The 72,089-nt window shown below is 35.7% G+C and overlaps 1 long non-coding RNA gene across 2 annotated transcripts; it reads right to left on the minus strand.

Annotated features, from left to right (window-relative positions):
• Positions 1-17,592: 17,592 nt before the first annotated feature.
• LOC146590573 (uncharacterized) lies at positions 17,593-49,021 on the minus strand. 2 transcript variants are annotated; one of them, XR_014896983.1, is made up of 4 exons: positions 48,937-49,021; positions 21,987-22,087; positions 20,965-21,027; positions 17,593-19,058 (listed from the first exon to the last, which is right to left on the minus strand). It is a non-coding gene; the product is annotated as an uncharacterized LOC146590573 (long non-coding RNA). The 2 variants fall into 2 exon arrangements; XR_014896982.1 differs by lacking the exon at positions 20,965-21,027.
• Between the last annotated feature and the right edge of the window lie 23,068 nt (positions 49,022-72,089).

The raw sequence follows: 72,089 nt of genomic DNA on the forward strand, positions 1-72,089 counted from the left end.
GATTTCATGCTGAAGAGGCTTAAATCGCCATACCACCTGTGGGGACAAAAAATCACTAATTAAAATATTAAATACTATCAGACAGAGATAAAATTCTAAACAGGTTAACATTATGACAGGTAAAATACAAAAAAACCCTCTACTCTTCCACTTTCCCCACAGTAACAAAATGACTGAATCAATAAGATTGAGAACTAACACACATTCATCTGTATTGAGAGAGTTATGAGTATTTACTTCCTAATCTCCTAATGCCCAAAATTGTCGCACAGTAGATTTATAGTGTTGTAACTAAAATTAAAGGCTTTAATAGATGTCATTTCACATATAGGTCTGATAAGTACTGCTTCTGTCACAAGCATATTCCTGCCTGTATAGCTATCTCATACTTTATAAAAAATAATGATTGTAAACATTATAATTTATTTATAGAATATATTCAAAAGTATTCTACTTACTTGGTGTTGAGTAAACATAGTTGGACATTTGAAAGTGGCTATAAAAATATATCTGACATAAAGAGACCAAGTTATATATTTCTTGTTTTGGAGGATACTTGACTTAGTACTATTTAAATATATGCAGCGTACACAACCAACAGAATGCATGTTGCCTGAATTGAAAACTGACCATTTGGCAGATCTCATAACCAAGCATACCGAGAAAGAAATTATTGAAACTATTACTAATGAATTATATTGCTCAGTGTATTCAGTAATTCTATCATTCACAGGAAAACACAACTGATGAAGTCTGTAGAGAACATAGAGACTGGTGAACTGAAAAATAATGGCAAAAAGAGGTCATTTACTCACAGAAATTTCCACTATTAATTATCAACAATTAATAAATATTAAATGTTTCCTCCAAAAGGAAAACTAGTAGAGTACCATGATAGAAAGCTTCCTGTTCCTACAGAAAGCCATAACTGTGGGTTAACAGTCAAGGAAGGATGACAATACTATCCTTTTTTGTCAGTGATATTTTATTGTGAAAACATAGAATATTAAACCAGGTTACTATTGGTTATTCTTCCTCACTTAAATGCAAGCTATAAAAGATAGTGAAAATTGAGTAAAATTGACAATTTTTAACTTTTCAAATCTCTTTCACAATAAAAATTAAGGGATATTATTAAGCATACTTTCTTTTCTACCTTTACTGGGTCATAGACTTGCCATATGACTTTACACCGTATCATCTTAAGTATGCATTATTACCTAACATGTCAACTTCCAGAGATATAATTCTAAAAATGTGTTCAGGTTGTTTAAGATCCATGCATACAATTCTGATAGAGAAACATTGTAAAACACTGTAAAAATGTAAACACTGTAAAAAAAAAAATCCATTCAACCACAATGTATTTATAACTTGTCACAGACTATTAATATGCATCATCCCAACAAAGACCTCATTGTTCCAAACTGAAAGTAGAAGAACTGAGTGAAGCCGAGAGTCTTGATCCGCAGGCTTCTGTTATTCATTCTTAAGCCAGCACAGCTTCTTTTTTCATGGATATACTTATTTACTTTGTCTTCTTTTGGGAATGTAAAAGGAGTTTAAAGTAGCTTTAGCTGGGCTGCAAGATTGAGTTAATAAGATTATAACAAATCTTTTCAATTCTTCAGTCATCTTGCTGTAGGTTTGACTGTGGTCTGAGGAAGCCTTTGAGCCTTGACTGGAATGACTTTCACATTTCCCAAGAAACAAACTTCTTTTTTAACTCCAAGTATCATTAAGAGAAGCCAACATTTAGAGAAACATTATATATTCACCATAAAGTTATTATAGATACTTTGTAATTCTGTTCTATCAGTATGATTCATACTGACCGACCCCATTATTTCTAACTGGGTCAAGAAAAAGGCTAGATAGGAAGCATCAGCACAATATATGCTCATATACCTAAAAGTTCCCTAAGCTGAACTGGTGCTGGATTTATGAGAACCTTGGGAAAAGGTTAAGCTATCCATTTCTTCATCCTTACATCCACACAGTGGCTGGCTTACTATCTAATTTTACCTAGTACCAAGCATGTCCCTATTCTTTTCCCACTCACAGCAAAAGAAAACTCTATAATTTTTAACAAAATACCCCTTTTAAAATCTAAACAGACCTTTTTAATGAAATATCAATTATTTCAGGAAAATTAGGTACCTTTATACCATGATCACCCAATACTGCTCAAGAGACAACCTACCAAATAATATGAAAGAAAAAAGAATATTATAAAAAAGTTCTCGTCAGCTTTCTAAAAGTGGTCTATAATTATAATGCACATAATATATATAATACAACACACATGTTCTGTAAATTGCATATTAAAATTGTATTTCCTTTATTCTCTCTACCCTTTCAGGAACTAGACTTTCCACAAATTGAGTTGATTGAATGCATGATTTTTTGTAATTAAAATGCTATATTTCAGGAAAAAATGAAGGATTTTCCATGAATAAATGAGATTCAATGCACTTAATGGCAAAGGGAAGAAATCAATTTGCCAGGAAGTCAGTACTAGTCATTTCAAACTTAGATTGTCTTAGTTTTGTCGATAGTTGTGATCCATAATACCAATTTCTAAGCAGTGTAACAGTTTGTAAACACTATACTATAGATGTTTTTATGAAAAGTTATCTTTCATAATAGGCTCCTAAGGAAATTATACTTCCAGGGAATGAGACAAATATGTAACTATAATAGGAAGTAAAAAACGGAGTAAATGATCAGTCTGTAAAGGTCATCACTGGTGTGCCATAGCATCTGCACTAGCATCTACAGTGTTCAAAATATGCTGGTGCTACTAAGTTATTCAAGATTCTGAAACTGTAATAAACAATTAATGGGAAATATACACTACATATGTTAACTGTTAATAAGAGGAAGATAGAGAACCAAATAAAACGCATAAAAATATCATTATGTCTCTAAATACAGATGCATTTCTAGTCCCATATGGGATAAAAAAAAAAAAAAAGAAAAGGTACAGAGAAGGATGTGTGGCAAAGTTTCCCTACAAATACCAGTCCAAAGGAAAGATAACCAAGTTCTATAAAAAGATTTATGAGAGTGATATAAAAACAAGAATGATCTGGGAAAACTGAAATTATGAACTAGCAGATTTAAAAGAGGCAGTACTTTTCACAGAATGAACAGAAAAAGCAAAAGCAAAAAATCACATATTTGTTCAAGGAAGAAAGATCAGAAAGACACCACCTCCAACTCGTGAAGTCCATCCATTGCTGACAGCTAGGAGAGTACACAGAGGGAATTATCTCTGTATGCTTTCCCAGGCACCTACTACTAGTCACCAATGAAGAAAGGAAACTGGGATAAGGTAGACCCTTTCATCTGATGCAGCATRGCAACCCTCGTGTTTTTATTCAGGAGCCCCTGGTATTACAGAGGCAAAACAATGTCAATTGGCTGATTAGCAGTATTTTGCAAGAGGGAAAAGCAGATGCTCTTATACTCGGTTGCTTTATTTGTCATGCGTAGAGGACTACAGCAGAAATCCCACAGAGATCCAGCTGGCTGTCTGAATGCAACCTTCCTACCACAGCTGYATGTTCATCTTAGGGAGGAAAAAGTTCAAGGAGAGTAGAAGATATCTTTTTGGTAATCTCATCCATACTCACTGTAGGAGCATTTACTTTAAAAGAAAAAAAGCCAAACAGTCCTGTTATTACTTATTTGTTGTGCTAAATTACTGACGCCAAAACTATCAGCTTTTTGAGGCCAAGGCTGTCTTAAAACTTGAATCAGGTGAAACAGGTTAATACCAGTGTCCACCTCCACTACTTTACTGCTTTTGGCTATGTTCTTCATTTATGGTCTTTCTAACTGTAAAAGCACTTTAACCTACAAAAAGAAGCTCTAGTCAGGCTGGAGTCTGTACAGATGTCCCAGTAATTATGAAGAAGATATTATCAGTTAGAAGGAAGTAAAAGTGCTAAAAGATATCTAAAAACTTTTTAAAACTTTAAAATCTAATTTGGATCTCCAGAGCATGTATGCTAGAATCATAAGGGTTTTGTCACTGCAAGGCATCATCAGAGAGTAGAAATGAAGTATTTGTACTCTAATACTTTTAGATTTCTCTTAAGTCTGAATTTCTTTGATTTAAGGATAGCTACATTATCACTATAATGTTTATTACCATTAAATGACCCACTTTCAACTATAGTTGAAGTTTTTCTTGTGTGGTAATATAGGGTCAGCTTATAGAACTTCAGCTAAGAGCCACAATTTGTAATTCATGGAGTGCTTTGAGATTTTAAAAGTCTCATAAATCAATTTTCAGAATAATAATGAAAGCCAATGGAATTACATTATTAACATTTTATATACACTCCCTTTCATTTCAACTGACTTTTCATCATGAGGACTTTTTCTTGGCATACAAATATGAAGCACTGCAGAAGAGGGAGCTTTTCTTTCACCATGACAGAATGAAGGTGTAAAATGAGTAAAATATGCAGTTTGCACATGTCTGTATGACCACTAGCTATGAATTTTGGACATTTGGTATTTCTATAAGCTTTAGTACAAATGGCTATTCATCAACACCTTGTTTACCTGAATGGCATTGTTTATTAGTTTTGTTCTTCTGCATAAATAAAAACAAAACTATGCTTAGGTATTCAAAACAACATAGGAAGATGTTGAAGATATGTAAAGTTCAGAATGTTTTGTTCCAAAATAACCTTGAAATATGCTAAGGTAAAAAATTTCTGAATAATTATTATATTTTAGACACCAGATAAATTTCATGAATTGTTCGCAAACCAAAATGAGTAAAATTTGACTATAGCTATTATTTGCAATGAATAATATAACTCTTCAAACAACTATCCTTCCATTATAATAGTTTAGGATAAAATGTTACCATCTCTTATTAATAAGTTTTTTACTAATTACATACCTCTATTTTATCAATTATTAAACTTGACATTCAATCCATTGAGACTGACTTCCTCAAAATTTATAAAAATACAGGCTACCTGATTGCTGAACAACATATAGCTTATACATCAGCCTTTTTTATACTTCATTCATAAACTTAGCATYTATTTTCACTTATATACACTACAAAATAAATACATTTTCTCTATATTCAATTCAAAGCATTGACTTTATTATAGTTTCCTGTATTTCATCTTATTTTCATTACACGGCAGGCATTTGAGTAAGTGATGAAAAAACACTGTTTGTTTTATTCTTTGTGCAAAGTGGATTCAGAGAAATGGCAGATTGGCTGACATTACTTCTTCTTTACCTTTAGGAATATGGGTTGCAGAGCACGCCTATTAATCCGCACTGTGTATTGCTGCAAATGCAGAAAGCAGGTGAAATGACTGGCTTCTGACGGAGAGCAAAGCAGCCCTTCCAGAAGTGACAACTCATGTAGTCTGTGTGTGCATTCAATTCAGTTTTGGTTTACTTCTGACCATATTTTAAATATAGAAAGAAAGTCATCATCTCTTTGAAACAGACCCTGTATTTGGAGTGCTGTCATATATCAAAAATACCACAGGGAGATTCTTATCTCCCTACGAGATAACATTGTTTCAACAATATGTCTTCAGCTGTTAGTAAAAGACAAGGCTAGTTTTTGTTGGGGGGGGGCAGGAAAGGAGGGATGTTCATATTAGACAGTATCATTTCAGTAACACATGAGGTATTCTAGAAATTATGTTATTACAGCTGTGACCACCTCAGGTGAGCATTACTAATTACCATTCTTTGATCGTAATCACTGACCTTACTGTACAGCTTTCTGCTCTCCTGTTTTCAGGTTGCATTTAACTCATCTAGAAGTCCTTCTCATTTCCTAACAAAACTTGTCTACCAAGGCAATCTGGACACTAGGAATATAGTTACATTTATGCAAACGTACTTAGTATAAATATCAGCTAACTCAGCAAAATGTTCTGGGAACATACTGTTTGATTTGTAGAGGAGTATCATAGACATAAACCTAATAGTAAGAGGAAAGCAAGCAGGGTGTTAATGACCAAATGACTCTGCCCTACAGAAATTCAATTTTAGAACTGTTCAGAATATGTTCATCAGAATTTCATTTCAGTGTCACAGGAAAAGACAGAGGAAAAGGCARAGACTGTAATTTAATGTTAGGAAAACTCAAATAGTATGTTCTGCTGACTTATTCTTGTGAAGTTCACCTGCAGGAAAGTGATACGTCGATAAGATTAAATTTCTAGTCTCTACTCTGAGTTGTTGTGGTTTATGGTGAAAACTACCCTGAAAAAGGCAGAGTGAAAAGCTGAATCTAGGACTCGCACATAACAGGACAGGATGTTAAGACTTGTCAAAATGACTGGAAAGTTTTGTTTTTGCCTCATGACTGTGTTACTTCTGCAGCAATAGCTCCAGGGTAATAGTTTTGAAACATCAAATTTGCTGCAAACAGAATTGTTGGGTCAGCTCAATGTAGACTTTGTGCATGGAAGATATACGCACCACATCTGTGTTGAACCTGAAACATTACAGATCAGAGCTGTCTCTTGAAGATTTTCATCTCTTTCCTCTTTAATCCTGATACCTTATCACCATTTTCTGATCATCTTATTCTGTAATTTTTCAGCTATTTTTTTCATTTTCCCTTCTGTAGCAGTCTTCTTGCATATTATTCTCTATCCTCTTTCCCAGTCATTTCAAGAAAAATCCCTGAGGGGCCTTCCAAAGCATTTGTTTCACTTTAGCTTTAACTGAGAAGAAAAAACAAAAGAATTACTTTCATAATCTGCCTTAAAATGCTAAAACTTACTAATATATTGTATCACTACATTTTCCAGTACTAGACCTCCATACTTGAGGGGCAAGGCTATATTTACAAATGAAATTTTGAACAGAAAGTACTTTTCTTATTTTTTTTTCGTAATAATGAAGCACTCCTGAACAGTGCTCTGAATCACAAACTCCATCCCTTAGAAATATATAGAAAAGCTTCTGAAGCATTATTTATAAATGGCGGCAACACAATAGGTTTCTCAAACTTACTTTTTCTAGGAATGCTAAAAAACTTGTTGTCAAACTCCATTTTATTCCATCTATGATGACAGTTCCAAGAAATACTAATTTTTCAAAATAAATTAATTATAAGCATTTTTATTGAAAAACAAATCTCCACTGAAGCCCTAAATAAGACTTATTGAATAAAGAATCAGAAAAGGCTCACACTATTATGAACAGTGCAATTTATTAACTGTAAGATAAGAATAAGTTAACAATTTCTCTGTAGACTGAATTAATCAGATGTTGAATGGATTGTGAAAGTGAATTTATTCTGATGAAATCACACTGTGTGATAGCATAGGAAAGACTGAGAGTGTAATTTTGAAGTCAAAAAGGGATTAAACTTTCAGTAATGAAATGCACTGTGGTCTCAATCCAATTTAGGATATAAAATAAAAAATCACAACATACTTTTAAATATGATGCTATCAGCATTAGGAACAATTTACTTCTGGACTAGCTGCTGATACTCTGCTACTTGCATTCTACCACCTCAATGTACACAATTTTTCTTACATACACACACACACACACATTCAATATATTTGAACTACTTTCACATGGGATAGACTGAACTGATTTTAAAACTGCACAGCAAAAAGAAGCAATTTAAAACAGTCTTTTCAAGTGGATGAAGAATATTTTGGAAGCAGAACAGGTAAAATGGCAATAACAAATAGGAAAGTATAATGAGCAAGTAGATACACAATGAAAAAGATTTGCAGATTACAGAGTTAAAGGTARGAAGAATTCAGTAAATTATCTAGTGGCCCAGCTTCCTAAGCAACAGTAAGTTACTTCTGTTACGAGCTCCATAATTTGGGGGTTTTGCTTGCACTCATGCATTTACATAAATTTACATAAATAGCCACTTTTCAAAACCTACATACTTGCTTCATATTACAGCAATGGCTTTACATACTTCCTCAGCAGTTTTAAACTAATCATTATTAATTTAACCATAACATCTTGTGTCCACTTTTAAGCACTGTTATTCACCTCCAATACTACCTTCAGTATTTCCCTAGTGATATTGCATCATTTACATTTACAGTGCATTTGATTTCATTTTGTAAAAAGAAATTGGACTCTAATATATATTTTTTACAAACACAGAAATGCACTGTTTTCATTTTGTATTGTTTACTTTTTCAAAGAACAAACAATAAAATAAACTTTAAATTACATAAAATCTTAGTATAAAATTAATGTATAATATATTGGGCTGTGATTTAAAATTTATCTCATTTTTTCTACAACATTGTCTTTCAGCTGAGTCTCACTAGAGTAGCATAAACAAAAGCTGGTTCTTACAGAGAATAATCCATCATAACACTATCAATTTGACATAAGATATAAATACCTTTAGAAGCTAAAGACCTAGAAAATAWTTGTTTGTGGCTGATTGTTTTTAACAGAAGGCAAATGATTCCTACGTTAATCTCAATGAATAGTGAATTCCTGTATCCTATTCATCATTACATAATATAGGCATCAGTATTCATTAACAGTTGTTGATAAACAGGGCTGAGCAAATGTTCAAACAAAAAATACTAGAGTATATACCCAAAGTATACACAAAATAAAATCCTTATGATCTATAATATAGTGCTAATACTCTAGTGCTAAGGTCTTAACACCAAAGCAGTTAAATGTAATTACATACAATATACATTTTATATAATTTAATATAATATAGACATAACAACAGGAAAAGATATTGAGGGAAAGTCTCCATCAGCATATAATGCAAAAAGAAAGAAGCTAGAGAATGGGAAGAATTTCCTTTGTGAGTAGCATATATTTTTATTCTAATTCAGAATAAAACCTCAGATTTTCAACATTCCTGGAGAAATAAAATTCTTATTTTCTTCTGGATTTCTAAATGCATTTCTAAAGAATATTAAAATAAATGTTTTAATACTCCTATGGGTTTTTTTCCTTTTTTCTCTGAGATGAAGTTTCAAGATAACATATTATTTTGGAAGCATATTCACTTTCACAGGAATATTTCTCAAGTCCATTGAGGTTCTTCTAGACAGYTCAAATTCAACAATCATGGATTTTTTTCTGTGTTTGCAAGCTCAGTGATGCACACATAGACATACAGCAAATAGTGGGTCTGTAACTCCTATGAATTTGATATCATCATCTCTGCTCCATGAATTGTATTTTCATCAATTCATAGCAAGTGGCTCATGAAGAAAAGAGATCCTATGACTATTTAGGCTGACCTCCTCTGTTAAAGCAGAAACACAGAGCATAGAACTTCACTGGATCAATGCACTTTAGAAAAAGCATTGAAGTAGGAATTCTAGCCCTTCAGAAATTAGTTATTTCCTTTACTGCTAAAATAGCTACACAACCTCTAAATTGGAATTTATCTGATTGCAACTACCAGAACTTTTTCTGCTTTTGACTTCTGGTCTGGAGAGTGATTATACTCCAATTTGTAGTTCTTACAAAGGGATTTACCTATCATGATCATATCATCTGTTAAATTAACCAGCTTCAGGTTTCCTAGATTTAGGCTGCCAGGTATGTTTTCCATTGCTTCAATTATTCTTGGGCTCTTTGCTTTCACTTTATTAGCTGATTGCTGTAACTACATTTCATGGACAGCTATGAACATGTATACTCCATTACACGGAGCAGTTCAAAGGGAGTTGTCACATGCTGACCTAACATGAGACTCATATGAATGGCTTCTTTCCCTTACCCATATTCCTTTGCCAAGAGACAGCTATCCTGAGGCATTTGCAATATAGTGCCATTTTTCTCTTTCACTCACTTCAGAATCCATTTATTGCAGAGATCTAAGTATATATTTCCAAATTAAGTCATATCAGTCGTATTTGTTCAAGTTAAAATTAGTGATTGAATATGTATTAGTATTATTAAAATATAGAGGTATTCCTTTTTTTAGCTCTTGCCTTAGCCTACTACTTCTGCTGAAGTCAGTTTAAAAATTGCTTTTGAGAACCATAGAACCTGACAGATCAATAAAGTCTTCAAATTGTTTCAGAAATAGCAACTTCTGCTTATTATAATTAACAGACAATTGTTACAACCAAAATGAAATTCTATAATTTTCACCTCTAAAACAGTCCCATTATTAAGCGTAATAAAATACTGAATAAATGTCTGTTTCGTTGTATATTTTCATTTCTAGTAATATATTGATAACTCATTACTCATGTCCAAAAAAGTGGATACTATCTTGCCATGGACATTTTCCAAGATGATTGGACACAGACTGAAAGTATGAGGATGCATTCATGTATCTCTGCACACAAATATATGTTTTCCACAGATCATCTTAGCTCAGATATTGTGTTGTGTGAATACCAGAGATTGCAGTTAGCTGCTATCAAATACTTGTACGTACTTATATTTACTTTATATATGTGTGTATATACATATATATACATATATATAYACATACTTATATATACTTTATAGAGAGTTATATAATACATTTTTATCAAATACTGTGGTTTCTGTTAATGCTTGGGTCATGATAACTTCTAAAATATTCTTTTTTTTCAAATAGAAAACTCCTCATATACGAAGCAATGGAGCTGACTGGAAATGCACAGCTTTTAACTACCTGAGAATGTGGCTCAGAAAGAATATCAAAAACTAAAACTGCCTCTTTTTCTACAGCTGTCCATAATACTTTATTTTCTACACCTCTATGTTTCTGTATATAGTACACACAGACACACGCACACACACAAACTGTGTGGGTAAATTTCTGGTGCAATATCATGTAGCTTTAATTTTGATCTAAAGCATCTCTGGACACAGCTGATTCTGAGATATATGTTTTCAGGAAGCATATTGGAATAACTTTAAGAACACTTCTTCTGTTTCTACTAATAAAAGAAAAGGTTAAAGCCACATCTGTAATGCTGTATTTCTGAACAAGGTGTGCTTGTTCTACCAAGAATAAGCCAGTAATTCAAGGTAATCAGCAGGGCACATTACAGAGGAAACTCTGAACCAACAAGCTGTACAAACAAAATAGCAATCAGAAAATTTAATGCATTTCTGATGTACATTTAAGGCACTGACACTGGGCCACAGATGTACATGTGTTGTGTTTTATCTTGTTGAGATATGGCCTGTGAGAACCTATTATAACACATCATCACCCACAACTACTGGGCCCAAAAAAGGAAAAATTCCATCACACATTACTCCTGCAGATATATTAGAGAAACAAATTGTACTTGGAATTGAAAAGTCACAGGCTTATTCTGTCCTAATAAATTCCTGCCAAAAGGCTAAGTGTAAAACTAGAAATACTTCCCAAACGTTGTTACTGTATTATCATCTTTGACATCTCAGGGGCTACTCAGGGGATCATCTAGATATCATTTCAGAGTTCTCACAATAAATCTGCTTTTTTTTAAAATCTGTGCTTGATTTTATGTAGCCATTTTTAGTTTGCTGTACTTGAAATTTAACACCCCCTTTACCAAAAGAGAAAGGCTATTTTATAACAAGAACTCTGACATTTTGCTGATCTGATGATACTATACACTTTCCAAGATCATAGACATATCTTCAAATATTACTTTAACTTTTCTAAAGAGAGAGTCTGAAAGCCTGTGATGCAACTGAAGAATATTAATACATCTGCTTATATTTTCTTCTAGAGGTGAATTAGTAGGCTTCTATGAGTACTCCAGATGACTAGTATGCTTATTTATGAGATTTGTTTCCTCTTTTTCGTTCTCATAGGAGAAATTTTTCTAAAAGAAAGTTGATACAGCTACTGCTGAGCTTTATAATAGTTCACAGATAGTGTATTTCAGAAGACCTTCAGGCCTCCCCCAGTGTAAGTGCTTAAGGCATCAGTATGTAGTGATTAAGCATTTCTATCTTGGTTTCAGAGTTTCAGGCTGCAAAAATAAAGCAGCAGATTTCTATGTACCATTTATAGGTTCCTCTATACAACTCTATATCTGCACTCAACAGGTAGGCTTAGCTAATCAGAGATCTTGAAATAATAAAGCAGCAACTTGTGATTTCAGCTCTGATCAAAGTCAGCTACTGCAGTGTAAGATATGAGTGCATCACAAAGAATGGCTTTCTTGTTTTTTCTGGTAACCAAACAGGACAAAGAAGACAATTGGGTTTCACAGACGTACATCAGTGCCTGATAGTTTAAAACTCATTAATGTTACCAGGCTGTGGTAAATGAATGAAAAGCAATTTGACCATTAAATGGTGTGATAAACATATGAACAAGACATCCAGACACCAGGAACTTTTACCTACTGAATGTACCAGCCTTATAAGCAACAAGCTTAAAACGTACACCTGCAGACCCCACTAAATTGTTTGGATTGCACGCTTTACTGTGGGTCAGGGCTGTTAATTACCAGAATGCCCTAGGGCAGCCACATACAGCCTTATTTATGGGCAAAGCAAGAAACAGAAATACTGAACTATGCCTGATTAGCTGCACTAATATGCTACTTGTGGCTAATTTCTGAGCTGCTTAATTCGCAGGTGTTTGCCCTAACCAATAAATCATGCTTTCTACCATCTCTTTGCACTCACAGACCTGCCATGCATATGTGAAGCCTGTTTAACTGACAAGCAGGAAATAATTGATGGTGCATTAAATCATTCTAGTGTTTAGTGAACTGGCTCCCCTTTGAAATAAGCCTTGCTGAGTTCCCACTCCCAGGCTCATTTCAGATGTTATTGTAACCCAAGTCTTCTGTGCCACTGCTTGCAACCTTCCAAAGGTACAATGTGTACATTTCCTCATTTTTATTTATTTTACTTGTACAGTACACTATTTGCATAAGATATCACCATTAAATTTTCTACAACAGCTAGTCATCAACACAATGAAGTAGCACAAAATTCTACTGACTTAGAAGTTGAAAGGGAACATACAAGAAACCTTAATAGCCGCAGCCCTGCAGTTTCCTTTAGAATTTTCTTAAACTAAGCTCTTAATTAAATGCATCAAAACAGAGTAAATAGGAATATTCACACATATTCTGTTTTATTTTGATCGCTATGAATTTACTTTTCTGATTCTTTTTTTCCCATTTTAACGCTTCAGATGATAGAAAGGGATATAGGAGTGGAAATCACTGAAACACTCAACTCCCAGCTCACCTCAAGTCAAAACCAGGCAGATCAGCTTCTTCCCTGTATCTTTATATAAAGCCATAGCTGCCTGTAGGGTTGCATGCTGAAGGAGCACAATTTCAAAACTTTAATTGAAAATGCTGGCATCTATAAAATTATTAGAAAGACTGAAAACTAGGGAAGGCTCACTCTTTTTTATTCTGTCTCATAACATTTTGGTACATCCCATCTTAATATGTGTTTACCTTTAGCAGTGTGTTACACAGAGCAGAGGCTTTTGTTTTTAAGGGTAATCTCTGGTCTTCAGCTTATATTATAACTGAGGTTGATACCATTCCTCAGGGAATCCTGGATGAATCACATGTATCTTTTTTTCACATGGCTCACGGAGCATACCCTTYGGAGCAAAGCATCAGAGGCAAGACCTAACCCTACCCTTGGCCTGGCTTTTTCTTTCCATTTTCAGAAATCTGCTACCATAATCATAAATCCGTAAAATTCCTTTGTCATCCTTCTGAGGACTAAGTAAAGTGATTTTAAAGTAAAAAAAAAAAACAGTAAATAAGTAAAGGTTGAGTTTTTGCAACATTTTTAATGGTCACTTAGGCCTTATGCTGAGACCAATTGGAAACTGAAACAAATGTGTAATAAGGTTGTCTGCTTTTCAGTGTGTCACAAAAAAAGCACCTTCATGTCCTGCACATCACAGTGATGCCAATAGTCTCCTGGGAACAATTAAAAGTAAGGATTCCTGGTGATATTTTTCTGGGAATACTTAGAAGTGATGATATTAGCTTAACAGCATTGCACTGTTTGGGGGACATGTGCCCAAGTCCTTCTCCTGCTGCATATAAGGCCAGCAGAAGAATTTCAGCTCACCAAAAACAAGGCAGCTAGTTAAAAAGGAATTAAAAGAAATAGGAAAAAGGATAAAATGTCTGCAAGTGGACTGAAGAATTTTTAAAATTAATGTATTATACATTACAGTAAATACAATTAGACTTTTACCTTAAAACATATTTCTCCAGTTCTCTGACAGTACCACAAATAGTACAGTTGAGTAGAAAGGGTAAACGAGACAATGGCAAGTCTAAAAAAAATTGTATCCTTTTTAGTCATATCCAAGTGAGGAAAAATTTTAAAAGCATAAATTGTGACAGATTAAATATAAAATCACAATAAGATACATCAAAAGATTTTTGAGAATAACTTACTGAAAGCATAAAAGTAGTAAGAAGATACAAATTAAAACAAAATAAAAAGTCTCTTTTCCAAAGGGAACAGAAACATGACACTTGATGTGTAATCTATAAAGTGAACAAAGGGTCAAAGCTTAAAAAGAGAACTTAAATGCCCTATGGTAGCCACTGCTGAAGATGTAGTACTGAGCTACATGGACATTTGGTCTGACCTAATAGGGTAATTCTTATGTTCTCATTTCTTAAGTTATAAAATGAAACTTCTGCTGTCAGAGTGCTCTTTCTAGCTTTTACCTGATTTCCTTCAATACCTAAAGCAGGATTTCTTAGCTTCTGGGGAAGCTGAAGCATCATATTTTGCCCATAGACTTGCAAAAAAGGTTGGTTAGGAGCTGGATTATAAGGCATTTTTAATTTAAAAGGCCAAAAAGGGCCATTTCATTTGCCCAGAGTAATTTCCTTTGCTATCAGTTACAGCACTTTTCCCCCAAGTAGTTTCTGAAATAGATGAAATCATTCTTTTCTATTAAGAAGAGAGTTTGTTTAGGTTCAGAAAGGAGTAATGGAATGTGATTTTTTTTTAACTTGGCATACTTTTATAATTTGTTTAGTGGCAATTCAATTATAAAAATAAGAACTTTGCATGGAAAATTGCCTTCCAATTTATCTCATGTGCATTGATTCCAATATGAAAATTTTAGGGTAAGATTTTCAAAAGTGCTCCTTGTTATCATAAACTGTCCAGCTGAATGACATTTCAAGGAGTGTAATATTTCCACTATTTATCAGCTCAAATTTGTTGCTTTGTTTTTAGTAGTCAAGAAAATAGTCAAGATAAAATAAATTATATGCATGTTATTTATGTCATTTCAATATAACAGATTGCAATGTTTTGATTCAGAAGAGTCTTTTCTCTAAAATGGCTTTTCTGAGAAATGGATGTTGCTGGGATTTTTTAGTTAAAATAGATTTTTCATTTGTGTTTTGCATTTTCTAAAAATTTCCTGAATTTCCTATTTTTAAGTGCTTTCTTAGTGATTAAGAAACAATTATTTAAACTAACTATTAATCAAGACCTCTGTTTTATGAAAAAAGGAGTAGCCTTTTCTATGGCATGTTCTGTAGATTTTTTAGGTAGATAGCACTGTTTCACTAAATTATGTTATTTGAATAAATAAGTACATCAAATTTAAGTCTGATAATCCTGTCACAAAGAAATAATAAAAATTGAGGAGGAGTGGATACATTTATATTGAGTTTCAGTTCTTCATTTATATAACCTGCTGGAAGAGTTTGCAGGAATAATAAAAGGCCTTCTGGGTCAGTTGAAGTAAAAGGGAGAACTCCAGCTGAATTTAGTGATACTGGTGAAAAAAATAATAGACATACATACTGCCAGTATTTCTATTCTGACTTGATATTTTGAATATCTTATGTTTTCTCATGTCAATACAGAGAGATCTTAAAGAAAGTTAGAGCATTAGTTCAGTGGATCAGTTCTGAGGTTCTGAGTACTTTTTAAAATCCAGGACTTTGAATACCACGTGAATTGGACAGCCAAAGCATTTTCTGAAAACTATCCCTTAAAATTGTTTTGCTGAATGTTTGTTAATTTGTAAGATTTAGTTAAAGAAAATTACTGAAATATGACTAGGACTTTCACAGAAGGCTCAGATCATAGCAAAATAAAATAATTTCAGTTATATTTGTTTGCATCTTTCTTTTCTTTTCCCAATTATCCTTTTTAATAAAATCGATAAACCTATGTCTCATTCACATTAACTTCGTACTTAACGAAATCATAATAAATTGCAAAGTAAGAATCATCACTGGGGATTTTCAGAGCTAAGGCACCAATTTATTATGCCTCTGTTAGCATCTGGAAGTTCAGGTGAAATTTCTGTTCTTTCAGAAAAAAAAATCATAAAAGAGATTAAAGTGCACCTTGACATACCTTGAGTTTTATGTATGTTTTCTTTTTACCAACATGTGTACTATTTCAAACTTTAGTGAATTCAGTGAATTCACTTTTTTAACTTTCAAAAATTATAGAACAGTCCAGACCAAAATTATGAAATATTCACTCCTAACGACATCCTAGTGCAAAAAATATACCAAAATCTAAATACAAGTTGAAAGCATCTTCTCCAGCCAAATACCTTTTTAAATTAAAATGTTTTATATTGCAAACATTTCAAAAGAATATAAATTCCACAACTGATTTTCACCTTACAGAAAAATAACATATTCAGAAGTGTGGAAATCACACTTAAGGTCACACAAAAAGGCTTAACCAAAAGTATAAGCAGGAACTATAGCAAGCTCGTATTTTATATAGTCTTAGAGAGGTTTAATATAAGGAGTAACACAGTACTGTGATCACTAATGGGATGTATACTAGTAGCACTCTGTGAGAATTCTCTCAAGTTTCACTACTATTTTCAAAGCGATATGATGACAGAGTTAAGATTATTTGGGGTACCTTAATTGTCCCTCTCAATGTCCATATCATTTTCATGTTTTATATTATTTCTGATTTTTGAGAATAGCTTAAGTACACACTTAAGAGATCTGTGTTGAAAATAACCAAAGATATTTGCAAGATATAATGTCAATTATATCATTAACATTCTTCCTATTGAAATTAACATTCTTACTATTACTGAATTTATTTTTTGTTTGTTTTACTGGCCTTGAAATACTTTCCCGGTTGAAAATCCACTCTATATTTCATCACATTCTAGATCAGCATGAAACAAATAATGTATGATTTAGAAAAGAGAGAAAGAAAGAAAATGCATACTGTAATTTAGCAATATTATGTAATTATCATATTGCTGAAATGTAAGCATTAGAGATGAATATGGCAATGTCAAGAAGTGTAGTTCATGTATTTAAGAACTAAAAGTGTGCCAACTATTGATGTCAAAATACACTTTCAGTAGGCATCAGTGAAAGTTTATATAACAAAGGTCACTCAGAGAAGAAGAATGTCACAAAGTTAAGTACATCCAGAGAAGATCAGATAATATGGAATATCTTTTTCRAAACTAAAATGATAGATTGCAAGAATGGTAAAATAAAGTACATGGCAGATAGAAAGAGAAATCAAGACAAGGAAAAAATAAAATAGAAGGGTAATACATATAAGCGAAACTGTAGAAATCATAAAAGAAATGCTCAGAAACAAGACTAAAACTTATTGAATAAAATAAAATTCATTCAGTGCGTTCAGATGGCCAGATTCAGAAAAATAACCAGCAGAATGGCATCTTAGCTCATTGCAAGATGCTGGTTTACAAATACATTTTTAAAAATTGTCGTGTGTTTTCATATAACACCATATGAATAATTTAACAGTACTGCCAAGATTTATGAAAAGAGTATTATCAGTGAAATGTTAATGCCTGAGACAAGAAATTGTGAGGTTTTGGGTGGCTGGTCAGGTCTAATTTATACTTATGACATTTAACACGGGCCCATAAAGATGGGACAAGATCCTTCTGATTCCCACAATATTAACAAAGATGAAAATTTGATGATGTTTGGGAACTCCCTGCTAGTTATCATTTAATACAATCTTTGGCATCCAGAATCTGTCTAATACTCTCAGAACAATATTTCTACAGACTAATATGCATAATTATTATTTTTTAATATTCTACTTCCATTGATGAGCTCATCACAAAGTGATCTTTTGTATTGAACAAGAAGTGTTATGATATCATTAAAATGGTACAGACACAATCATTAGGTAATACTATTCATTTTGCCATTGGAAAATGCATAAGGAAGGGCACGTGAGAGCAGATTGATTGGACTGCTTGGAAGCCTGGCCATAATATGAGACAAATACAGGATATCAGGTCCCTTGGACAACATCTGGTGCACCTAGACAAAGAGACCCACCTCTATTCACTGTGTTAAGCTTTCTTAGACACACATACTGTTGATGGACAAACACAGAAATGAGGGGATTCAAATAGGTTATTAAAGATAACCATGCCTTTATCTTCATAGCCCTCACATGCAGAATTCCAGCAGATTTGTTTCTTTCACTTATGTGACACTGTTGGGTAAATCTGCAGAGAAAATGTGTATGGGGCAGAAAAATACAGGCAGCGTCTCTTTTACATCTATGATATTCTATGATATTCTAACTATTTTCCACTTTTATCTGCCTTACTGTCTCCTCTCAACACTCAATAAAGTGAAAACAAGGAAGAAGGAAAGACATTTAATAGCCTTTTTTTCCTGTCATATTTCCATTCATTGCAGCATTTTCCTTGTTTTTAGCAATACGGGGAAAAGATACAAGGCTGAACTTTTATGGTTGTAAAATGTATACAACAAAGACAAATTTGATTCTTCCATAGCAACTCAGTGATGAGAAAATTAGGAAGAGTGAGGGAATACTACTGTCATATGACCTTTGTTATGTACAGTCATGTCCATATATCCCAGTGGTTTATTTCAATTAAATGCTACAATATCTTTTACCAGATCTCTATTACCTTAGCTTATAGCCAGTTCTTAGATTTAGAAAAAACATTTCTGATAAAACACAGCCCACTCTCAGAAAATATTCTAATGACTACATTTGTGTCAATAACATGAAATTCATCTACACACTGGATCTGATCATAAAGTCTAGTTATGGTCCAGATGGTCCATGGTCCTCCAATTGCAGAAATATAAACCCTGTGTGAACCAAAAAAAAAACCACATCTTACTGTTGATTCCCAAAATGTTTGAAAATAAGATTGACAGGAGGGCAAGAAAAGACAGAGAAAAAAGTAATCTATGGAACCATGTCTTTGCCTCCAGGCATCCAGCAGGTGTTTAAGATTCTGTTCCTTCTAGATGGGAAACCAAGTTATGCTAGGCACTCTGCAAAAACAACTGTATAACGGTAGGGATTGGAGATGGGTAGGACTTTAAGAGAAAATTTCATCAAGGTCTATCAGATCTGGATAGCAGGAAATCACAGGCTGTTAATCTTACATGTCCAGCTTTGACTTATTAATAGGATTTAGTTTTATCAGAGGACGTGTCTTAAGCAAGTTCATTTGTTGAATGTTTTTTCTAGGAACTGAAGTTGGTATAAGCAGCTTATATATCCCAGTTCTTCCCCTTTCTCCTATTTGTATCTAAAGATCTGTTTTGCCAATTTCTCATTCCGTGAAACTTCCACAAAGTCTGAGAGAAAAAGGTTACTGATCTGCAACTGCTTTAGCCAGCTCTGTAAGCATCATTTCTTCTGTCTCACATGATTTACAGCACCTATGGAAATGCTCTCTCACCTGTTCATTCCATAATGTAGTCTGATTTTTCCCCTCAACACTGGGTTGCGTTAACTGTGTATCTCAGTCAACCTTTTTAGGAAAGGTTGAAGCATATTGCCTTGTGGTTTACTGCTGTACTTTCCAGTAGCCTTTGTGTTACAGCACATCAATAAATACGAAGTGAAAGAAGAGCAGTAGAGTGAGTTGTTATCACACTGGTAAAATATGTTCATCTTCTCTAATTGACACTGATACTGTCTTACATTATTGTTTCCTAGCTTTGGCCTGATATATTTCTTACTGATAAAAGCAAACTCTCTCTGCCTCTTTCCACATGCCTGTCTTCCTCCTCTACTTCTTGTTCCCTGCCCATTATTGGGAATTACAGATCTTGCATGATCTAATGAGATGAATGTTATAAAGTGAGAATGGGAAGCACTGTGCTTTCACTGAACTAATTTCTACCCTGGTCAAAGGGGGTTGTTTGCAGCTGAAAGTCCTGGCAGTCTAGAAATAAATGCCTCATAAAGAATTACTTAATTTAGTTAATAATGTTTGAATCCAGTCATTCTTCATTTTCTATAAAACTAGAATAGGCTAAAAGTAATTCAATTATTTTTTACAAGTACTAATGAATAAAGTAAATGTGTAATTTCCAATAAATTACATAGTTACTTATGGTGTAAAAAATTGTTCACTCAAAACAAGTAAAAAAAGTGTCACTTTTATTTTTATAGTATGTCCTTCAGAAGAGATATTAAAGCACTGTTTACTTTATCCCATAGTACTCTACAGAAAAACGCAGGTTAATTTTCCCACAGAGAAGCCATATAGTGTTTCAACCTGAAAGAAAAAAGTGCCTTAGAGATAATCATTCATGTACCTTGTATAAATTCTTCAGTAATAAGAAATAGGTATTTATGTAATTCACATATAGCCTGTATCTGTTGAGGAAATATATTTCTGGCCTGTTAAAAGAAAGATTTGGCTTTTTTTATGCCTCTGAGTCTTTTTGCCCCTGTTTTAATTAAAATACAAGCTTAGGCATAATCCTTCCTTCTCAAATGGTGTTTTTCTGATCTGAAGCACATGACTAGACCTACATTTCTCTGGGCAACGGATAGGACAGAAGAGCAGTTGAAGAAAGAAAAGGGGAATAAAATATCACTGATGCTATACACTTTCCTTTCTCTCCTGTTTGCCGTCCAAAGCTCAAGAGAATCTCTATATGTTCATGGAGATGACAAAGGAATTGATTTTATCTTTTCAAATATGGAAAGAGGCAACTTGGAAGACTGCAGTATTTACAAAATCTGACTTACTGCAATATGGGATCCCTCTTGGCATACTTGCATGCAAGCACCTTCTTATGAGTAATGCATCCACTAATTGTGTTGGTGCACCAAGGGGATAGAAGAAAATACAGAGACTCAGAAAATAGGTACCTCAATAACTATAAATGAAGAAAATCTACCTCAGGTTTGGTGTGACCTCCATGAACCAGGCATGAACTGCTTTGATTTATCACAAAATTGGAGCTTGCATCTAGAAATATAAGTGTGAGATCGTTTACTTAAGAGCTGTAGTCACTGCCATAAGCTTTAGAGAGCCAGATCATGACGTGAGTTGCTGATATGTGCTAAAGACTAAAAAGCAAAWCATGCTTCCAGGATACTTTACAAATATAGTGATATTGGCAGGCTGTAAATTGTCCATGCTTTGTGCAAGCTGCATAGCTTAACAACCCTTAAGGAAAGTGTGATAATAGCATAACTCACCAAATATATTCCATCAATCTCTGTGCAGACATAAGTCTTCGGAATAAAATAAACTAGCTGTGCTAGTTTTGGAGACAAGGCACTCTTGCTTAGTTCTGAAATAAACTAGCAACTGCCATAATACAGTCTGCTCTTCTATATTACATAGACAGAGGCAGAAGACATGGCAAAGACAGACAGGCAGGCAAAGACAGAACTCCTGAAAACAGCACTTGCATTGATGCCAGGGATTTCAGCCTTGGAGAATGATGCAGAGTGCCACACATTCAGATATGGATAGAGAAACAGTTATTTGTGTGACCTGCCCCCACCAAGCTCTATATGTTTCTGGGTTGTGGATGCCAAATAATCTTTACCAGAATTTTTTCAGGTGCAATGTCCCTTTGTTAGTAGCATTAGAACTTCTAGTAGGCAGAAGTTAGAATGTAACCCTTGTTTCAGTTCCACTAACCAATGACCCGTCACCTTTTTCCAAGTAAGTCTCATTACCACATTCTGCACTTTAAAGAAAAATTATCCAAATAGAGAACTGTTAGTAAAACATTAAATAAATGTTGACTTCTTACCATGGCTCTCCAGTGCTCTATCATCCTTTCGGCATTCCAAAGACCAACAACCACAAAGTACACAGTGAACCACCTTTTACAAAGGAGGCAGGTTAATAGAACTGAAAAAAAATAACAAAAAATTTAGACCAAATTAGTTTTTTTTAATTAGTTTTGAAAAAAAATCTCTAAACCACAAAACACATGCTCAATATTTGCAGTTGTGTGCATATAATAGTGTTTCTTACTAGAGATGCCTGGAGTACCTCATCTTCTGTCATATGTTAGTTGTACATACTGATTTCTAAAACTGTGATCAGTGTAGGCTAATTACTTGAAGATATAAAACCATTTACAGAGATGAACAATACTGTGCACAGTAGTATACTTGCAAATATGTATATAACTTACAGATGTCATTTTCAGACACGAAGACGTGATAATGGTGCTCTAACTAGATCTAATTAATTAGGACCCTAAAAAGCTATAACAAATTGCCATCGGCATATTTGAAAGTATATTAGAAAGATATTTCTGAATTGTTCAGTTAATGTACAAATGCAGTGATAATTCTGTCATTCATATTTATTCTCAGATTTGTTACTACAGCATGCCCTATACCTAGAATGAACTAAGAAATTATTTTTATTCTTAAAAGTATCAGCGCTTTTCAAGTTTTCAGTAAACAGTCCAGGACATGAATGTCACTTTTATTTTACAGTGAGGAGAAAAAGAGGGCTCTACAACTATTTTAAATGTAGTTTTGCAAATATAAAACAAAGACACAAAATTAAAAGAGTGGTTTATATATATTGAGTATATGTCAAAATATTGTAACAAATACATAAAAACGAAATCACACATGCCACTAACAAGGAAGAGTCTGAACTAGCCAGTAAAAAATGGTGAGCAATTCCCAGCAGTTTTCCTCCACCAATATAGTTCTTGGACATTTTGGCCACCAAGTTATATAAGCTTTTGTTTCACTATCTTTGAACCCAAGAATTTATGACTGATTTGTGACCTACTTCAATAAGAAAATGGAGACTCAATCCTTTCCAGACAGCCTCTTAGAGTATGCTGATTATGCTTTGACTTTAAGTGATATGAGAGCTGTAAGTTTGAACCCGACTCAGGCTGAGACACTTTTTGGTCCAAGAATTCCCAATATTATGGTGAAGCTCAGTCAAGATACTTAATCTTAGATAATATAAAAGTTGTCAGAAAAGAGACAAAGGCACCTGATTCAACACACTGAAATCTCTTCCTGTAAGCCTTTATTTAAGTTCTAGGTGTTCTAATGCAAAGTAATCTTTTCTGGGTTTTGGTGGTGGTGGTRGGTTTTTTTTGCTAAGATCTGCACCCATCCAGGATCTTGTTCCAAAGGACTATTTTCTCACTTCCTCACATTTTGTTTAGTGTGTTATTATTTTATTTGCCTAAAATTATAAACACACATAAGAAGCATTAAGTTTTATTCAGATGTAAATCTTGGAAGGTGAAAGCATGACCAATATCAATGGAAGTTTTAAAGATTAGTCTAACCTCTCAAAATACAGCTAAGCTTAACTTAGAATCATAGAATCATAGAATCAGTAAGGTTGGAAGGGACCTCCGGAGATCATCTAGTCCAACATCCCTGCTCAGCAGAGTCACCTACAGTACATTAGACAGGGTTGCATCCAGGCGGGCCTTGAAGATCTCTGGAGAAGGAGACTTCACAACCTCTCTGGGCAACCTGTGCCAGTGCTCCATCACTCTCACGTTCAGACAGAACGTTCCCCCTCATGTTCAGACAGAACTTCCTGTGCTTCAGTTTCTGCCCATTGCCTCTTGTCCTGTCACATGGGACAACTGAAAAGAGTTTGTCCCCATCCCCTTGACACCCTCCCTTCMGATACTTCTACACATTGATAAGATCCCCCCTCAGTCTTCTCTTCCTCAGGTTGAAGAGGCCTAGCTCCCACAGCCGTTCCTCACAGGGCAGATGCTCCAGCCCTCTGATCATCCTCGTAGCCCTATGCTGGACACTCTCCAGTCCTCTTGTACTAGGCAGCCTAGAACTGGACACAGTACTTGAGATGAGGCCTCATCAGGGCTGCGTAGAGGGGCAGCTCTTCGACCTGCTGGCAACACTCTTCCTAATGCACCCTAGGAGACCATTGGCCTTCCCAGCCACAAGGGCACACTGCTGGCTCACGGTCAATTTGTTATCCACCAGCACTCCCAGGTCTTTCTCTGCAGAGCTTCTCTCCAATTTATAACACTCTGACAGGTCTGAACTGGGAAAGAGAGCTAAATAAACTCAAATTATGTCTTTCAAGTTTCTTAAAACTTTTCATAGAACTCACCTTTTAGAATAGGACCATTTTCCAATGGAAGTTGGCTCTCTATATTCCTGAGTTACTGCTTTTTAACTTGGCTTTTCCTTTTTTTTTTTTTTTTGTATGTGAATGGTTTTGAAAGGAATAGGAATCTTTTTTTCCCTTTGTTAAGGAGTTGAAAGAGTTTGCAAATATTTTAATTTAAAAAAAAGCATAATCAATAATCCTAGACAAATAACAAGCTTTACAACTTGCTTCTTTCACCAAAACATGATGCAGGCACTTTGTCCAGTYCAGGACATAAGGCCACTTAGGAATGTAGTAGCCTGGGGGCATTTTGTCCAATGCAGAAGCTTCATACTTCCTTTTTAGAATGYTCCAAAGACAAATGTTTTGTAAAAACTAGGGAAAAGATTATGTTCTGTTGGAAATCAAATCAGGAGTCCTGCCTATAGGTGTGCTGTATGGAAACAAAGCATGCGAGCAGTTCTTACTCTCCCTTCCACATATCTGCTGTACCCATCTGCCTCAGATTTCAGCTCCTGCCCTCCATATGGTCTCAAAGCACTTTTGCGTGTGGAAAAGCTTCTTTTGCTGCTCTTACAACACTTTAGGGAAGAAAGTATTGCTCAGGGCACTAGCTATGCCAAAGTACGAAGAAAGAAGGCTCCCAATGCTTCACCTGAAACATGAACAGTAGCTCAGTTACACTTATGTATTGCAATGTGCTCCTCTGAGTCAATTTGGTGATGCTGATTGTTAAATATAAATAGAGACAGAAGGATGCAAATACAACAAAAGCCAAACATCATATTTACCTCTCCTGGACTTACTCAGGAGGCCATGATGTTAGAGTAGATTTTTATTGGTGTAAACAAAGATTGTGCTTTTGCAAGCAGCTGTACACTCTCAAGGGAGTAGGGGGGAGGTATGTTCTTGCTTCCCCCTGCCATCAAGACTTCCTCACATTGCTATGCCTTTGCTCAATGTGTTCCACAGAGCTCATATTTTCTATGCCTTTAACTGTATCTGAAGATATCTGTTGCTGAAGATATCTGTATATTGCAGAAGGTTTTCCCTTCCACAGTTCTTCATCTCATGAATGTCCCCCATGAATAATTTCTCTTCCTTGAGTCAGCATTTTACCTGAAGGTTCATTCACAGAGAGAGAGTCTTCCTCAAGTTCTGCTCTTCAGTGACTGAAGTCCCATGTTTATGGAAAGCAAAAAAGTCTTTGAGAGTCTCAGGGCACTGATACCTTGCATCTTTGCAAATTGCCATGAGGTAGAGCATTTTTGTGTTATCTGTCAATACCAGAAAATGCGGTCTTATAGATTTTTATGTTAAGATGCAAACAGTGGCAGCTGGTGACTCCAGTTCCTTGAAGAAAAGCAGTGTTTTTGTATTGAGTCTGTTCCATTCCTATATCAAGTCACTTCGCTGAGCAAGAACAGATCAGTTAATTTTTTGGCCCAGCTTGCTGCACAGCCAGATTAATTGGAATTTTCCATGAAGGATTTATAGGGTACAGTTAATACGAAATATACTTGCTAACACCTCTGCAGAGGAGTTTATACTAGAGGGGAAAAAAAAAAAAAAAAAAAGATGAGGACTAGCTAGGTTCCTTTTAGGAAACAAATGTTCTAGTACACATTGCACATTGAAAACTAGACAGCATGTATTGTTTAGGGTCTAAATTAGATGGAGGGAAAAAAATAAGGAGAAGATCAAGAACTTAAATCTAAAAAACTTCCAGTCTTTTTGCTTTTCCAGAAAAATAATAACGCAAAATATTTGTTCTACTTGTTTTTTTCCACAAACTAGCTACCTCTCAGCCACCAGGTGGTAAAGTTTTGCTCTAAATAAAGCCTTGATGGTATGAAAAAACAGCTGCAAAAAAACAAATGACAGTCAGTTCTAACTGTCAACCTACACATTTAATGAGAAACTCTGCTCAATTTAATGAATTCTAGTGCTTCAGTCTAGCATTGTTTTAAGTAGAACTTGCAAATACAACTGAGTAGTGTCAATTTGGGGCCTGTGTTAGGGCGGTACAATACAATTCTGAAGGGAAACTTCATTTTCTGAACTATTAACCATATAAGCAATTGTTACTAATTTACTGTGAGAACTACGTGTGAAAATATATGTGCACATGATTGACTTGGCTAGACTGCTTGAAAATGTTTAATCAGGACTGAATAATTCTGTGTCTATGATAGCAGCTAGACTACAATCAAAAGAAAAAATATTATTACTTCACAAGTATGTTGGAGGTGAAAGAAAAATCAAAGTCTAATTGGTTAATAGTTGAAGATGAACTAACTTTGCTATGGAGTAGTTGAAATTTTGAGGGATTCATTTTCTTGGCGTTTGACCTTTGATTATTGAGTCTGATAAAACCTAAGAAGCAGAATCCTTGTTCACAGCACGTATTTCACAGTGGGGTGGGGGGGATTAAAAAAGAAAATACTCTGTTAAAGCTGTTATTTGACATCAGAACTAAGTTGCTTATTACAAGCCCTAGGTCAAGACTGCTCACTCATAAGGATCTGGATTTAAAGTTACCTCAAAGGGATGCCTGCATTCATGCATACGCTTATCAGACAACAAATGTTAATAGAAATAGAATACTCTGCTTTTAGGAAGCCCACTGAAAGACTGACCTTAAAATTCTTCATGGAGTTACTGACTTTAACATCAAGACTAAGTTTGATGATCAAATTCACTCAGAATGGGCTGCCATGAACAAGGTCAAACCTCTTCCCTGTCACCCCACATTCCCTTGTATGAACCCATCTCTAGGCTTTTGCAGTGAACTGTAGCCCAGTGCCCTTCTGTGTGGGACTGAGAACTGTCTCAGGCAAACATAAGCTGAAGAATTTGAGTTGTGTCACGTACCAAAAACAAGGAATGGAACAAATGAGCCAGGCAGCTCAGAGAGCTGGAAATCTCTGATTGCCAGACCCAGGCACAGACAAACACTGATGGAGGGATGGACTATTTGCAYCCAGTGTCACTCGATGAGGGTGACAATAAATTATGAAAGGTTGAGGGACTTTCCGTACGTAAAACTTCCAGCAGGAATGACGAGCCTCTGTCACCCAGCCAAAGCCGCTAGGTCTTGGACAATGCTGCCATCTGCTGATGTATTACAATTCTCCAAAATTTAGTGCAGAGCTATGTTTTGCTTTTCCATTCTTAGAATTTCCAAAAATAGCTTAAGCTGTTTTGTTTTCATCAGCTGAAAGAATTTTGAGTTACTCATTGGGATTATAACACTTAATGTCTCAGATCTACTCAGGCTGTTGTGGCATTTTCTACTCTGCTGAGAATCCCTTATCCTGCATGCGACAGCAATATCACTCATGGGAAAGCCGAATGTAAATATTAGACAGCTACTACTTGTCCTTGTTAAATATAGCCTCCTCTTTTAAACAAAGCTTTCATTGCTAACATTTACAGAGTTGAGGACTATGGTACATCCCTTTTCAGTGTGCCCCTTACTGCTTAATTGTCAGACTACTGAAATGGATTTCTTTTAAAAGTACCTCTCCCACTCTCCCATAGATTAAAAAAAAAAAATCAAGCTTTCTTAACCAAAACTCTTGTAATTGTAATAAATCTTATTTATAGAATTTACACAGAGACAAATGTATAAATGTATACAAATGCACACATAAGCACACATACAGGAAAGCAGGATTAGTGAAAGAGTAAATAAGGCAAAAGTACCAAAAGAGGAATATAACTTAACCATATTCTGCCTGTATATATTCTTCTTCTGCAATCTTCAGAGAATACATCTAGTTCAGTCTAGAAAGCGGGGGCAGGGGGGAACACTGTATCAGCATTCCCACTGCAGCCTGTCAATTGCTCTTTATCTTTGGGTATCTGGCATACTAGTCAAGCAACAAGCGAAGAAGAGCTGAATTCAGGAATGAGCTGCTTTGGCATCACCTCCTGCTGCTCAAATATGTGGAAGTGCAAAAAGCAGCCCAATGTCTGTTACAGCAGTGTGTGTCCCTCAGAGCCAGCCTATAGCTGTGCCCATGCAGCTGGACAGTGAGAAGYATCACTAAACCACAGCAATAGCTCTCTATTCAGTAGACCCTAGGATAGGCCTTCCACTGTCTCTCTATGGTTAGGAGCCTTGCCTCGCTCCAGAGGGATGGTTTTGCAGCAGACTCTGCAATGCCTAGCTCATGTTGTTTCCACGTTCACTGCCATTGCACATGCCTGTCCATATCATCTTGTGGTCTCTTGAAGAAGAAAGAAGCAAAATGCCTTCTAAAGAGCTATTTGAGTAGGATAATCTACAGTAAGACTCTCAAAATTACCTCATCAACTAAGAAAATACTGATACTGAGCTTTTTTGGAGTCTCACGAAGTACACAGCGTCTTGCCAGTTGTAACTTTGGCTGCAGCAGGTATCTGATGGAATGTGTCCTTAAACAAATAATGCTCCTTCTCAACACGCACACACACATTTTCCAGTAGCCATTGAAAACTGTCACAAGGTATTTTGGAGGAAATATCTTGACCTTTCTCCATTAAAATCCTGATTTTGTGCATGTATATGTGAAACTATTTGTCATGTTTGCATCTCAAGTTTTCTTTCTGCATTTTCCTGCGTTTCTGAATTTTAATGTTCATACGCTAAATATGTCATCATCATCATGCTTGTTTGTGCTGSCATTACAACTAGGCTAGAGCAGAGCTGCAGACCATTTTATACTTCCAAGACTTGCAGAAGCCAATCCATCTTCAGATGACCAAGTCAGGTAGCGAATGCTCTTTTTCACTATGCAGTCAAATGCTTGCTCTATCGTGATACTAGGCATCAACCTACAGTGGTCAGCCCTTGGCCAGACCCTACAGAAAGCATGTGGTAGTAGCATCTGTTCTGAGAGAAACCACCATCTCTAGCAAGCAGTCAGCCCAGTACAAGTGTACTTTTTGTTTTGTTGTACTTGATTAAGGTGTCTGCGTCTGTGTTTTATTTATGAGAAAAGTGTGTCCAAGACAGTGCAAAAAACAGAGAAGGCATTCTTTATTTGTGCTCTTAGAGGACTTTCTGTAGCAATATTTTGGCCTACATCCCTAACTTTCTCACATATTTCAGGGAAAATTATTCTTAATTATTATAACACAGATAGACTAAAGGTAACAATTAACAGTGGACAAGCCCTGATGGTTAGCTAAGGTGTCTAATAGTGTGCATTAAAAAAAGTGTATAATGCTGAGGCTGTTTAAATATTATAGAACAGTACTATTCAAATGCCAGAAAATGGCATAGCTCAGCTGTTACCTGGGTTTGCTGATGTGATCCTAAATATATAGGATCCTAAAATATATATACCTGTAATATCTATTATTATCTTAACTATCACCACCAAAACAATACCAGGACTTACAGGTCTCTAACTTACATTGTGCTGCCCTCACCTTTATCTGCTCTTATTAAGGTGTGGACCAAAATATTGTTTCCTTATGTATATGATCCTACAGACTGTGTGGACCAGTTCGCTTTAAAAAAAAAATCAAACTCATAATAATATATTATGAGTCATAGTCCAAATTATGGATCAGACTTTTGAAAACTTGTTACCAGAAATGTAAGTCCCTACACTTCAGCTGTGGCACCACTATGTATTATTTAGAATCTGTATTTAAATACCATTCAACTTTGACATCCAAAAGTGTTGAAGAATGTGTTCATATTTTTTTCTTGATGTATTAAGAAACTTGTCAAATTTTATAATTGAGTCACTCAGAGCCAGCACAAGTCTTATCTACTTTAACAATTATGACACAAAATGGAAAAACATTACTTCCTTTGTGTCCGATTCTCAAGATTTACAAAGGACTCAGACCAAAAGTCCAGATCTGAACACTCCTCTATTCTGAGAAAACTGATCTATAGGATCAACACGGAGTCTGAATTTTGTGACTTGGCCTTATCTCAGTTCAAGACATGAAGTGGCATTCAGAGGAACATGAAGGACAATGGAAGTCCAATCTATACTGAATTGTAATAACATTTCACTTTTCTAAAAATGGAAATTTAAGAACAAAACTAATCTGAACACTGTATGGAATTCTTAATGGTTTGATGTACTCATTTTTGATTATTGATATTTGCTAGGAAAAATATTAGAGGAAGGTCAATTATAGTCTCCTGTTTGTGGCTCAGATAGTTGATGGTATAGATCCCTGAGAGGCCTGCTTAACTTTAAACACTTGGCTTCCTGCCATCAATTAAAAGTTATGCAAGCAAAATGACAAATGATAATGAACAATAATATTTCAAGAAATTACTAACCATTGGAATTCTTTAACAAAAAAAAACTGCAAAAACATGACGAATTGAATAAATGAACAATTGTTTTGTGAACAAAAAGTGCTTAATTTCCTGATATCATTTTTCAAAAAGAACTTGCTACCATGAATTCTGAGCTGCTGCCAGGGTTATTGTTATATGAAAGTCCTCATTTAGTTTTGAAATTGATGTTTTTCCAGTGAACCAGCAAATTGAATGAGAAGAATCCTTTTACTTTTGCTACAAAAAGAATGCATCTTCTCTGAGATGCAAGAAAAGTCTTACACACAACGTACTCAGAAGAAATTCCTGAAGCTAAAAAAAAGGGGGGGGTCTCTCTTTCCATAAATACATTATTGTTTCAAAGAAGCAAAAAGGAAGAAAAAATACAAATTATATTTAAAAATCATTTAGGAAACAAGGATTCTTCCTCAGCACTAAGAAATACATTAAAAACACAATAGCAAAGAAAAAGAAGACAGTATTTATTGACACTGTCATCATAGAATCATAGAATCAGTAAGGTTGGAAGGGACCTCCGGAGATCATCTAGTCCAACATCCCTGCTCAGCAGGGTCACCTACAGTATATTAGACAGGGTTGCATCCAGGCGGACCTTGAAGATCTCTGGAGAAGGAGACTTCACAACCTCTCTGGGCAACCTGTGCCAGTGCTCCATCACTCTCACAGTGAAGAAATTCCCCCTCACGTTCAGACAGAACTTCCTGTGCTTCAGTTTCTGCCCATTGCCTCTTGTCCTGTCACATGGGACAACTGAAAAGAGTTTGTCCCCATCCCCTTGACACCCTCCCTTCAGATACTTCTACTACACATTGATAAGATCCCCCCTCAGTCTTCTCTTCCTCAGGYTGAAGAGGCCCAGCTCTCACAGCCGTTCCTCACAGGGCAGATGCTCCAGCCCTCTGATCAYCCTCGTAGCCCTATGCTGGACACTCTCCAGTAGCTGCATGTCTCTCTTGTACTGGGCAGCCCAGAGAGAGTCATGCCTTCACCTTATTACCAGTGTTACATTATTTACTTTCTTTGCTATATAAGACAATAATTAGATCTACTTTGATAATAATGGGAAGAAGTTATGTGGAAATAACCCTTTCTCTCAACTTGAGCTGTCGAAAACCCATCATTTTCAGTAGAATGAATATACAAAATAAGTCTAATGACACCAACAGCAGGTGAGCAGACATTTTACATGAAATACAAAGCTGCAGATAGAGAGCAACACAGAAGAGAAGCATTTGAATTTGTATAAACCCCAGCAAATCGAAATATATTATAACTATGTCACAACTACTGTAGTACTACACTACAGTAATTTATAAGAACAATTTTTTATTTAGGGAACTGTGAGTAGATCTTGGATTTTTTTCACAATGTCAATAGGACTCTTTTCTGCAAAAAGGTACATTGAAAATCTAAAATATTTTGGGAGCAAATTAATCCCTGTGAATTCTAAGATGGCTGAGGAGAATGCATACATTTGCCTCTTCTCTGACATTTTTTATTCAACCTGTTCTTGAGCACTTCCCTTGGCTTCACATCCTTTGCCATTAGGTATCTGTGGAAGCTGAAGTATCCTGACTCCTCTTGTGTTTTAGCCATAGCATAATTAATCTTTTACTTTTCACACTACTTCCATTCAGAGGAAATTACCTAAGAAGCAGGTAAAGCTGCTGCAACATCACAGCTGAAAGAGCCCCTTGAGCTGGGTGATGTCACACAAAATAAAAGAGTAATTTGTTTATAGTCTTTCAACATACGACTTATATTTATGCTGTGGCCATGTTAAAGAACAATATATGCTGACAGACTTCATCTGTTTCTCGTTTATTACCAACTTCTCAAACTCCCAGAGATGTATGCAGGATTTAAGGTCACCTGGGCATACCAGAGTCTCTGTCTGCTTCCCAATACTTGGGAATGCCTGTGGGTAGCAAGTTACAGGACAGTTTAACTCTTTCAGAGCTCTATGAGCATATTATGCCAATGACATATCAGCAATATAGGGCTCATTCTTACATGGCCTTTGGATCACTGCCCTTCCTTAAGGTGCCACACAAAGTTTAACTGAGGAGGGTAAGTCCACTGGAGTGTGACGCTTCTTTTTTGTTGAAGTAGCTCAGTAACAGGACTTAGTGGAGGCTGACTATAAAGGTCTGACCAAAGATGTTGCATTACTTTGCCAGAAATGGATGAGAACTTCACAGTCAGGCACAATGCTTCTGTGCTATAGGAAAATTGTAGTGACTTGCAAAACCCATAGCATAAATCAGGGAGAGATGTTATCTTGACTGCTTTATAACAACTACTGTACTTAAATGGCATGTGATTTTTGGCTGTTTGAGGTTTGTAATTGCTTATGCTACTGCAACTAGTTAGGAAAGGAGAGAGACCAGATCAACAAGATCTTTTAAGTACGAACAAAATATGTTTTACATAATTTCATCTCACATTTTATATTTGCTTGAGTTGAAAAGCAAGTTAATGCTCTATTTTCCTTTAAAAAATACAATTTTCTTTAATTCTACCCTAGACATAAATATTTGAGACAAAAAAACAAATAACAGAACAGTTACAGAGAACAGTAAAACAACATTGTCCAATAGCTCTGATGAGGACAGACATTGTGTTAGGAAGCAAAATACCTCTAGCTGATATGAAAAATATTTTATTTTCTGCAAACTAGAGTTGGATGCCATGATCACGGAAAGAACCAGATACAGTCCTTAATACACTTACATAGGTATGTATACAAGAAAAAGGGTTGCATACATATTTAGCATACTGAACAAAAGAAAGTATTTTAAGAGGGACATTTGAATGCTATTTATTCTAATTGAACCATATCCATCCCTACTGGGGAAGACAGATTGGAGGTATGTCTATTTAAAAAAAGTTAATCATATCTTATGTACTGATATATGTACTGATCAAAAYGGGCTTATTATACTTGAGTATAAGTAATTATATTTGATATATTTATACTTAAATGTATTTATATATTTGAAAACAAAATACAAACATAGCAAAAAATGATTAAGTCGTTTTGCAGGAATCAAATCTAGGGAGAATTAGCTATGATCAAACATGTTTTTGCTCTGCAAGGTACACTGTGCATTCTGTGCAATATTTTAAAGTTTGTTCAGGTAAAATATAACATAATATAAGGTAGTACTGCAGATCTGCTTCCACTTTACGTATTGGAAATCGCTATTGATTTCAGTGGAAGTAGGAGCAGGTTCTTAGTTATGATAATGAGGCAATTCTGAATGCTCTTATACTTGCCAAAGATAGTTGTCATCTTTGACAGAGATGCAGAAATGGCAAGAAAATCTATTCATGTGCTTTAGATAGTGGCTTTTTGCAGTAGAAAAAAAGATATCAAAGAGCCAGCTTTACAATCACATGCAAGAGCAGTATAATAGATGACTTTTTTGTACAAACACTGGCAGGATCAGGCCAAATTGCTTGTGAGGCTTTCACCAAGCTTTCAAAATGTACAGAAAAAAAGGGGAGAAATGGTATTAAAAGAAGTATTTTTAAACCTGTTGCAGTATACTGATTAGGTCTGAATTAAAGTGCAGTCATTTGATATCCTTGAATTCACGCTTTTTATTAATAGATGAAGAACATTCCACCATTCCATTAAATTTCTGCTTTGAATCACACTACTTGCCATTAAACAATCAGGACATGTTTTCTCTTTCTTTTGACCTTGCTAATTAACATATAAACTTTCAAAGCACTACTCTCAGACCTCAGAAAAGAAATATAATATGGAACACAATTAGTGACATAAAGATGAAGGAGACAAATAAAGAGTATCTAAATATTAAGAAATTTCCTAACAGTGTCTCATCTTCAGGAAGAGTTTTTATTAGAGATTAGACAGTCTAAAGCAAAAAGACATATGACATTTGCATTGATGCTGTAGTAGTGTAGCTCTGACTTACAGTAGGTGTAATTAGAGCACTCACTCTACAGAGGAAGAAAGACCTGTCACTCTGCAGCAAAGCCCCAGGCAAGGCAGAATGTAAATGTCTTACCCTTAAATGATGCTTCTGTTTTGAAAAAATATTTAAAAAAAACAACAACAACAAGATTTGAGGTGGATTGTGTAGCATTAGTAAGTGAATCATTCCCTGCTTCTCTGTTAATACTATTACAGCAAGTTATTACATATTTTCTGAAGCCCAGAAGACAGCTCAAGATTCTGCTTGCCTAAATGCACTGATAAGATTATTTTGGAAAAGCATGATGTAAGTAGACTCTTTCTAATGGAATGAAACCCCTTAAGATACTCATAATTAAATTGATTGTGAAGGTGCACAGTGTCATCTGATTCTGAAGGCAGGCAAATATCAGAGATGGGACATCATCCTCTTCTTGTCCCTTCTTTYCTTAGGGGAAATGTACTACCAGCTAATGCTGGAAATATCTCAAACAAAAGTTCCTTTTCAGTTGAGCTAATTGAACAGAGCTGTAAATTTCAATTTTCTCCAATCCCAGACAGGAAAGAACCAGAAATAGCTTTGAATCTTCTCAAATATATGAAATGCAAACAGTTTGGTCCCTATTTGGCCTGAAGACATTCTCTGGACACCCCACTGTTTTTTAAAAATCTCCTCATAATAAGGATTCAGCAAAAACATATGAAGTTCTCAATCCTGCATGGCTAGGGATGATGCAGATGGTGTCCGCAATGATGCCTTCCTCTATCTCACAAAACTGTTGATCTTTCTGTCCCCTGTCCTCAGAGATCTACTAGAATTATTTTGTCATTATGGTTCTCGTTTAGGGAGACAGAAGGGACAACAGAAGATTTAATGTAGATTCTTCTAGTTATCATTTCCCAGGCTTAAAAATTAAGACTGAGACCGAAGGCAGGACAGTTTTGTGAAAGGTATCTGACTTCCTATATGGCTTCATTCACTCTTAAAGCAAGCCATGAAGGTTTTGGCTTTTAAGGATTCCTAAACCTCTCCTGTTTAGAAGCATTAATAGCTTTCCAGGGAAGCAGAAAACAATACTTAAAATTATTGACAGATTCTGTTTGTAAGGATACCTTTGATTACAGACAAAGCAAAGAGAATCATTTCAGTTTCCTTGTCAAACTCAAGAAAATCCACAATTTGAAATCTATACCAGGAAATGAAATAAAATGCATATAAGAAAAAACAGTGAAAAAAAAAAAAAAGGAAAAAATGGAGCAATTTGCCCAGTAATCAACTTACTATTGTCATGAAACAGGGCAAACCGGCTCTTCAAAGAAGGCCTTCTGAATAGCTCTCCTAATTCTGTTGAGTAGGCATTGTATTAAATTTGATCATCATTTGAACTACTTATGAATAATTGATTTAGGAATAATTTCACTGACAAAAGTCTCCAAGTTCAATTTTCTATGGTTTGTGGAACATATTTATATCAATTTGTAACAATGATAATTGACAGCAATCCAGAGTTTGGAACCCTTAAAATAAATTGAACATCACAAACTCAAATACAGTCAATCAACATAATCTAATAGAGTGTCCTCCATAGATTACCTAACAAAGATCAATCATAATCACAGGACACTCAACCATTTCTATTCTCCTGTGGTTATTAAAACAGATGGAATTTTTCAGTGTGTCTAGAAGATTAATGAATCAGAGTTCTGGTAGATCAAAGCAGGAAACCAGATTAGGAACAAGTAGCTCTTAAGAAGAATCCCCACCAATAGCCTTTCCCCTCGCGCACTTTTTGTCAGTGGAGTGCCATTTGGAATAACTTTGTTGATCACAATAATAGAAGCATGTCTCCAAGCTGCAGAATATTTAGCACTTTTGCAATTCCTACAGAACTGTGCCTACAGTTGCACTGCAAGAGGAAAAAATATATCCAGTAGCATCCTAGAATGTTGGTCTTTATGAAATACATTTTTTTTTAATTATCGTTATTTTTGTTGTTAGAATTGATGAGTGATTATTACTTGGGTAGGCTTTTAATCAGCTGTGGACTGCTGAACAGAAAATGTATGTGCCCTGTAGTCCTAGACAGAACATCTATAGTACACCAGGAGGATGAGGCACATTTAATTCACTGTGACAGCAAAAGAATCCTGAGCTATTAAGAGATCCCTGAGCTGCATGCATCTCTACAAGACTACTGGAAGCCCAGAATCTTTTCAGGCAATACTGTTTAACTTATACTCTTTGGGGGAAAGCTTCACCTCTCTCCCCACAAAAAAGTACATACATTCCATTGTACATATATTTTTATACAAAAGTGTGTGTGCCTTGCTCTGTTGCACAGTAACACAATGAAAATAACAGCTCACATGCAAATCCAAAATAAAGAGACAAGAAGGAGAAGGATCATCAATGCAAAAGCTGGTAACAGCACAGTACATTCTACACAATCAGCAAACATAGCCTGGGGTACCTGAGATGAAATGATGTAGGTTGTTATACTTTCTTTTACCCTCAGTTGTGACAATAATGATACACTTCCTTTTATTAGAACCCTCACATAATCTACTTTTTTCATGCAGCTTCTCTAATTTTATTTGGTTGGCATTCCTAGCTAATTCTTTGGGTTTCCTACATAGCCTTATCAAAGAAACTGAAGACTACAAACAGCTGTATTTATCTCAAGTGTTTATTCATAAATAGCCTGACACAGCAACACTGCCAAATATTTAGAAAATTACTATGCTAAACATCTCTTCTGCCCTTGAAGGAAATAAAATCTCTCCTTGAATATTTCAACAAATCCTAAAAGAGTCAACAGCRGAACACTGTTCCTGCCTTCCCCTCACTTGTTTTCAGGAAAGAGGGCTACTGGGCATGAGGGAATTGCAGCAATGAGTACATGCTTTCCTTTCCAAATCAGTTTGATAATTAGGTGGCTAACCCTTTCACCACTGAGGATAGGTGAATCTGTTCATGTTTCAGGAAAGCTACAGCTAGGAAGAAAGGCCAGCTTCATCAAAGCCATACTGCCTCAGAACAAGAGAATCAAGGAGAAATGGGGAGTGAGGTGGGAACCTCTGCAGAGAGGTGATTGCATCTGGTACACCTTCCAAGAAGTAGATTTTCCTGTCTGATAGGTGATTACAGGAAAAGAAGAAAATCCCAAGTTAACTCTATGGTGATAATGTCTCCCAGCTTTATCATCTCTTGAAATATACCTATATACCTATATAATATACCTATATACTATAGTAAGAGATCAGGCCAGCACCTTGTAAATGACCTGAACAAGGGTCCATAAATCTCTGCCACTAAGGCAAACAGAGGGCTTAAATGCTGCTTAGAGACCAACGAGTTGGCCAAGCTTTGCCCAGCCTGTATCTATGCKATGTGAAGAGTAATGCTGTTGTAACAGCTGTTCCCCTGCAATGCTAAGTGCAGCAGATAAATATTCTGCTTCCTACTTCCTTGTATGAGCACACAGCAATTGTCATCAATCAGCAGAAGATAAATAATCAGTCACTCACTCCAAGGACTACCAAGGTTAACCCAAAGTGTCAGAACATGGTGAACATTAATTTGTAGATAAGAGGATACAATAGAAAAATTGGAATTTTAGCTGTCAGGTCCTTGTCAAGATACTACAAATCCTCTTGAGTCCAGGCAATTAATGCTGTTTGGGCCTAATACTGAAGCAGTCACAATTTTAAGAGGATCTTCTTGAAAATGACAGGCTTATACTAATTGCATTCTTCCTATAAAGAGCTTCACCATTTCCTCTGATGGTGCTTGAAATAAACCAGGATCTAGAACTGCAACCTCCACTGCAGAAGTGGTATAAAGATATATAAATATTTATAAACTGTAGTATATGTTAGTCACATTTTTTACAAGCATGATCAATGCCTGCCTTCACATCTCATCTCCATTGTGACAGTCTGTATCCCATAAGAATCCACAGGAGTCCAGTTTGGTAGCATGCTAAGAGATGTTGTCCCCGGAGGCTGCTCAGCTCTTTACTCACAGGGCTAGTGCAGCAAGCTGGGCTCCCCCTTCCTGAGACCTCCTAGAGAAGAATCCTTCTGTGAGAAAAAAAAAAGCACAGCTGCTGCACAAACATGGCCTGATAATAGGGAAGGACAAGCTCACGAGAACTCAACAGCCTGCTCAAGCTGACTTGCAGATATTACATAGGGACACAATACAAGCTGGAACTCTGCAGCCTTTCTCAGGGAAGCCTGCTGTTTACACATGAGCTTGAAGAAGCAAAATGCAGTTAATACAGCCTATAGATACCAAGGAAATAATTTTTCCTTATCGTTAGTGCCAGTTCTTCAAAATACATGGAAGCACATTTTTCTTTGTGGTCTCCAAGAGTTTTAATTTTATGATTGGATATGCAAATTTTTAGGGATTTCATATTTGCTTTTGGGAAAGGAAAAAATAGAACTGAACAAATCAAATTTTAAGACTCTTTATTCAGGACATAATATGCACTGACATGGAACACCAGGAGAAGACTTGTATTATAGGTTTATCCGTCCCTTTATATGGGTGACCTTGAAAATGCTTAGAGAAAGTTAGAGAGAAAAGCAATTATATTTTTGAAATTACACATCACTGTTCTCATTCATCTTGATAAGCACTTTTAAGGAATCCAAAAAAGGCTAGAATATTGCTTTTCTAAGAGTTATAGAGACCTTGGCTCTGCAGAGTCAGTTTAAAATTTAGATATACAAAGATGATTTTTTTATTTCCTTTTTATTGTTAAATTGACCACTTTTAAAATATGAGCAGTTCTATACTGGGGCCTTTAGCAAAAAAAAAAGAGTGTATTTTTTTTTTTCTTGTTCTGAGAAGATATACAGGAACATATTTTATGTTGTGTGGTCATCCTGTGTCATTTCTACATTTGTCCTTTTCTGTGTAAATATGTGCAACTGAAGCATTGATAGGAAGCTGCATTTTTGAAAAAACGGGATGCTATACAAACAATAGACACATGGTCTTAGTTATTCTTATTCCTGCTGATTTTTTCTCTCCTGTGTTCATTTAGACATACGTCTTTGTGTCTTTTTTATTCTCATTATTATCTTGCATTACCAATTAGGTAAGGTACTGAATGGTCCGTTATTCCCACTCTGGGAGGTCTGGGAATCAAAATGAGTCATGCTTGATGCTAAGCATGAGTTGTTAAAACCTGTAAATTCTTCAGGACAGTTGGCCTAGCCCACTGCAAGGCAATGGGTGTAAGTAGTTTTCTGTTTGAATTATGAGTGGAATTGTGCTAGCTTTGAAATGCCAGAATCCATGCTGAGTTCAGTGAAAACTCTACAAGCTCACAGCTCAAGCCTCCACTCTAATAGCAAGAGCAATGGGGGTTATATTTGGAAGCTCTTGGCCGTGAGATAGAAAAAGAAACTTCAAAAATCATTCTGCTTCTCTTCTGAGGACCCCTGTAGGAGTACTACAGGAAGAATTCTGTTGACCTGCCACAGCTAATAGTCACTCAGCAACCCAGTGTAACCACAATTCCAGCATCAATGTGCTGCAGCTATTCAGTAGTACCACATCTGACGCTTGAAAGGGTGGGAAACATGATATGTGACAGCTGCTTCTGAGTGATAGTGATAGTGAACAAAAAGTCTAACGGGTATGGGAATCTTCCTGCCCAGCATACRAAAAAAGGACTAAGGGGATGATGACTGCTGTCTTCAGCGGGCACCATCCTGTGTGCCAGACCGGCATCTCCAACAGCTCAACAGTGATTGTTCACATGCCATCTTTGAAGCTGTGGTTTGCCGCTCTCACGTAATCTGTGCTGTATCACATACTAGATAGCTGACTGTAAACCAAGAGGTTTTCATTTTTCAGACAAGAAAATAAGAGAACAACAGGCAGAAATCAGAATTTGTACAAGGAAATCAAGAGCTTTTGTAACATGCACAGGGTTCAAATCTAAACAAATATAGTTTACCTTTGGAAAGAAGGGTTTCTGAAACACCAAAAACTGGCTGGAGTTTGTGGAGTGGTGTTTTTACTACAAACTTTACCAGGAACAGTGTTATAAAACCTCTTAGCATGCTTGAAACTTAGTGCCAAGAAAAGTCTAAATAATTTCTGGAATTGTGGATTACTTCCTGAAATCTGATAGCATCTCATTTTTATGTGCAGCAGTACATTTTTTATGGTAGCTTTGCTTCTGTCTGCTGTATGGCTTAGCATCTCAGACTTTTGACTCCACATCTGAATTGATACTTCTAGTTATATCTTATCTGCCTGCACTTCACTCTTCACTGTGTGCACAATTCTGATTGGTATTAAGAGAAAATTATTCACTTACTCTGAAAGGGAAATATATGTATTAATTAACAGGGCTGAAACTCTAAAATATATGCCTTTAAAAAAGGACATAAGCTGTCAAATGTCATTCATTGTGATAAGGTCCTATAGAAAAAGTCCTAAGTATAAAACAATACTGTATTTCTAACTAGCAGAATGGCAGAACAGCTGCACAAAAGGAGAAAGAAAACAACTTAAGAAGAAATTTCATCAGGAGTGAACCTAATTATTAAAGAATAGCGAGGTAAAAGAAGAGGTGAGTCTAATTTTGGAGTAAAAAGATTATTTTGATCGAAGGGCTAGGTCAATCATTTGTCTATACAAGAAAATGCTACCCTGAATTCTCAGTAGCTGATCTAAGTCTAAGTGAGTATTCTTTTGTAGATCTCATTTGGAAAGACTATATTAATATTCCTRTTTATGAGAATAATTAATTATGATCTATTTTTACCAGTTAAGTCAAATTAATAAATGGTTTCTGGCATTATGTCCAAATTGTTATAGTATAATACAGAGCACAATTATTTTGATTTAAAATACATAGGATCATAGAATCAGTAAGGTTGGAAGGAACCTCCGGAGATCATCTAGTCCAACACCTAGACCCAGTCTAGGGTCACCTAGAGCACATTAGACAGGGTTGCATCCAGGCGGGCCTTGAAGATCTCTGAAGAAGGAGACTYCACAACCTCTCTGGGCAACCTGTGCCAGTGCTCCATCACTCTCACAGTGAAGAAATTCCCCCTCACGTTCAGGCGGAACTTCCTGTGCTTCAGTTTCTGCCCATTGCCTCTTGTCCTGTCACATGGGACAACTGAAAAGAGTTTGTACCCGTCCCCTTGACACCCTCCCTTCCAATACTTCTACACATTGATAAGATCCCCCCTCAGTCTTCTCTTCCTCAGGTTGAAGAGGCCCAGCTCTCGCAGCCGTTCCTCACAGGGCAGATGCTCCAGCCCTCTGATCATCCTCGTAGCCCTATGCTGGACACTCTCCAGTAGCTGCATGTCTCTCTTGTACTGGGCAGCCCAGAACTGGACACAGTACTTGAGATGAGGCCTCACCAGGGCTGAGTAAAGGGGCAGGATCACCTCCCTTCACCTCCTGGCAACATTCTTCGTAATGCACCCCAGGAGACCATTGGCCTTCCCGGCCACAAGGGCACATTGCTGGCTCATGGTCAACCTGTTGTCCACCACCCAGGTCCTTCTCTGCAGAGCTGCTCTCCAGCAGGTCAGCCCCCAGCTTGTACTGGTGCCTAGGGCTACTTTTCCCTAGGTGCAGGACCCTGCACTTGCCCTTGTTGAACCTCATGGGGTTCCTCTCCGCCCAGCTCTCCAGCCTGTCCAGGTCTCTCTGAATGGCAGCACAGCCCTCAGGTGTATCAGCCACTCCTCCCAGCTTGGTATCATCAGCAAACTTGCTGAGGATGCACTCTGTCCCCTCATCCAGGTCAYTGATGAAAAAGTTGAAGAGGAATGGGACCCAGTACTGAGCCCTGGAGAACTCCACTAGCCACAGGCCTCCAACTAGACTCTACACCACTGATGACAATCCTCTGAGCTCTTCCATTCAGCCAGTTCTCAATCCACCTCACTGTCCACTCATCTAACCCACACTTCCTGAGCTTGCCTAGGAGGATGTYATGGGAGATAGTGCCAAAAGCCATGCTGAAGTCAAGGTAGACAATGTCCACTGCTGTTCCCTCATCTACCCAGCCAGTCATTCCATCATAGAAGGCTATCAGGTTGGTTAAGTAGGATTTGCCCGTGGTGAATCCRTGCTGGCTAYTCCTGATYRCYTTCTTTTCCTCCATATGTCTGGAGATGACATCCAGGATGAGCTGTTCCATCACCTTACCAAGGATGGAGGTGAGGCTGAAGGGCCTATAGTTGCCTGGGTCCTCCTTCTTGCCGTTCTTGAAGACTGGAGTGACCTTGCCTTCTTCCAGTCCTCAGGCACGTCTCCAGTTCTCCAGGACCTTTCAAAGATGATGGAGAGAGGCTTGGCAACAACATCCGCCAGCTCCCTCACTACCTGTGGGTGCATCCCATCAGGGCCCATGGATTTGTGGATGTCTAGCCTTCCCACAAGGTCTCTAATCCTATCCTCCTCAACCAAAGGAAAGTCTTCCCTTCTCTGGACTTTCTCCCTCACATCCAGGCTGCAGGATTCATGAGGGCAGCCCTTAGCAAAAAGGGCAACATCCTTTCAAAGGTTACATACTACAAAAATATTTTCAAGGCTACCTTCATTTGTGGTTTTATCTCCACTCTTAGGTATTAAAAAGGTTAAGATTTTTCATCCACTACTAGTGATTTACTGAATAAACAATATCTTATCTGAAAGAGTTAGATTAAGACAACGCACTAAACCTACTCCATTTAACTATAACACAGTAAATCTTGTCAAGAAAATAACCTTTTCTAAGCATCCTTGCTTATGCATGGATCTATGAATAACTCTTATAACCAGTTAGTGACATGGCCCACATTATCTTGTCTGTAAACCTGTTCTGCATGCTGAAACAGGTGAAAGGAATATCCAGGATTAGAAAATTCACAAAAGAAGCTGAAAATATATCTTAACTCAACTATGCAAAAAAAAAAAAAAAAAAAANNNNAAAGAAAAAGAAAGAAAAAAAAAATCCCAAGTGAAGAGCTTTATAGTCTTTCTCATCTTCTTCGCCCATTTTCTCACATTGCCCAGAATCGCTATACTCCGTTAGAAAGAAGCTATGATGAAAAACTCCTTAGAACGATCCAACCTGAAGGAATACTTCCCACTTCAATTTTCCTAACGAATAAGATAATATATTTGTAGCTGCTTTTAAATTATATTTCTCAAAAGGTACACTAGATAGTTAGAAAAAGATACTAGATCTGACTAAGCAAAGCCTGTGACTCTGTTGCAGCATTTATTTTGTAGTACAGAAAGTCCCAAGCATTTTAACTTTATCTCCTGTCCTGTTCCCATTAATGCTAGTAGGATTTTAGTCAGCAACATCATTTGAAAAAATAGCAGGCTGTTTGTTTAAGGGAAGTACCTTTGAGTACAGTGGAACAGCTGTTTTACTATGTAAAAGAATATTACATAGCAATTTAGGACAGCAAATAAATGGTCATATATTCTGCCCTCTTGACATATTCTTTCAATGACCTAAAATGGACTTAAGCCAAAACATTACATTTTTTGAAATCTGTAACATCTCAAGATTACAATCAGTTAGCAATGTAGAACCTACTTGCATGTAAGAATTGACTTTTGCACACAGAGAAAGAGATGCAACATCTTAGGCTTACACTCGGCAAAAACCTTTAATCAGTTACAAATGTAATGTAATTGTTAGATTACAATTCTAATTACTTACAATCTCTTTAAAAACAGATTCTATATCAGGATTCATGGAAACCCTGTGTCACAGGACAAGCAACGTCTAGCTACTCTCACGCTCTACAGGCCTCTCTATTTAGTAGGCGAAACGAGCACGAAGCCCTGTATTTTTATTATGATAGTGTTTGATTTCTTCTTTCACTTCATGAGCCTTAGTAGCATAGCCTTAGTTTTTGGAATTGAGCTAATAGATTGTAGTTGTGGTACACAACATTTCCTAGCATCATCATGTTAAAATCTGGGTTTGCTACTTAGCTCCCGTGATAAAAATAAAAAATGCACTTTACCAAGCAACACTTCAGCCTTGCTTGAGAGATGGGAGAAAAGAAATTCATTATATTAATGTAATGACATTTCAATGACATGTTTTGCTAACGAAAGATATTCAGAGGCTTTAGGCCACTAAAAAATCTCTTAAGGAAAACAAATAATAGTATGAAAATTTGTTTATCCTACTTTRTTAATGTGTGTACCATAAAATATTTTTTGAAGACCTTTCCCTCCTGCAAATTAGTTGGAATCCCAGAATACAGACTGACTGAGGAAGAGATAGAAATGAAGAACTCCAGAGTCCACTAGAGCATTCTCCAGAGCTCTAGTGGGCAGCCAGGAAGCTGCATCCCTAAGTGTTGCTGCCTGCCACATTATGCCTGTGCTGATGTTATGGATACATTGCAGGCTCTAGTAAAGCCTATGTCTGACCACTGGAAACAACCATGGCCTGTGAACCTACATTGCATGTAAGAATTGACTTTTGCACACAGAGAGAGAGGTGCAACATCTTAGGCTTACACTTGGCAAAAATCAAATCTGCAGCAGGAGTCCCAAGCAATCTGCACTGATCCTGTATTTTGTTTCCTCATTGTTTCAGTAAGATTATATTTTTGTCCTACTTAACATCTGCAGATGGGGAGACTGTAAGGCAACATCCTCCCTCCTCAAGTGTACTAGGAAGCAAGAGGAAAATGCACCTCACCCCAAATTATCTGATGTATTTGTCATTCAGTGGGAGGATGCTTTTGTCAGAAAAGAAAAATTTGCTCAAAAACAGCATATTCAGGGATATATGCCAGTTTCAATAAACTTCCATGAACCATTTTCCTGCCTGCTGTGTCCAGGCTTCAAGTTCTTAGACCCTGACCTAACCATGGCTCTCCACAGGGTGATGACGAGCTTGGGGCCTTCAAGATGAAAGAACTGCCACCCAGTCAGCAAATCAGTTTGTCTAAAAAATATTTCTTTCTTGGAAAAAAAATTGTTTTTCACAGGAGATTTTAAGTTGATGCTGTTATTTGAAATATATTGGGTTTATTTCTTTTTTTTTTATTACTTTTTTTAGGAAAAACAGCATCAGTTCAACAGTTCTTGACTAGTTTGCTCCATAACATGATAATACTCTGAAAACAAATCAGTAAATCCTTTCTAACCCTCAATATAGGCAAGATAAGATGAGGTGTCTCCTTCTTAGGAAAAGGGATCAACTACAACTCATAGGTCAGCCATTGGACATACCACAAATCAGACTCCTGTATATAACAGTTTTTATTTTCTCTGGCCATTGATAAAATGTTGATATTTCTGCACCATTATGCCTTCTAAAGCATTTTTTTTACTAAAAAGAAGTACAGTGATGATACACATCAGATTAAAGTCACTATTTGAAACTAGAAACATTTACTTGTCAYGGACTGCCCAGAACTAACAGTAGGAAGAAATATAATAACATCAGTGCAAACAAAACATCTTAACAGTGCTGTTAAAGCACAAGATTTAAAATCAAGTCTTTTCTTGCTTGCTTTTCTATCTCCATTTGTTTCAGAAAAAATGGCAAAGGGATAAAAAATGTCATAGACCTGAGTTTCTGAATACTAAGAAAAGCATTCCTCTTTTCACCTTTCTTGAAGAAGCTTGGAGAAGCCTGTACATTCAAACATCCAGCCTCAGACCAGACGCTGTTTAATAACTATTACACGTTGTGCCAAAAGCTAAATGCTCTTCTTTTGCTGCTCTTCCTGTGTTTCCCATTTAAATTCTTTAGGCTAAGTCATTTCCCCAGGAAGGTATCTCACTAAAGTTGTTCTAATTTTCATCTCCCTGACTTCTACTTTATACTATTACATACTTGTGTGTGTGTGTGTATTTCCCCATCCCACTTCCATTTTAATAACCTCTTTCTTCTCTCCTCCTTGGCAGAATCTGGTCTGACTTCCCTCTAGTTATTCAGTTTTACAGTGCTGTAGCTACACTGAAATTAAATGATGTTTTTATACAACCAACAGTGAGATAAGATTATGATTTAACAGAAACTGAGTGACTAATACTTTTAATTCCAGAAATGCACATGAGAAAAAAAAAATTACTCCATACCCAAAGTGTGTTAAATATTAAATCTAAATAGAAATTTAATGATAGAATTTGCATAGCAATAGCACAAGTTTGGACAAGAAGCATATGAGCCCTCCTGTGATAGCTCTGACATGGAGAGTCAATTTTAGGAAGAGAAAAATAATCTATTGTCTATATTCCCTCAGCCTGCAGTCTTTCCTCTGAACCTCTGAGATTCAAAAGTAAGGCCATAACATATATCTTTATATTGTAGCTATTTCTTCTTCAAGAGAAAAATTGGAAATGTCTCATCTCCTAACAAGTAGATAACAGCATTCAGAGTGCTTAATGACAAAAGTGCTAAATCTCATCTTCTCCTCAGAGTTCATCTTATAATACATGTAAGATTAATCATTTACATTCCTAAACATAGTTTTGATGGCACACGGTTAAAAGAAAGACAGTGACTTTTCCTGCTGTAAAATGAACGCTAATGAGACCCAGCAGGGCTGCTGTATGTGCAATGATTGAAAACAAGGACAGAAGGCAAAGACCAATCACATGATCTTCAAGACAAACAGAAGAGATGAGCTAGAGAGAGAACTGAATGCTGTTAATAGTCCCTGATAATTTGGTCAGTTTTCTTCCTACATACAGAAATATTAGAAGCCAAAAAAAGTCATCCAGAATCATCCTATGTTTCTTTTACTACATTCCTTTTGACACAAAACCTCAGGCCAGACTGGAAGCAGACACTGACAGAAGTTTGGCTGTCAAGAAAGAGAAAGGTTTGGAAACAGCTACATAACTGTTACTCATCACATTGAAAAAAAACTCCTAGTACCAAGTAAATATTGCGCAATGCCAAATGTACAGGGCACACTTTTTTGACTCAAGCAGACCACTGAATTTTGTACTGATGAATTTTGAATATTTAATCACAAAGTCAAATATGAAACATAATTGGCAATGTTTAGAAACTATCTGAGCAGATAAGTTTTTTTTAATTTTTTTTTTAAATTTTACTAAACTTCCTATGTAAGATGCTCAGTTGGAAAAGACGGGTAGGATACAAAAGAAAGTCCTCCTGCAAGAGAAAAAGACCCAAGTTGCCACCTGTAGAGCAGTAAGTGTATTAGACTTATAAATCTGATTGAAGAGACTAAACGAAGATGATGCTAGGGTTTTCTTCATATGTTTTTTTCAGACTTGGAAGAATCCAGCTGAAAAATCTACAGAAAGCTGGAACGTATGAAGAAAACCACTAGTGCTACTTCACTTTAGATGTGATCGTGCACACCTTAATAATATCCATTAACAGAAAGTTTCTAACGTTCTAAATGTGTAGAGAATTTTTTTTTCTAAAGCTATGAAAATGAAGCAAAATCTAAATTCTAATTTCACATTTGCACTAAAATTTTAGTTTTGTTTCCTATGAAAATAAGGATCTGAGACTGCAGCTTTCACTATTTCTCTCTCCGTTTGGACACTGGCCAGATTCAAGCAAATCTGAAAGAGCGACAGAACCCCCAAGTTAGTCACCTTCCTACATGCAGTGTAACRCAGGACATGTGCAACTCAGTCCTTGGACATACTTTTTGGCTACACCTCTGCATATATGTCTGTCAATCTCTGCAAGTATAGCACAAAAGCAGCCACAAAACCACTCTTCTCTTTCACAGAAAAAAAAATTGTTTTCGCCAGTCTTTTATTCCACTTTATAAGTAAGACAAAAACAAACCAAACAAACAAAAACCCCTCATGGCTCTAAGGGCAATAGCCAGCCTCTGTCTTAGATTTCCCATAAGGCACTACATGATACTAAGTAAGTTTTTTAAGTGTTGCTCTTGTGTTATTCACTTTGAGATATGCAGATTTGTATGGTAATCAAGCACATCTTAAATTTTATTTCTATTATATAATGAAAAAGAATGTATTTATTCTAACTGCTTCTTTATTGTTGCCAGCAGAACTAACAAAAAGGACAATTAAAATGATGATTTGGTGCACCAGTTGGGACATTCCAGTCAGTTAATTTTCTTTTCCACAGTAAGTTCAGCTTTGTGAATTTCCACAATGTAAAACCATTTACTCTTCCACTGAGTAGGAATTTCTCATCACAATATCCCTGTGGCATAGTTTAAAGACAATYTCTATGGTAAAATATTCCTTTTCTCTATTTAAATGAAGTTAAAAAAAGGGATATAAAATGGCACCATTTCCATCAGCAGCAGCAGTAAACATAGCAAATTTTGACCTCAGCATGACTGCAAGGAAGTTTTTTCGGTTCTTACCAGGACTTCTCATTGTCTGGTCCAAACATCAGGCACTTCTCTAATAAATTATCAGCAAAGAAGTACAACTTGACAAATGTTCACTGATGGTTCTAGAAGTAAAATTATAGAACAGATAGAGTTATAGCCATAAAATAAAGAACAAATTCACTCAAGATATGTGTTCATTTTATACCTTCAAATAAGTTTGCAAAAGTAGGAGTTTCTTCTCATAAAAAACCTTCAATTTTTAATACAATGGAAAAACATATATGCTGGTGAGGGGAAAAAAAAAAAAAAACACAGTTCATTAAGATGAATCATTGTACACTGGTTAATAATGCCKCAATTCAGATCAATATAATTCCTGAAAATTGTGCATCATAAATCATTTGTTTCATACGAGCAGCATTTATATGGATTTATCAGTATTACCAGAAGAAAACAGACATGTATTACTCTGTGGTTCTACAACTTATATGCAAGCATGTACTACCCAAAAACTAGAACTATAGCCAGCAGCAATACAAATGCTACTACTTCTAATGCTATAGTGGACTACTTTCTCTAAGAGTTATCGAAACAGAAACGAAATTATGTCTAATGTGAACATACTACATTTTTCTTCTTCAGGGATCAAGAATTTGAACTCAGTTGTTCTGGATAAGTTGTTCAACATATTTTGGGCAACACATATTTTGGACAAAACAGCTAAAATCCTAAGGAATACCTTGGAGGCCATAAAAGTCAAAAGAGCAGACATTCCTTGAGAATGGCAGAATAAGATGTCTGTTTCCTTTGACCATTGATTTGGGATTACATACATTCTGATCTTTCATATATGCATACATAAGTATTATACTTATTTTCCAGTATTCAGCATGACTGGACTGTCAGGCAATCCATTTGACATTGACAAAATTGCTAGAGTGAAATCTTGCATTCTTTAGCTTCAGGAGAGATGAGATTTCACATGTCTCCCATCTATTAGTGATCAAACTGGTACAGTTCCATAGAGGCAGGTCTGGAATTAATAAAATTTTAAAGGGAATAGTAACAGTTCATAGTGTTATGAAATATTCTACTGAATTATATTTTAAAGACATTTTGATTTATCAAGTTGTAAAGAAGGGTAAAAGTCTGAAAAGCTAAGAATTTTCTATCCAGTTCTATGAGATTTTTTTAGTCAGGAATAATCGTAGTTTTTTAACTCTAACCCTAACAGATCACTGCTGTTTGAATCAACATTGTTAATTCCTTTGATTTTACATTAGTGATAATATAGTTCTCCAAATATAGCTTTTATTGAAAAGGCTAGAGATACAAAATAATCCATCTCACGTGTTGATACCTGTCGACACATGCCCATATGATAAATTTGGGGATTTTTTTTCCTTAAATGCCTTAACTCCCTCACTCTCCCAAATGCTATTATTATGCTCTCGTCTGCGTGACTGAACCCAAGACATATTCTGTATCCAATCTGAGGAAGGCAAATTTCAATCTAAAATAATGGAGGAATAGGAATGAAATGTCACAGGATTTGCAAAAATTTAGTGAAATGTAATATAAAAAATACATGCTGCCTAAAGTTGTATTGAACAGATTGTTGAATGATTTCTACACCTGTAACAGGTATATATGCGCATTTTAAGTATGATATATAATGATTATATTCAGTTATAAAATGGCCACTGTGTCAAACTATCTGATTTCCTGAAAAAAAAATTACCCTAGGAATATTTTTTTCTGATATGTCACTAGTTACAAATATTACACAAAAGATATGTGCCATTGTTGTTCTGGTTTAAGAAAGACTACAGTAGAATGTTTCATGTTCAGAGTAAATGGGGTAAGGAAGTGAGAGCAACATCTGGATGCACAATAGAATTCCTTTGGATCCCTACACTTCATTGTTCTTCACGTCCTTTGTGCAAGAGAGAAAATGCCTAACACATGCAACTGAATTAAGTCCACCTATCAGGCTCATGCTTCTTCTATAGCTAGAAGCTATATATACTCAGTAACTAGAAGCTATATAGCTTCTATATGCTTCTATAGTGCTCTCCTTTCCTTTTACAATCTCTCCTGACTCTTGTTTAGAGTCTGTGGTTGTCTGAAAAGGCCTGAAACATGCTTCCACAAAGTAAAACCACAGCATGTGGTCAATGCTCTGGAAAGGGAGAGGATGCTAGAACCGAAAACCAAATAAGGGGACTTTCTTAAAGACAACTCACCTACCTCTTCCCATGACATCCCATTTCAGATTTAAGGTGTAACCTACTTCCTATTCAACAACTTGGGACAGTTGCTTGGCCCAGGCCCAACTAGTTGTTTCAAAACCATTTCTGAATTTTTCCCACAACTTTCACACTTGCTTAAAGCCATTGAGTAACCTTCAATAATCTTTTGCTCTCTTTTTCAAGGCAGCTACTCCTGAAAGACAGTTTGAATCTCTTCATGCTACCTGATGGAGATATATTAATACTTCAGACTAAGTCAAACAATTAACTGGTAATAAATCCTAGCAACAATAATCATCCTTGCTTATCAGGCTTCATTACTCAGAAACAAGGCACTCAGCATCTCTCTCCTACTGTCACTTCTGTTCAATTTTGGTATATATTTTCCTTAATTCCAGATGGTGTAAGTCTGAATTTAGTTAAAAATCATATCTTGTATTACCTTTAAATATCTGTGCTTTACCATGTACTGACACAGCAGAAGGAAACAAGGTGCTCCTCTGGTGGGTCAGTATGTTTGTGAGTGGAAAGAGAAAGTGAGAGTGTATACTAGCAAAAATTCTGGGCAGATCCAGTGAAGCTATTGCAATTTATTCTACCTTTGTATCTGCAAGTATGCTGAAAGTGTTACCATAGGCTCTAACAGACATTTGATACAGGATTAAAATAAGATAGTGGAAATCACCATTCCTTGCTATCCATGGCACATTCACCTAATGCAAGGGTTTCTTGTGTGGCCCATCAGAAGCCACAGCTTTAGGCCTGGCAATATTAGTAGAAATGTGGTGGTCCAGGAGAAAATCAAACTTCTCTGCCACAAGAACAGCAACATCTGTCAGACAAGCGGAGAAGCTGATGGGCCCATATAGCTTCAACTTTCCTATTATTATCCGCTCCTGGTTGTTTATCTGAGTCCAGTGCCATGATTTTTACCCCAGAGTGGCAATACAAGTATTCTGTAACTACAAAAATGACCCATTTGGTGGCATTTCACAAATATTATCTTCCAAAAGTGTTACCAGTCTTTTTACAATTAAACTTCAGTCATCTGTGTTGAACCTAAACTTAGTATGATCTAACTTAACCTTTTAGCCTGGACTTTACCACTTTTAAGTTATTCTTCTAGACATTATTTAAACCCCTTCTGTGATTCATAGCACATTACTCCACACTTTCATTGGTTTCTAAAGCAAGATCCTAAATAAAGGCCAAAAAAACACTTCAAACAACTTAATCCTTCCTAGAAAGGGCTGTTAGCATTCAAAGATGACATTACATCAAAAGCAAAGGTTAAACTCCAGAAGGTATTCTTTGAATGAAGTAACAAAAGCTCTATTATATCCTTTGATCACTTGAGCTCACCTATAGGAAATGTTACACCTTTTTATTAAACTGTTGAATTGTCTTTGCTATACAAAATGGAGACATTCTTGACAGGCTTAAAGTCATTAACACCTCTAAAGAATGCTCAGTAGAGCCTATAATACTCTCTCACATCTATGCATGTTAGAACAGCAACTCTGTAGTTTGCTAACATGCCAGATAGTCTTTCCTCTTGATATCTGTGTAACAAATTTATTGAAAAGAGTGAAATAATAACATATTGGCAAAATTCTCCATGACACAAATGTTTACGGTAAAACATTTGATGGCTTACAGATGAAAAAGCCTAACACTAAATTAGCATACTTACCAGTTTACCACAATACATTTCTAGAATAAATCACTAGTTAATTACTACCTACTACTTACTTACTACTTTGTAAGCACTAATTACAAAAATAAAAGTTTGTGGTTTTTATTAGTGCCTGGCCAGTATATTTATCACTGCCCATTCCAAGATGCTATATACCCATACATATATGGGTATATATTCCATTCATATAGCACACATTTGTAGATATTCTCACACAAATAGACATACACACTCACTTTCTCTCCTTCCTCATATATAGACATACTTTTATATATATATATAGATTATATATAGATTTTATACATATATATATATATATATATGCATCAAAGTATGGCCTAGTAAAATAAGATTATAGGTGAATACTACATCTTTGGTTGCTCTTCTTTCAAAGATTTTGTTAGTCATTTATTTTATTTTAGAAGTAGTGGCAACTATAAATGTACTTTTTCTTATTTTTTAGAAAAGGATTTATAAAGAATTTCTGACAATCCAGACTGCTATTTAGTTCTAATATCTTCAGCAATGAACAGCTGAAAGTTATTTTTCCCCAGCCTCTGTAGGTCCTTAGTTTCTTTTTATTCCTCTAGTTCTTTCACAAAGCTCAACTCTTAAACAATATTTATATGAAAAACTAACATTCCTACATGGGTGCACTCTCTCAGACACACAAAGAACTAGRAGCTGAGTTTCCTTTTCTTCTCAAGTTGTGCTCTATGTGCATTATTTCTTACATATCACAGAGTTTTTGAGTATTTCTAAGACACTTTATACTTCAGGTTCTGAGACAACTGCTGAATAAATATTCCTATACATAAAAGCCTACTGCCAGACCATCTACAATATACATTCAAAAAGAATTATTACCTAGCAATGAATGCAGCTAAGAAACACAGCACAAACAGCAATCAAGTCTTAATGATGGTAGGTTTTAAAATAAACTTATATCCTATAAAAAAGTACTGCACACACTCCCTGCATAGTTGCCATAGCTTTACCCACAAGCTAATGTAGTCACCAAAAATGAAATTTATATTCTTTGTTTGTACTTGAACTATGATTTTCTTAGAGAACTCTTGGCCTATTTAGAGATAACTATTCAGTGGAGGGTTTCAGTGAGTTTCTGGATCTTAATCCTGTTGCCTTGATTAGTCTCTCTCTAATGATTACACAGTTTGATTGCCTCAGAGGGAGGTGGAGAAGAATGGGGTAGAAGAATGGGAGCAGTTTGTTTAGTCCCCATTAGCTTCTGATTACAGGAAAAACAAGATAGTGTCATGTTGACTGAGTTCATTGGGGAGGAAGACAACATGCCTTGGAACAATTTTGTACAATCAAGAGATTTGAAGGATTAAATGTAAGCAAACCATTTCTAAAACAGAAGGACGAGCAATATGTTTTTAAATGGTAAACACTGTCTCATTTTTTTGACTCTGTCAGTCTACTAAAGCTGTAAGAACCAGTGTAGGAATCAAGAAGCTGTCTCTACCTGTTTCTCTGCTGAGTCACATGAAGTAGATTTAAGATTGTTATGCCTACCGTACTTTGTTCCCTAAAGGTTTATTCATCTCCCCTGCTCCTAACTGAACTTGGTAACAAAATCTGACTCARTTCTGTATCTATGAATTTTCCTGCATGTTTGGGTAACCAGAGAAATGAGTGAAAGCTACTTCACTTGGTAAACATTTTCCATCAACAGTTTCTTCTCAGGTTTTGAGTGATTTGGAATTTGCATTCTTCATAAAATTTTGAAATGGCTTTCATAATAGTTCACCTGGAAAAAGAATTCACAGAAAATTTCCTTTGAAAGAATATACTGTGCAAAACTGAGCTCAAGAGATTTTTCATTTTTCTATTTTTGATCCTGTCCCAAGTTAACAAGTAGTGTTTACCTTATTTCATTTCACAAAAATAGCTCATTATTTGCAGTGACAAATGGAAAATGCCTCTACTTTGAATGGCTTCAGTTTCTGAGTGACAGTTTCTTCTTCTTCCTAACCATGCTGCTGTGGAATGCAGGCAGCAACTTCACTCCACCTGAAGAAGCCATTTTTCTGCCCTGCAAGAGCTTTGACCTCTAGTATCAGAAAAAATATTCACACTAGTGAAAATATATGCATTACCATCCTTCTTCCCCCAAAGGAAGGGGAAAGCAGTTGTAATTCCCTCTATTTTATGCAGGGGCACCAGAAGCGTGCAGGAGCTGTGGCCTATTCTCACAATATTAAAATAAAGATGTTAAATGAAACCTTGTAGGGACTTTATGCAATAAGTTTAAGACAATGTATCATGTCAGTAGAAATCAGTAAGGCAATATTTGTAAGAAAAAAGAATATATTTTATTGCATGAGCGCATATAACCAGAAGACAGAAACAAAAAATGCAGTAGCCCTTTGTTTTAAAGCATACTGTCAGCCTATGTAACTATACCTCCAATCAACACAGAAATAAAAAACCTGGGTCTTAGCAAATTCAGAGACCTGAAAGTTTACAGGTCATGTAGCTATGTGGGCTGAAGGCCCAACCGTAATCTGAGCTGTACCCAAAATGAAGTTTTGATTTGCTTCTAGTTTCAGATACCCGGTCTTCACTCAACAGGGTGCATCTCAGACTAGCACTCCTGTAAATATGAAGTAAGTACAGCTCTTTACATAGATCTTCCAACAATATCTAAACTGGAGGTCAGTGAGGTATTGCACTTTTTTTCATTAACAGCAAGAATCCAAAGTTTACTCAGCTCATAATACAGAATAAAGAACGTGGAAAAAAAATAGGAGAGAGTTTTGATAGAATTCTCAGCACTGAGCTTCCCAAATGCACACACTTGTCTGGTGGGAGCTCAGCCTCCTTCAGAAAAGGAAATATATAGGCTGGAACTGAGTTAAGGTTCTGAAAAATCAGCCTAACATGGATATTCTAACAAAATGTAAGTGGTTATTTTCAAATAGTTCCCCCAAAGTTGGATTATTTTCCAGATCATTTACTCCGTGACCTCAGTAATAAGTAACAGAGTTTAGCGATTCTTCTGACACATTATTCATCACAATCAGAAACTAGAAAGTCATAGCACAAAAAAAGTTTGTTGCCCTAGGCTTATTTTAGCTTACTGTCAGCTCAGTCTGTTCCAGTTTCACTTGTAATAGCTCCCTCGCTGAACTTATGACTAATGACAATAAAATATTAACAAAACAGTTCTGCTTGGTGGCAGCTCTAAAGAGAGGAATGAAACCTGTTGTTGTGTTCTTTCAGCCCATGATATCTACTTTTGTTCCCATTACTACCATATCATTTTGGTTCATGAGCGCATCAGTGACAGTAGTGGCACCATATTCCTCACCAGTGTGAGAAACAGGCCAGTATGTTCTCATCAACCAAGAGAGAATTTGTTTTCCTGTACTGGCTCATCTTTCCCAACTCAAACTGCTCAAAATTCTCCAGCTTTCTCCAGCTTTTCCTGCTTCCTCTCTGATGTTCCCAGAAGTTACTGGGAGCATCCTAGTAGCATACCTACTTTTCCTCCCTGATCTCCATTCATACTCTATCCTTATAGCTTACTAGGATTCACAGTGCCTCCAGTGATGCTTTCCGGATAAGCCAACTCACTCCCCCATCCAGCAGCAGAGTTACAAGGTTTGCCAGTCCTCACAAGGCATGTCTATGAAATGGCCCCCAAAATATCTGCCAGATTACATTTTCAAATTAAAAAATATATATTTTTATTTGCTTATAATTATTGTTGACCTATAATCACACCTATAGGCCACAGCTGAGATTGAGCATTGTCTCTAGTCATGGTAATTAACTGCCCTAAATGCAGAGTTTACAACATAAATAGGTATGTCAGTCCAAAGATGAAGGAAGTAGATACCATAAATCTTACTATTTCGTTTATTTCCAAGCTGCAGCTAAATATGTTTAAGATCATTGGCAAATGCAGCAAAGTTTTCAGGCAGTACTATGAGCCTGATGCAGCACAAACGGCAAAATAAGTTTGTATCATTTCCAGTATTTTACTTCCTGTTTTTCATAGAATTATAGTCTTTATTTGTTCCTGCTATAGCACCTTATGAATTAACAAAGGATCTACTAACACATCCCTGCATATTTCATTCAAATGAACTGTGGTAAAGCTAAGTTTGGGGTTTTTTTAAAGAAAAACTGTAAAGATTACGTTTTAATCCCTTGTGTAACGTCACATGAATGCGTAACTTTACAGGCAATCTTAGAATGAGAACAAAGAAAATTAAATAAAACTAAAAAAAAGCAGGCACTGACCTTTGGCAAACAATGAGGTTCAGTTTTACATTTTCTCAGCAGCTTGTAGCCCATCATTCAAAAAGTGCAACAAAAAAGCCAAAATAAAGAAGTCTTTAAAATCCCTTTTGCAAACTGTGTGACAACATTAGGTGAGACTTGTGACAACACAGTGATTTGCAGTTGTTCTAATGTCATGGCCCCCATCTTTTCAATTTATTTAATTTGTTTTTGCAAGCTTTTGTATTCTGGTGCTTTTTTAATGCTAACACCTATTGACTCCAGYGTGTAGTATCCCTTGGCACTATGATGGTGTTATGATTCACATTACCACTGGCAAGTTATCTCCTGATAACTGTGTAATTAACTTATTGCATAATTATCATTGTTTCCAGTACCTTGCTATATGATTCCCACCTGGATACTGCAAAGTAGCATGTGTTGTTTTACATGGTCAAACTATACAGTGTTTGAAGGTTTGTGGTCTTTACATTGTCTGGAGGGCTTGCAAGTCTTTTCATCATAGCTGGGAGACTGAGATATGAGTTGAGTCAACCTGAAACGACCACCATACATAAATGGATGATGGCAATATCTCTAACCTCCACATCAGAATAAGTCTGTGAAAAAATAATAAGTTCTTATAAGTAAACAAATAAATTCTAGATACATGGAAGCTTCTATCAGTTAGGAAAACTACACATCAAGATGTACTAAACATTACATATGTCCACAGCTCACTACTACTTTAATTTCTCTGATCTAGATGTTTCTTTTCTATGTACTGCAGTTTCCACATCTGTTTCACATTGTCTCTTCTTTTCAATCCACTTCCTCCTTTTGAAGGTACCTCCTTCATTTCTCTGATGATGTTGTTTCATTCATCATTAAAATTTTGAGAAGGATTTTCAAACACAGGGTTTTCAAGACAATTCAAGATGAGACAAACCTGATCTTCCTATCCCATGCTCTTTTACAGAAACTATAAAAAAAAGGTGTCGTCACTAATTAACTACAAAGCCAGTACATTTTAAACTTCAGTTGCTCTCAGTGAGAACAAATAGTATTTTCTTCATTGTTCTTAGACCAATTGCATAACTTTGTTCCAGCTCTGTTCAATTTTGCTAAACGCTTAAAGGAACCAGGAACTCATTTAAGTTAAAGCTGACAAATTTTCGTATTGTCTACATGGTACAAGCATTTAATTGCCTATAAGCAGACCAAACACTGAAACAAGTGGTGGTGGTATCTGCACATTATTAGCAGGGGCAGAGGTAGGCCAGATCTGCTGGGGCATATGGGAATTATTCTGCTTTGATTATCATGCCAGTATGCAATACAGTCTTTGCTTTAACTTCCTGGGCTGAAAGCAAGGATTACCTAGTCTAACCTAGCCTTTTGAACTTCTTTGAGAATCCAGAATGAATGACACTGGCTCTGACTACATTATTGTTATATGTAATATGTTAGAATTGTGTCTAGATTCAGATGAGACTGAAAGTACTTTTCCCATTGAAGAGTTCTCCACAGGCCAGGAAGGTGATGTTCACTATTATTTTAATATCTGCCAAACTGCAGTTTTGATATTAATGGATTATTCAGGTCAGACCATTTCTTAGCATTTTTTGGTATCATCCTCTGTGATATTTATGCTAATTGCCAAGTGCTTTCAGTGAACCTAATTTCCAGCTTCAGTGAATAACATCTACACATACAATTTAAAAAGTAGAACACCTAATTTAAACAGAATATACATAAAAGTTTTTTTTTTCCCTCTCTCTTTTGCCTTATACCACTACTCTTAAGCCTGAATCAGATAGGAAATATATGCTTGTTACTGAAACAAAAATCCACTCACATTCGAAGTTTAATGTTACTCAACTTTCCATACAATGACTTCAATAATGCTTTATCTGCTTATTATGAGTGTCCTTGACAGAATGTTTATGAAGTAAATCATTTACAGAAAAAAATCAGAGATGGGGGATGGGATGGTAGGTGTGTGTATATATATATATATACATATATATACATATATTAATGTGTGTATGTGTACACACAAACAGATACACACTTCAAGTTGAGTATTTTCTAGTCCAGACATTTGCAACTTCTCTTTGCAGTCATAGGAAGTTATTATAACCTAGGCAGGGACCTCAAGGTTTCCAGATTCAGTTATGCTCTGAAATTCTTACAGCTGTACGAATTGTTCTGAAACTCTTAAAATTATAAAAACCATTGTTGTATAGTCTTTTGCTACCTACATTAACACAAATATCCCTATCAAACATAATCCTACTCAGTATTTATGATGAAATCATATATCCAAGCAACAAAAACTTTTCAGAAAGTTATGGCTCCATTCAATTATTTACAGCAGCTGGCTTAATATATACTCTRGTATGACTTCTTTCTTAACCTCTTAAAGAAACGTAATACTGCAGATCACTGTCTAGCTCCTTAAAACTGCACCTTGAACAGTACCTTTGTAGTGCATTAATCTTTTTACCCCTTGAGGCACACTGAACATCAATTACACAGTGCTGTTGCCCAGAAGTGAGATCTATGAGCTGGAACTGAAGGCAGGCTGCAGCCAAGGCATCTCAAGCAGCTCCTTAGCAATCCATCCTCTCCAGGACATGGGGGCAGCACTCCTCCAGAAAGCCATCAGCACATAATGCAGTGTTTGAGTGTATTTCTGGCTAAAACTAACTTGTAGCACAAGGAAGAACTCGCAAATCATCCTGACCTTCCTGACTCCATGCAATTTGTTGCTGAGGAGTACAGAATATCAAGTTGCTTTGAAAGGTCCACACAAAAGGAGCAAAAGAGGATTCTTAGAACTGCTCTGGATTTCTCAGAGCATCATACTTGGCAGGAGGATAGACGGTAAAAAATACCACCAAACTAGAAAGGGAGTATTAATATTACTTAAAGATCAGACAGGCTGCTTTTAGGGGGGAAAAAAAGGGAGGTAAGTCAGCTAAAAAACATGGTATGAACTCCCTGCTATGGAGATTTCCTACCAGTTCCAAATACAAGTGAGTTTATAGTCATTCCTTCTACATAATAAGACACCCATGGAAGTTATGTTAACTGTATGTTTCCTGCATATGTTCTGCCAGTTATCAAGTTTGTTCTTAAAGCGTACAAATTAAGATAGTAAGAGTCTCACTGTTTTAGGAAGCAGAAATCAAAAATACGGAGTGTTCTTATGAATCTCAGTGACCTTAAAGATAGATGGACCTGGCATCATCACCTTAAGGTTGTCAGGTACTTCCTATTACAAGACTAGCTGCTTACATCATGAGTATATGTATGCTTTTCAAGCAGCTACTTGAAATTTCTAAACAGCTTGCTTTGATGATATGACATGCATTTCTTTGAAAGCTCACCAAAGCAGCCAGTTCAAGTAACTTAAGTAACCTCTAAACACACTAAATACAGGATTATTGACTGAATAAGGATAACAATACAATGAGAGACATGCTAGATTAAGATAGATACATGTCCTGAAGATTTTCACTCACATGTCCTGGGGCTGAAAAAAGTGAATTAACTAGCCAGGAACAAACACTGGTGACAGACTCCAGAAGAGTTTATTAATAACAGCTTTTTAATGCTCCCTTGATATTTCTGCTAAAGCAATTTCAATGGAAGCAAATGAAATCTGGATCATTGGTGTTCAATATTACATGTATTCTGATAGTTATGGCACACTTAGGGAACTATCAAAYTCAGTATATAGTACTGGATGATTTCTTTCTTCAGGAAATATTGAATACACATCTTCCTGTTGGAAATATTTTGTTTAGGTTAGTATGTACTACCTGCTCAATTCCTCGTGTGAAAAGGCTTACTCTAAACTTCTTAGCAATTCTTGTTTCAACTGAGATCATTGCCATCTTCTGGTTTTTAAGACATATTCCTATTTTAGAGATATCTTTTGAAATAAGGAATACTCAATTCTAGCTGAATGTGTAAAGGCATAAGCATTTTGCTAATAACAAGATAGAACACCTACTACTGTAAAAAATTTGACTATTGTCTGTGACAGCATAAGACAGGTGAAGTGTCTGACCCTGCTCATAGCGATCAGCAGTTTTCAGACACAGTAAAAGTTTTAGATACCAAAAAGGAGGCCATTGATCTGTGGGCCTGCCCAAAGTTTTTCAGTAGCATACACAAAATTGAATTTAAGATAACGAAAAAGTAACTTATTTTGTTTTCATGCATGGGATGGCAATTTTTTTTTCAGCAAAGCCAGTGCCATCTTCTACTCTTGCTGAGTCTCTGCTTAAAGCTGGCCCCGGTTACTTTTGTCTACCATTTCCACTTTTTTCTTAGTTCACAGTCTCTAGCTATTTTAAATAGCTGAACAAAGGTAGTAAACATTTAGAAATTTACTTGAATTATATAACCAAAGAATTAAATACAGYAAATAAACATTTACTTCAGTAAACCAAAGCACTACACAGACTTTAGCTCTTCCTAGATTATGTTGTTTTCGGTTATATTTTCAGTATGTTGCAGCTGCAGAAGCTTGCTGTGCTTGTAAAATAACTTTGCACAGTCACAACTTTTATTCAAGAAGAAAGAAGCATCAGTTGAAAMTGGGTATTTTGCAGGCACATAAGAAGACTTGAACCTGGCTGGCACTGCTAAGGTAATTACTGATTTTAGTAGAGCCAGGAGTGATTCCTTGTATTTTAGCAAATAACTGAGAGGGCTGGAAGCATCTTTCAATAATAGAATAGTATAGGAGAGTCTCWGCTCCATTAGATCTTTAACTTCTAGACACCTAAAGCTATTCTAAGGTACGATGCCTCTATAGTTAATGGATGGAGATAGACATCTCCAGASGGTGTTTCATCCCACCTGTTTTAGATGTACACCAAGAAAGAACTGCCCTTGGGAGATGCATGTTTTGCCATGCTGATTATAGAGAGAATACAAATAACTGGTGTGTTTAGATTCCCAGCTTTCAGAGAGCTGATTTTAAATAGATATTTGGAGGTAGATATTTTATAAAGTCTTGTGATGTCATTTCCAAAATAAAAATAAAAATGTATAATAAACAAGTTCTATATTAAAACCACTACATTGGCACATGAAAAGGTAGCAATGAGTCTCTCCTAAAGCCATTAACTTTTCATTAATATGCTAGACATCCCTTACTTTGTCAGTCAGTCCAAGTACAGCATTTCTGTTATGCATCTACAGCACCACAATAGTTGCAGGAATGTTTAGAGCCTTCATATACAGGCACTTTTATTGAATTTTCTGTGTTTAAATCTCATAATGCCTTACAAACATTACTGAWTTTCACTTCTCTGTGAGCATAATAATATTATTATTTCCTGAATAGCTGTTGAAACTACAGCAGTACATATGGAATAGAATCTAATATTTGAGAACTACAAATATTCATTCAATATTCACCCTATGAATGTGAGTACAAAACAAAGAATTCTGAAAGATGTTTTCTGACAGAAATAGTGCTTGAGCAGCAGTGCCAAAATTATAACAATCTCTGTTTTGTGCAGCCTGTGAGACATGACAAGTATCATATAATAAGAGATTAAAATCAGACATACTAACATGTTTTAAAATATATCAAATGAAGAAACACATTTCTAAGGTAGTTTGAAGTATTTAAGTTTGCAACTTAATACACTACATTGTCTTTTTCATCATAGTACAGTATGTATAGTATGTTGAATATATGTCATAAAACTGGAAATTCTTTCTGGAAACACGATTTCCCAATCTTTTACCAAACTTTATTTCCTGAGCATAGTGTTTATTAGAATAAAATTCAAAATTATTCCTGAAATCAACATTTTTCAATAGTCTACTTGTACTCATTAGAAAACGCCCTTTCAAAGGTGTGAAAAAAAATTTATACTTGTATAGTATTAGATAGACATGTATTCTATTCATTATATGATGTGCATGTATATAAATACATATATATACACACACAGATGTACAGAGGAAAAAGCCAGTAGCGTGAAATGTGCATTGAAATTTTCAAAAGATTGTCTTTTATTATTTTGATCATTGAGAAATGTCACTAGTAACTTTCTACAAGCACATAACTCACCAGGAACAGAACATTTCAAAGACTATTTTGTGAACTTGTGCTTACAGGTTTTAAAAGTGTCTTGTATTTTGAAAAAGAAATTTAATCACAGTAATATTGACTAGCCTGCAATGCTTTAGTCATTGAATAAAAACACAAAAACATTCAGTCATTTAGCTGTTTAATCCTTCTCACAATAAAAACATTAAAGTTTGTTTTCTATCCTACCGTTCATTTTTAATGGATATTCATTGTATATACATATATATATATATATATATATCATTATATATACCTATATATATCTTTATGCACACATATGCACATACACAAAGAAATGATTGCCTCTCTGCAGTATTTTTCAATCTTTTAATCAAAGAGTAGATTATAAATAACTTTATCATTTTCAATTCACTGTTACAACATTCCCACCTTTACAAATATGTTATCTGTCTCTCCTCCCTAAAAAACATTCAAGGATGTGCTTCTAAAGATCCTTTGTGGTCCAGACAGAGATCCAGGGTCCTCCAAAGATCAATATCTATTGCTTGGAGGCCACCTATCTCAGCAGCAAACTTCAGGCAGGCTAGTTAGTACCAGTGCAATACTATGGGATGTGTTTATAAACATGGTGTCCTCAATGCCCTTCTCCAACAAAAAACTGTGGACTAGGAACTGCTTCTGGATAATTTTGTTTCATGTGTCTGCTTCCTCACCTCTCTGCCCAAGATACCTCTCAGAGTTTTTAGGGAGGGGGACTTCCACAGCAAGAATCAAATAGTTCACAGGAGGCTCCTCTTTCACTGAATGTGACATTTCTTGCCTTCCAGCTCACGGAAAAAAAAGAACAGATAACAAGGGGCTGAAGACTCAAGACAAAGAGCACTAAATATCTGAAACATGCATGGAGTTAAAATACATGGATTTCTCCCTCTCAAGTTAACACTGTTGCAGCCACAGGGCTTTTCTCATCAGATGAGCTTACCTGCTTTAGCACTGCTTTTGGATATCCACACCAGAAATACCTAGAAAATATCTACTAATTATCTGATAAATATGTTTGTTCATGTTTGAAGTGCAGCTTATCTAATTGCCAGTTCACTTCCTATTTTCCTCTAAGGGGTGGGTTTAGTTGAGCATTCTCCCCAAAAGTCTGCTTTTCATGTCAGTAATTATGTGCTTTTCTTGCTTTGAAGGGATATTAGCTCATCTGCCAATGATGCAAACAAAAGAATTATTCTCTACGGAGATTCATACTCAAAACAAAATAGAAGTAAAGAATTTTAGATTTGGGGCTTTAGACTTCATTAAAATTTGCATACTTACTAGAAAGTAAAAGGTCTGTGTTACTGGAAGTGCTCTTATAGGAGCATAAATTTGTAAGGCTAGGTCTCTAACCACCATGTACCTGGGAGTCAGGAGATTCAAAACACACATACATATATCCATATACAAAATACATATTCCAGAAAACATTAAAGAGAAAAAAATTAAACTGCAGATCAAGAATTAAAACAGATTTTGCAGCAACATCATTATACTTTGCATATTGTATATCTTAGTACTTACAAAAATAACCAACTGAAATAAGGCTATTAATTAAAATGGAAAATGTCCTATTAACTTCTGAATTTCAGTTGTGTATGTTGGGCTATGAGGCTATAATCACGTTGAAATAGCTATCTGCCTAAGCTGCGCGCATAGGTTTATTCTATCACAGCTACAGAAAAAAGGAGTACAAAAATTCAACTCACTAAGATCTAAAAAAAAAAGAAAAAAAAGAGCAATACCAGAAGTCTATTTAAGAGATATTTTTTAAATTCAAAATCATCTCCTCCCACCATAATCTCAATAGTCTATRCCTATAGATTTATGTAACAGCAATAAGGTCAAGATCTGTGTGATCTTGAGAGACTGTCTAGAGAGTTTGGTGGGATTTTTGTTGAAGACTGAATTTCACTGATTGTTATTATTCAGTTTATGAAAAGGATCTGTTTTTCCATTATGTTGCTATGCTTACTGTTCAATAGATACCTTCTTATAGAATTTATAAATAAAAAAGAAAGGAAACAAAGAAAACAACAAAAAATCCACACATCTACACTTAGAAATTCAAAGATTTATCCCTTGGAATTTTTTAAAAATTATCTTCCTAATCAGAGAAAAAAAGATCCTGTATGCACTGAAATCCTGAATTCTTCAATTCATATYTATGGAAGCATGCATTTATAATAATGTAAACTATCTCATTTCCATATAGCAGCAATTATTAATTTTTATAATATTGTGATAAATCAAACATTGTAACAGGTATACAGTCCATACAAAATAAAATAATGTTAACATTTATGATTAGAATAGACCTATAAATGAAGGAGAATAAGTTAATAGAGTATACAGATTTGTAGATAGTTACATAAGTTCATTGAAAAGATCCTCCATCAAAGGCTTTTAAAGACTCTAAAATACTGTGGGATGTTATGCATATGCACACTGAGCTGAGCAACTGATTAAAAACAGGAAACTGAGCAGATTTCACTGTCTCGAGTGGTTGGAAATGATGTCTCACAGACAGCTATGCCAGGAACTGTGTCATACAATGTAAAAATTCTGGAAAAGGGATGAGGTGATAAAATTTATTGTTCCTCATCAAGACTGACTGCTAATGACTGCAGACAAACCTAATTATACTGAGTGATAGAATGGCAGATAAATTCAATATAGATTAACATAAAAAAGGAGGAGGAGAACCTTCCATATCCCTTGTGGGATGTTATGCATATGCACACAGGGATGGTCTCTTGACTTCCTGCTACCACCTAGATACAAAAACTTGAGGTTGTATCAGTAATTCCAGGGAAAAGTCAACTCAGAGGTAAAAACAGTTTGTGAATAGGTAAAAAAAAATAAACAGAGTAGGACTCCTCCGCTTTAAAAAGAGAAGACTGAAGGAGATATCTCTATAAAAAGAAATAAGAAATATATAAAGAAATCTCTATAAAATCAAAAGTGAGAGAAGATAGTGAACTGAGGAGTTGTTCATCATTGCTCATAAATATAGGAACTAGGAGCAGAAAGTGAGATTAATAGATTACAAATTCAAAACAACATCAAAAAAGAGAGATTTCTTCAAACTATCCAAAATTAGGTTGTGTGGCTTTTTGCCAGAAGATTTGGTAGCTGCTAAAATTCACATGGGTGGGNAAAAAAAAAAAAAAAAAAAAAAAAAAAGATTAGTAGATTAGTCAAATTCATGGAAGATAAGGCCACCATCATCATTTGTGTATTTAAGAAGCTCCTGCACTGTAACTTGCTGGATGCTGGAAGAATATACTTAACAAGCAATATCATATGCTTTCTTACTTATGCTTGATCTATTGTGGAGTTACATTCTCAAATTAAAACAAAATGTACAAAACCATAGAGCTAAAGTGAAATACAGGACTTAAAGGAACCAGCTTTGGCTATCAAGTCTTTCAAATCCACTAAAATGAATACATACCTGAAATGCACACATCCAGAGAAATGCATACAATTCCTTGAAAAAGCAGAACAAGTAGAATTTTCCTGTACTCTCAGTTGTCCTAAGGTTACAAACTTCATTTTCAGCATTCAGGTATCCCAAGAAAGTTTATAACCACTGCTTTCTCAGCCACTACAGTTTCGCCCCCTAAGTTGTTCCCTCCTCTTYTCTTCATCTTTAATGAACAGCAGAGGATGATCAGTCATACCTCCTTACAGCCCTCATTTTGCTGCTTTAAAAAAGCTGAGCTGTTTATGAAATTAAACTTTTGGACTTAATTAAATGAAGCAAACTACCATTATTTTTATGCATTTTTTAAAGTAAGAAATATTTCATTTTAATGACAGTGTCTTTGCAAACAGTGAGCTGCTTCAGTTTTAATCAACTTGAAGTATGCAGTTTTAATCAACTTGAAGTACGCAGTCTGGGTGCAATAGGAACCGTTAGGGAACCTCTAAATCTGGACCACACAGATAAAAATGTCAGTGGAGCCAATTTCATCAGAGAAAAAAAAAAAAGGAGAGCATTTTTGGTTGATACTTTTGTTTATTACATTTGTTTACTTGTCTTGGGAGTTAATTTCTGGCAGCAAAAGTGAAAATTAAAAAAAAATAATAAAATAAAATGGGAATATGAGAGCAAGAGAAATAGTAATAAAAATGGCATCACAAAAGCATTCCCTGGAGTCAAAAAGGATGAGTAACCAGTTAGGTAATACAGAAATGGAAAACAGTTATAAATAACTACATAAAATGGAATGCATAAGTAGCTGAGTAAGAGTGCTGAGTTGAAGAGTGTTGTTCCTAGAGTCCAAAGGTCATAGTGTGGGGCATATACATAAATACATAATACAATAGATGTAAAATACATTTTTTGTGTGTAGTCCTGGAGATAACTTAGCTTTTCATCTCCTTGTTTCAAYATCTTCATGTCCTGTTCAGTATGTGTGCAATAACTTTTTCAATACATGAGAAATGCAAAAGTTTTTAGGTATTAGCAAGCACTAGCAGTAAATTCAATATCCTGCATATATTCATAGGTTTAAATATTAATTTATCAGGTGAGAATCTTCCTTTTTTAACATTCTTCAGGTATAGCTAGATACCACCCCCTCCATCAGCATATACAATGCAGCCTTCTCTAAGCAAAATATGTTATATTTCAATATCCTTTCACTGARGGAAAAATCATAAGATTGATAAAATTCACAGAAGACAAACAATGACAGGAGATTCATGCATCAATTTTTTTACCATTTCACAGTAAGTACCCTCACACATCCAGACAGAAAAAAAGCGATGAAATAGAAGTGAAACAAAAGTATGTCAATGTCCAATACAACTTAGTAACATAGAAGTAAATTTGTGTTTCTCAGTGGACTAGACTCTTGCCAACACTGAAAACCGTAATCTGACTATAAATTTACCCTTCCTACAACTTATCACTCTCTAGATTAGCTTTTTCTCTAACTAGACTGTCACTAATAATGTTGGCTGCAAACTCTAAAATATGAAATTCAGTTAAGTAAGTTGTCTATTGCTACAAGTATTGCAAAGAACTGCTAGTATTGTAGGAATATATTTTCAATAAAATAGTGCAATTTGATGTGGCTATCTTATTGGAAGATCTGCAATTTAGCCATGGAAGTATAGTATTGCTAGTCGATTAGATTCAGAAATCACAGCAGGTGTCTCACAGCAACCTACCAGTCATATGTTGTCTTGTTAGGGACCAGACCTACACTGAAATATAGTGAGGTGCTACCTCACAAGGATGCAAACATTCAGTAGTAAAGTTGCACACTATAGGAGTCCAGACATTGCAGTAACTTAGCATGGTCTTCAAGCTTTTGAAAACAAGAGGACAAAAGATTCCCTGAGAAAAATAGACCGTTGCACTGTTCCCGCTAGGAACCTTTGTCCCACTCCCACACTCCTTCCCAAGATGAGATCGGCAGAAAGCCAAATGATTTCTCTCTGAAGCACTATGATGAAAAGTGTAAGCAATGCTAAAACCACTTCTTTGATGCTCAGGCAAACAACTACAGAGAAGTGTGAGGAGCCATGGGCAAGCTGAAGGACAGAGATGTTCAAGGTTCCCTGATACTATTATGAAGCAAGCACACTCCTGTACTTTTTACTTCAGTGTAAAATTTGCAAAAAAATAAAGACTCCAGAATAGCCTGCAAGGAAATGCAATGAAACCTCCTCTCCCTTCTGCCCTCTTCCCTTCCTTGTCTCCTTTCTTTGCTCACTCCCCCTTTTTCCCTTCAGCAAAGCATCCCCCAAAATAAAACAAAAGAAGATATGGCTTCTTTTCTTTATTGTGGAGCGGGAGTGATCCTCAAATACCACCACACAAGTGGGTGTACAATGCTTCTTCCCCTGATTTGTCTTATCCTGCCTTCCTTGCATAAGGAATGATATTCATTCCACAGTAACTGATGTAACTGATCTAGCACTAGATGCCCATGTCTAGACAACTGAAATGAGCCAAAGATCTCCACTTGTAGACTTTTATATGGAAACATCTAAATTCAAATTGACAAAGTCCACCCAGAACGTCTTGGTGATGACTGTTTGCTGCAACAGTTAAAACAGTTAATGAATGTGTGTTACAAATAACTGGCAAAATCACTGTCTTAAAGAGCAAGTGACATATCTAATATGTACATTGAAAAGAAAAACATGTACACAGGTCAAATATATTATCACTATTGAACCAACTTTAAGAGTCAGTTAACTCAAATTCTGTACTGCTTCACAACTCACAAAATGTGATCATCGAGACTTTGTTGATATTGTATGTATAAAAGACCTTACCCTGTGTATGTGGAAAGGCAGAGAGAGGAAAAAAAGAATCTATCAAATTATAGGGAATACATAGCAAGTTTACATCACTGGTCTAGTATAAATCATTTAAGTTTTGTGAAAAGTACAAAGCCACTGGTGTAAAATGCAAGATACCAGTAGAGAATATTCAGAATGATTTTCTCACTTTCTTACTTGCTGAAATTTTGAGAGTAAAGTCATGTGTGAAATGACAGGCAATTTTTACAGGATTTGGGGTAAAACCCATAAGAATACTGTACAGTGAGAAAAAGGATGACAAATTTCCAGTTTTGTCCTGAGAAGGTGGAACACAAATCGCTACAGGTATAGACACTGTTGTCCATTCACTTCATGTGAATCTTAACTGATGGTCTGACTGACTTTTATCATTTCACTTTTCAAATAAGCATTGTGATGAACAGGACATGACAGACAGGAAGAGACTGAAAATGGGATACTTTGGCTGACCAACAAGGACCCCACCAAATGATATCAGCAAAGATCCCCAAATATCTTAATAAGCATAATAAGCATATACTAAGCATCTCCACTGAGATTATAGCAGCTACTGACATATCTAGAAAGATGTTTCACTAGGTAACACCAGCACTGGAACCAGTCTAGACACAGCATCCTGAAGTTGTTTGCCACTGATTTTCTGAACTTCTTAGGCAGGTTTTGAGTCTCCTCAAGGTGACTAAGGTTATGCTGTTACTCAGCCTAATTTGCTGCATTATGCCATAGTTATCTTCCACAGTTGATTCCACAGTTATCTTACATATTCCATATACATCGTATGTATTGCCACTAGTTCCACTTTTAAACATCAGTAACAAGTTTCAACTTACAGACCTTGACATTTTTTAATCAATAAGTGCCAGAGATGAGATRACATGTAAGTTCACATTTGTGATTTTTAACCTAAGAGTCCACTGATTTAACATGCAGCTGGACTTACTTAACAACATCTAATACACTTTATATATCCTCAAAAATGCAAGCTATGAATTTTGTGCTGATTTCAAACTGCTTAATTTCTAGGAGTTATAAACTGTTCTGAACATTAAGGATGCATAGGTTTTTTATCATTGAATTAATAAAAACCTTGCCATTGACATGAAAGGAAATACCACCTAGTCCTTAGTGAATATTTAATAGATGGCACTTATAGCATGAGCTGTGAACAAACACTACCTGGGAGAACAGTTTTCAACTAAATTAGGTTGGTTTCAATTAAACAGGTGTTCCGTTAAATCATAGTTTCAAACTTCTGAATTATTTCCATTCAGCTAGCAGAAGATACAGTTTCAATTAGACTTTCCAGCTTGACTTGCAAACTAATAACAAGCTCAGTCAAGCACCATGGTTTCATTTTGATATGGGATTTAGGTATATTTTCCTTTTAAAAGTTATTTTGACTTTATTACTTTGATTTATTGTTTTTATTACATCCTGACTTGAAGTCATTCACATTTCATAGCCATTGTAAACAAGACTATATATAATCACTTTGTTAGAATTTCTGTTCTGATTAATAATCATCAAGCACATATTTCAATGCAAACAACCTGCATTTGTAGGAAACATGCTAAAGGATAAGTAATTATTAATTACAGTTATTTTACTAATGCATGTCTTACCATAATTACTTTGCTGTTTCCAGCACAAGAAGGAAAATTAGGTTACTACTTCATAATTATTATCTCTGTTTTCAGAGCAGAATGTAAAGCCTAGTTTCAGTCTCCTGTATGATACATGGGCTGTTTTTCAAACATTTTGATAAACATACTAGCTACGCTTATATGCTTAAATACAAGCTCAGCTCTTTTAAAAGTTTAGACCTAAAATCTTGATCCTGCACAGTGCTGGATTACACGTTACATGTACGATATTTCCATGTTCTTTTTCTCTTCTGCTGCCTTCAAAACAATTCTCCCTTACCACTGCAAAATACACTTCCATACTCACACACACAAAGCCAGACGGTTACTTCTCTTTTTCTGTTCTTTCTCTTTCCATGAACTCCTTTACATACTCCCCTTCCCAGACTTTTAACTTTGTTCTGGTCTTCCCTCCCAAGCAAAAGTTCAAAGACTAAGAGGTTTAGTGCTGTCCAGATAAGCATGAAATTCTAGTTGCTTGTCCAAATTACACAAAACCTCTAAGTCTTTTGAACTTTCTCATAGAAAGGAGCACATAAAATTTTATGCTTATTCTGGACACCTGGATTTTCCAACCTGACCTAGAATTTTATGAGGAAAGCCTCTCTCTTGCAGATCATTGTATGTACTTGTATGAACACAGAAAGAGGAATAGAAAAGCACTGATTTCTAATGCTGGATTCATTGCCGTTTTATTCAGAAAACTTTAGTGACCATCATCCTACCTCACTTTCTCATTCTGTAATATGAAACAAATAAAATTAACTAACTATTGAAAAAAAAACTGTTGGGATTTTTAATCAATAACCAATTGCATATACATTACTTTACTGATGGAAAATAAGATTGCTGTTACCACTTAGTGCACTTCAGCACCAAAA

This window comes from Rhea americana, unplaced genomic scaffold, assembly GCF_003343005.1.
Source record: "Rhea americana isolate MKP2758 unplaced genomic scaffold, rheAme1 scaffold_401, whole genome shotgun sequence".
Taxonomy (NCBI): domain Eukaryota; kingdom Metazoa; phylum Chordata; class Aves; order Rheiformes; family Rheidae; genus Rhea; species Rhea americana.